This window comes from Nicotiana sylvestris, chromosome 2 (assembly GCF_000393655.2).
Source record: "Nicotiana sylvestris chromosome 2, ASM39365v2, whole genome shotgun sequence".
Classification (NCBI taxonomy): domain Eukaryota; kingdom Viridiplantae; phylum Streptophyta; class Magnoliopsida; order Solanales; family Solanaceae; genus Nicotiana; species Nicotiana sylvestris.
Window position 1 is genome coordinate 204,294,209 of NC_091058.1, and position 72,089 is coordinate 204,366,297.

Consider the following 72,089-nt stretch of genomic DNA (forward strand, 5'->3'; position numbering starts at 1 on the left):
TTTTCCCTCTTTTAAAACTATTTTTGAAGAGAAACTTTGACAGTCTTTCATAACAAGCTCTAGGAGCCTGCTTCAACCCATACAATGTTTTGTTCAGTTTAAACACATAATCAGGGTGTTCATAACATTCAAACCCTAGGGGTTGCTTCACATAGACTTCTTTCTTAAGAAGTTCATTTAGAAAAACACTTTTGACATCCATTTGGAACAAGGTGAATTCCATACGAGATGCAAAAGTTATTAGAATTCTAATAGCTTCCATGCGAGTGACTGAAGCAAACATTTCATCATAATCAATCACTTCCTCCTGATTGTAGCCTTGAACCACTAGCCTGGCCTTGTTCCTTGTAGTATTTCCATGTTCATCAAGCTTGTTCCTGAATACCCACTTGGTTCCTATAATGGTTCGATTTGAGGGTCTAGGTACCATGTGTCATACATTGTTCCTTTCAAACTGATGTAACTCATCTTGCATGGCTGTAATCCAATCTACATCTTTCAAAGCTTCCTTGATATTCTTGGGTTCTATTTGGGAGAGAAAGGCTGAGAAGGTAAGTGAATTTCTGGCTTTTGACCTGATTTGTACTCCAGAATCTAGAGGGGTGATTATGTTGTCAAGAGGATGAGAGATTTTGTGTCTCTAGTTAGACGTTTGACGTTCATTTGTAGGGAATGTCGGTACATTTGACTGGTTTTCCTGTGTTCTTCTCTCAGGTGCTAGTGGAGTACCCTAAACTGCGTCAACCACTATTTCTTCAGCTTCAATGGTTGTAATTGAAGTACCCGGTTCCATTGAAGATGATGCAGTATTTTCTTCACTCAGCTCTTTTACTTGGCTCATCATATCTGCCTTTCCATTTATCATGTCAATGACTTCACCAGGGACTAGTAAAGATTCTCCATCTTGATCTTCTTCAGCACTCTTCTCACAGGATAGATAAGACTCATCAAAACTAACATGAACACTTTCCTCAACACATTGAGTCTGCTTATTGTATATCAGGTACGCTTTCCTTTGAGAAGAGTAGCCCAGAAATATTCCTTCATCACTCTTGGCATCAAATTTGCCAAGCTGATCCTTTTCATTATTGAGAACATAACATTTTCACCCAAATGTTCTTAGGTGGGTCAACTTGGGTTTCCTTCCATTCAGCAACTCATATGGGGTTTTGTTCAGGAGTGATCTGATCATGCACCTGTTCACCAAGTAGCAAGCAGTGTTGACTGCTTCAGCCCAGAAGTTCTTTGCAATTCCACTGTTGATTAGCATTGTTCTTGCCATCTCTTCAAGAGTTCTGTTCTTCCTTTCCACTACTCCATTTTGCTGGGGAGTTCTGGGAGCTGAGAAGTTGTGAGCGATGCCATTTTCATTGCAGAAATCATCAAATTTGGCATTGTCAAATTCTGTTCCATAATCTGATCTAATGCATGCGACACTAGACCCCATTTTCACCTGGATTTTCTTCACAAATGCCACAAACACCTCAAAGGCTTCATCTTTACTTTTGAGAAACAGAGTCCATGTGAATCTGGAGTAGTCATCCACTATCACGAAAATATATCTTTTTCCTCCCCTACTTTGCACTCTCATAGGACCACATAGGTCCATATGCAGAAGCTCGAGTGGCTTTGAGGTGCTCACATCCCTTTTAGACTTAAAAGAGGACTTTACATGTTTTTCTCTAGCACAAGCATCACAAACTTTTTTCACCTTGAACTTTGACATACCAGACCATGGACTAGGTCCTTCTGAATTAGTTTATTCAAAAGAGAAAAGCTTGCGTGTCCCAATCTTCTGTGCCACAGTTTAGCATCATCATCAACAGTTTTTAGACAACTCAGATCACCACTTTGTAAGGACTCGAAATCAGCAACATAGATGTTCTTGTATCTCTTGGCCACGAGTACCACTTCACCAGTTATCAGATCACTAACTATACATATCTCGGACAAGAATTCCACTTCATTTCCTTTATCACATATCTGAGAGACACTCAAGAGATTATACTTAAGGCCATTGACATAGTACACATTTTCAATAGAATGAGTAAGTGACTTCCCGGCTTTTCCAACTCCAAGAATGTACCCATTTTTTCCATTGCCAAAGGATACACTCCCTCCTTGTAGGGCTTTTAGTGAAAGAAAGTCCATGGTGTTCCTAGTCATGTGCTTTGAACACACACTATCCATGAACCATTGTTGACCGCTTCCTTTCACTATTCCCTACACAAAAATATCAAGAGTTAGTTTTAGGAACCCAAACGAGTTTGGATCCCTTGTAGTAGTCAAGAGGATGAATAAAAGCTCTCTTAGTCCACGCAGGTAATATGCATTTTTGTGAGTGGAACCTGGTCCCTCTTTTGTAGTCATCTTTCAGCAAACACTTTGTTTTTCTAAACAGATTGAACCTTGGCCTGACAATTTTTTTTAAAGTGCCCATTATTCCCACAGTGGGTACAAAGCCAGTTATTAGGAACAATGACATAATTGTTGTGAGGGTTGTAAGGAGTTTTCTCCCTTTGGAACCCTATTCCCTGCCTGTTTCCACCATTATTAGTGTACATGGTAGTGATAGCTTCTGAGGACCAGGTCCACTTTAGGGACTTTTCAAGATCATTTTTTACTCTTTCCAGTTCAGTTTGGAGGTGCTTGTTTTTCTCAGTTTCAACACACATCCTAGTTCTCACAGCTTTCAACTCATTTTCAAGTCTAATGTCTTCCTCTCTGGCTATCTCTTTTCCTTTTCCAGTATTTCTAGGTTTAGACTTAGTTCCTAGTCCTTCCATTGTTTCCTTAGGTCTGCAATTTCTACCAAGAGATCATCTCTTGTTTTATCAGCTTCCCCTAGTTCTAAGATCGGGTCATCCTTATCCTCCACAAGGTTATGATAGGCATCAATCAATACATTAACTAAAGACATAAGTTTCTTAGGAGAGTAGGATTTCAGATTTCTCTGTATATCCCTGAAATTTACCTCTTTGTGGTCATCGTCTTCATCATCATATGATTGGGATATCAAAGCAAAAGTTGAGTCATATTCATTTTCCTTGCTTTCAGCTGCCATCATGGAAATATCGCCAGCATCAGTTTTATCTTAATATTCACTAGAGGAACCCCCCCCCCATGATGCAAATGCCTATTTCACCATGTGGTCAGCATAACTCTTTCTTTTGAAGTCCTTGAGAGGAACGGGGTTCCTCTTAGCTACTTTCTAAGGGTTGTACCTGGAGAATTCTTGCTTCAAGAGAGGATAGTCTTTGGTGAAGTGTCCAGGCTTTCCACACTTATGATAGAGATCATAATTTTTTGGTTTGCTAGAGCTGCCCCTTTTTAGCATTTTTTCATTTCTTCTGACCATCTTCTGAAATCTTTTGGTTAAGTAAGCCATGTCACTGTCTTCCTCACTTGAGTCATTGCTATCAGCTTTGAGTACCAGATTCTTTTCTTTCTTTGTTTCTCTTCTTTCACTGTCTATCTTCCTCTTCATCTCGTAAGTCTTCAGATTTCCAACCAGCTCTTCTATGGTCACCTCCTGCAAGTCCTTTGATTCAGTAATAGCATTCACCTTGCTTTCCCATGGACTAGGTAGAATATTGAGGATTTTCCTCACTAGCTTGTTCCTAGGAATAGTTTCACCAAGTGAGTGTAACTCATTTATGATGGAGGTGAATCTTGTGTGCATATCTTGAATAGATTCATCGTCCTTCATCTTGAAGAGTTCATACTCGGTAGTGAGCATATCGATCTTAGATTGTTTTACTTGGGCGGTTCCCTCATGAGTTATTTGCAAAGCTTCCCATATCTCCTTAGCAGTGTCACATGCGGAGATTCTATTGTATTCTTTAGGTCATATTCCACATACCATAATCTTCTTGGCACGAGAATTCTTCTCCACAGCTTTCATGTCTGCGTCGGTGTATTCTTTACTGGTTTTTGGCATTGAAAATGGAAGTTCTTCCAGTACCTTTGTTAGAACATAAGGACCGTCACATATGACATCCCATAACTCAGAATCCTCAGCCATGATAAAATCATGCATTCTTGTTTTCCACCACCCATAGTATTGTCCATTGAACCTAGGTGGTCGGTATGTAGATTGACCTTCTTCAAAATTCGGTGGAGCAGCCATAAGGATCCTTCCTAGGTGTTAGCCTGGTAGGGGGAACCCGCTCTGATACCAATTGTTAGTTTGTATGAGTCCACCAAACAGTAGAGTACCTGGTCCTCTATGAGGTTGTACTGAGAATGCTAATAAAACAGTAAGTATATAAGACACGTGATTTTTACGTGGAAAATCCCAACTCAAGGGAATAAAAACCACGGCCTACACTTGTAGACTTTCAACTTCACTAACTTGTAAATACCTATTACAAGCCGCTTTGTAATGACTCAATTACAAAGAATTCAACTTAACTAACTTGTGATACTCTTACCACAAGCCACTTTGTCACTCTCTAGTTACAAAGACTTTAACTTATGACTAAACCTAGTCATAACATAAACTCAGAGAGTTTACGGATTTTATAAGAGGGTTCCTAATCAACGTTTCTTGCTAAGCAACTTAGGAGATACAATAAGAACAATTACAAAGTTACAACTCAACTAAGGACAACAAAATACCAACTTTAGGAACTGGTCCGTAGTAGAATTTAACTTTGTTCTTCAAGCTCGTGAGAATTGATTTCTCAGTTTTTGCAAAAGGCTTGAAATGAGAAATTGAAGTGTTCAAGTGATGTTTTGATATAAACTCATTGTTGATACACCTTGATGACATCACTTGAAATGATGTAAGCACTTTAGTTGGTCAAGGAATAAATGACCACTGGAAACAGTGCAGCGCAGGCAAAAATAGTGCAGACAGTCACGTCACTTCCAGCTGTGTCCCATTGACTTCGTACTGCTATGAGGGAATCACAAGGGTATGAGGTCCTTGTTTGGTTCTCTATCCCCTAAAGCTATAGCAGTTCACATTTAGCTGGAATCTATTAACTTGTAGTGTAGCCCAAGTATGTCAGGTTCCCTATTTGGTCCTTGATAGTAAGTTTGTTAGATTATCAAAACATAAGGAAAAGACATTGAAAACTTATCATATTCATAAAGAGATCATATCGAAAGTTCCATAAACTCATGGAATATTTACAAAGAGATCAAGATGTGACCGAACATTTCTTGACAATCAAATAGTTTAAGAACATCTACAGCACCTCAAGGAGATCAAATACATCTCAAGAAAGTCCGCATCATCCTATATTCGAGAAATACGCTGCGTAAGTCCTCAAATCATGGAAAACTATCCGAAGAGAAGAATCAAGGAAATAAATAAAAATAGAACTGTACTCACAATTTACTAATAAAACTTTTTTTCTTAAAAAGAAGAAGAAGGTAAGAATCACAAATTGTCTAGACAACAAAAATTATAAGTACAACATTTAAATTATCTAGAAAATAAGTATATTTATATGTCGATTCAATTCGGTTCTTTCTTGTTCAATATAAATCAAATCAAATCAAACATACGGTGATTTTATGCAACCACAACAACATACCAGTATTATCTCATACTGTGGGGGGTTGGAGAAGGTAATGTGTATATAGGTCTTACCCCTACCTTTGTAAAGGTAGAGATGATATTTCCAATAGACCCTCAGTTCAAGAAAACATAAGCACCACATTGTTTAAGAGATAGACAAGGAGGGAAAATACCAAAAAGCCATGTAAAAGCAGCATAAAAATAACACGATAATAATATGATCAAAATGAAAGAAAACGACGGGTAGTCAAAGAAACCTACGGGTAGCCAGTAGAATGCGAGAGTGTGTACTAATATTACCGGTATGAACAATCTAGACCACCTACCCTACTACCCTAATCCTCGATCTCCACACCTTCCTATCAAGGGTCATGTCCTCGGTAAGCTGAAACTGCACTATGTCTTGCCTAATCACCTCTCCACACTTCTTCTTCGGCCTACCTCTATCTCTCCGTATGCCCTCCAATGTCAACCTCTCACACCTCCTCATCGGGGTATCTGTGCTTCTCCTTCTCACATGTCCACACCACCCAAGCCTCGCTTCCCGCTTCTTGTCCTCAATAAAGGCCATACCCGCCTTATCGCGAACAACTTCATTCCTACAGTGATTTTATATCTGATTTAATTTGATATTTTGATTTGGTTAGATTTTTTGATTTTTCGTGAACACCCTTTTATTGACTGCAAAAAAGGGTTATCATTTATAAGGGTGGGCATAATTTGGGCAAACCCGGAATTCAAACCGAAATCCGAATTTTTTAGATTATTGGTTTGAATTTTTAGATTACGGATTGGATTTTGGATTTAGTTTTTATTATTTTTGGATTTAATATTTCGTTTTTTTGGATATCCGAAAATCCAAAATTTTTATACGTTATATTTAGTCCATTATCCATATGCTAGTAGTAATAAGTTCAAATACCATACCCAACACATATTATCTCATATATTCAATATTAATTACTAAGTTACTGTCAAAGTACTTTCTATATGGACATAGTTTTACTGTTGCTACTTCGTATCGGCCGTTTTAATCTCTCTATTACAATTTTTTGATAATAATTTCATTACTTGAATATATATTTGGATGATTGCAGTGAGAATGGGGAACTTTTCAGGCAATTTAATATGAGTACTTCATTTGGATATACATTTTTGTAAAAAGGAGAAGCATCTCAACTTATAAGCTCAAAATCGAAAATCCAAAATATCCAAACTGATTAATCCGAAACCGAATTTAAAAAATCCGATCCAATCCGAGCTTATTTGGATTGGATTTGAATTGTCATTTCTTCAATCCGAAAATTGAAAATTCAAACCGAAATTTTCATATCCGAACGCCCACCCCTAATCATTCACAACTCTATTGGGGGTATTAAATGCAAAATCGCTTAGTTCATGTATCAAAACGTTACACTCATAAAATTAAACGGGGCAAAGTGCTAAATCTTTAGGCCCAAAACCTTTTGCACTTCCAAGGTAAAAAAAGAAAAAGAAAGAAAATATGTATATAAAGGAACATCCCGCCGTGACCCTTCGCCGGCAAAAGTATCTTCAAAACCACCGAAACGGCGCAATTTCGTACCGCTTTCCCACATTTTCCGGCAGAACATCGCCGGATATATTAGGACACTGATACACTTGTTTGAACATGTAAAAGAATCAAAAACTGAAAGCGAAGAGTAAAAAAATAGAACATTATAAAAATATGGATCGGATAGTAGCAGCAAAGGAATTATCATTTCGAATAGGGTTTACCGGGCACAGTGGTCACCTCAAGATCGAGCCGCTCCCTCCTGTTGAACGCGATAATCCTCTCAATTTGATTCCTGACTTCATACTCGTAAGTTTTTTTCTCACCCACACTACTCCTTTTTCATTTTAGTTAGAGCTAAAGCGCATCATTTGAATTTCTATATAGGCTTTTGTTTCCATAGGGTTCGAATAATGACCGAAATGTATCCAATAGTAGTGGAAAAAATGATTCCAAGAGCGCTTCCTTAGACATTTCTAGTTTGGTTGCGAAGTATTGTTTAGATAGGTTAGCTAAAAGGCTGGATTTTGAATGAAGTTAGAGAAAAGTTCTACACTGGAGAGCAATTGGCGGTTGGCTCTTGGGGAAGGAGATTGATTGGAACAAGTAGAGTAGAAAGAGGGTCATCTATCTTGGGTTCCGTTATTTCTTAACAACTATATTCAACGTGTGTGGACCTGGAATGACTTTCATGGTAGTCTCTACTCCAGCATGAAAGTTCCATCTCAGGGAAGGACACCATGCTATGATAATTATTGTTTTGTCGAGCCCAACATTTGTCTCTCGCATGCCCACACTCTCTCACACAGCACAGACATGTGTGGACGTGGAATGACCTTTATGCTAGTTCATGCTCCATCATAAAAGTTTCATTTTATAGTATGATACTTTCTATTTTGTCAAGGTATGCGATCTTTGGTATCTGAACATGTTAGTCACACACATGTGAAAAGGGTTTGAATCGGAAGTCGTGAGTTTTGTCAAACACGTGAAACCTGTATTAGATCCGATTTACTACTGGATAACTTAGTCAACTAAGGCTTAGGTATAGGGGAAGAAATCACTTAGTTTTTTGTACATTCATTGTTTCACTCTCCCTATTTATACATTCAAGATGATTTTCTGGATTTTGCATCTTTATGTTTTATTTTTTCAAATTTTGTGTGAATGCACGTTAGTTAATTGCCTAAAAAAAGAGGAAAGGACAAATTTAAATTAATATAACTTATTTATGACAACGAGAGAAACATCTACCTTTAGTTTCAAATTGATTGGGCCGTTTATATGAATACTTTTAGTCCATTCTACTTTATTTGACCGTTTCATGCTCCTTATGTAACCAATAACCTTTGGGGTTTAAGGGGAGAGAAGACATCCTCGCCTGAGAATTATTCTCAACTAACAACCTCATTATCAAGGCGGAAGAGCCTCATGACAAACTACGACAAACCAAACATTCACCGGAAGCCGCGTGCGACAATATGCAACCACATGCGCACTTGACAGAGACATTTTTTGAGCGGCTATTGGCGCATGAGCCCTTTTTTGTGCAACTTTCCGACGATATTTTTTCTTCCAATGAGCTCGTTTACCATCCTACGGTCTTCCCAGCGAGGTTAGAAGTAGCTCCAGTGATTGAAAAAGCGATAGTAGACTTTCCAATAGGTTCTACTGATGTTTTTACTTTTCCACCGACATTCTGGCATCGTTCCATCTTCTGGGGAAATTGCCTTTCATCATTGAGTCTGACCATCCATGTCAGACCTCATCTGATGACCAGAAAAGTGGCAACACAATTCCAATAGTTTTTGATGACTTTTCAGCTTTTCCAACAAATGTTTTCCTCTTTGTTCACTGCCTGAAGTTGGGTGGAAATGGCTAGAGAAGGACTTTTTCTTTTCTATTGAGTTAAGAAAAGTCATAACTTTTGTCATCAAGGATGTTATGATGTGGCCAAAGTTCTCAACGTTTTAGTATACTTCTTGTTTATGTGAGTTTTTTCTCCCTTTGATTAATACAATTTACCTTATCAAAAAAAAATGATGTGGCCAAAGTTGGAATTTGATGAAAATTGTTGGAGAAAGATGTTGGCAAGGAACCAAACATTGAGGGCCTTAAGTGAGTATACCAAGAGGAGGAAGAGCTTTTTGAGCACATGTTTAGTAGGATGTTTCGAAAAGTGGGTGGGTTAGCCGGAAGCTATTACAAATTGGGTGTTACAGGCATGAGAGTTGGCTTATGTGAGGTTCCTTTTCATACTCTCTGACGAGAAGCAAGCCACTAGAGTATTTTCTGAAAACTAAAGATGGATGGGTGGAAATTTTCTAAAGCTTGAAAGGTGGAGCAAGATGTCAGGCTGCATCCACCCAAGTTTGCTAGCGACGTAGTTCCAATACACTTGGTTGGGCTAACAGTAAACATGTGGTGTTTTTAATTTTTCTAAAAAGTAGGAGACGTGTGGGGTTTTGCAAAATGCTACATGTAGCATGCTCGACATGTCAATGGCTTGAATTTTGGTGAGAAAGGGAGGTAGTGTACCAGTGTCAGTGGTGATTGATGACAGAGAGATGGGATAGGGTGTTATTGGAGTTTCGGATTGAGCACTTTCCTTTGGGGGTAAAGGAGTGTGTTGGGATAGGGAGGAGAAAGAGAAAGGATTACGAGGAAAGAAGGAGGAAGGTAGTGCATGTGAGAGTGGGGGAGTTCTCATCGTCCGTAAATACAGGTGGTGAGCAATTTAATGTGGGAGAAATAAAGAATAAAAGAATATGGTAAAAAGACATGAGTGCCCTTGGCTTAGATCACTAACATGAGCAATATGTTGAATCAGATTGCCAAAATAAAAGAGAATTGCTTTCACATTCCTATGTTGAGTAGAGGGGTCATACTTTTGGCTTTTGCTCACATGTGCAGAATTTACTACACTCCCTTTGTACTGTATTGTGAATACAATCATACCTTAAAAAAACATAAGGGGAAAGAGAGAAGAGGGATCATGTGCCTTAAGGTTAGGACAAAAATCCTTGAGTTCTTCTCTTTTGAAGGCGGAGATCGGGGATCATAATTCTAGTGTTGTTGTAGATGGAGAGGAGACTAGCTAGGTTTAAGGCGTTTGAATTTAGTGCCGACATCTCGATGGGAGCTCAAAATAAGAACAAGACATAGGGGAAGATAGTTTGTGATGAGAAAGGACATGAGCTAGTTGGAGCTCATCAAGGACCTTTGGTAGTTTGCAGTTGATTAAGACAATTATCCAAAACTTCTACTTTAGAAGAGGGACTTTAGTTGGAGGAAGCAAATGGGGGAGTTGGCATTGTTTGAAAAAGCGAGCGCTTCGCTTTAAGCGAAAAGCGACAACCCATCGCTTTTTTGAAGCTGAAGCAAATCAATTTACAAAAGCGAGCGCTTTAATATCTGAAGTGAGAAGCGATGCAGAGAAGCGAAGCAAAAAAACGATTGCTTCATTTAAATGGGTCAATTTTTTTTTTTAAAAAAGATTGGGTCTTTTTTTTATTATTCAAAACATAGACCCCAACCCAAAGCGAAGACATTTCTTCTTCTTCTTCCATCGACTGCTGCTAGGGTTCGCTGATCCAGCCTCTAGGTAATTTTCTTCTTCTTTCTTCTTCTTCTCATTTTTTTCTCTCTTCTTTCTTCTTCTTCGCGTCGAGGCATCGACTACTGCTCACTGCTAGGGCAGGCAATGTATTTTTTCTTCTTTTTTTCCTTTTATTCTTCTTATTTAGCCTTTATTTATTAATTTTTATGTGTATTTCAGTTTATAAACTTAATTATTATATTTTGAAATGTTGCCGCTTTGCTGATTTCAGTATATTAAACTTAATTATTATATTTTTTTAAGGTTTTTTTCCCCTTTCTTTGAAATGTTACTGATTTTAGTTATTAAATTTAATTTAATTAAGGTGTTGCTGATTTCAGTATATATATATGTATGTATGTTTTTATTTTATTTCATTATGTTTGTTTTTCTTATATCTTAATAGGGATTAAAAATGTTTCAAAGTTCGAAAGAGAAAGACCTGGCTTAGCGATATGGCGATAAAGTTAATGAGAAGAATAGTGCAAATTTATATGCAAGTTTTTTACAAGATTACAACGGTTGGAATTTATCGCTTTAAATTCCATCTTATTAGTGGCAATAGAAACGTCACAAGTTGTCCGAAATGCCCGCCGTAGGTGAGGGAGGAAATAAAGAATTTTGTTGAAAAGAAAGAGCTAAAACATCAAATGTCATCAACCATTTGTGACGAATCTTGATGATGATGATATGGAAGAAGGTGAAGCTGCTAATTTGTGACTTCCAACAAAACGGGGAAGAGATGCAATCCCTTCAAGCCATGAATCGACGGGTACGAGTAAGAGTAAAGGTCCTATAGATTGTTATTTCCCAAAGAAGCCAGAAGCAAAGAGTTTTGGAAAAAATTTGCAAAAAATTGCCAAGGATATTTTAAGGGATCATGCAGTTAAAGCTTTTGCACGATGCGTCTATGATGCTGGCTCCCCTTCAATTGTGTCAACTATACTGATACTTTTGAAGGCTTTATTGAGGTCGCTGGTCAATATGGACCTAGAATGAAGTCCTCCACTTATCGTGAAATCAGAGGTTCTTATCTAAATAAGGAAGTAGAGGAGACCAATAAAATTGTGGAGGAACATAAAGTTGTGTGGAACAAGTATAGATGCTCCATTATGATGGATAAGTAGACGACAAGAACTGGGAATTGATTATTGATGTGTTGGTAAATTCTCCCAAAGGAAGTTTGTTTCTTGAGTTGATTGATGCTAGCGACGCTTCCACTGACCACATCAAAACGTTCACCTTGTTTCAGAACACCATTGAAAAGATTGGCCCAAGCAATATTGTTCAGGTGGTAACTGATAATGGGAGTGAGAATGCTAAAGCGGGTGGTATGGTGCAAGGAGCATACCCGAATATCTATTGGGCTCCATGTGCGGCTCATTGTATCAACTTAATGGTCGGGGACATTTTCAAGGAAGAACCCTTCTCTGCAGTTTTTGGCTAGGGCGTTAAGGTACATTCTTATATTGCTCAACATCCTTTATTATTGAATATGATGAGAAGATTCACCAAACAAAAAAATTTGGTGAAGCAAGACAAGGTTCGCCATTGCTTTCTTGACTTTGCATAGTATCCACTTGCAAAAAGCCAATTTGAGAAAGTTGTTCAATTCAGAGAAATGGAACAAAAGTAAATTTGCAAAGGAAGCTGGGGAAATAAGCTATATGCATTATTCTTTCTTATTCTTTTTGGAATAATGTCCTTCATGCTCTTAAAATTGGTGGCCCATTGATTAGAGTACTCCGTTTGGTGGATGGGAAGCAAAGACCACCAATGGACTACCTCTATGAAGCTATATATAGGCTAAGGAGGCTATTCAAGCAACATTCAATGATGAGCAGAAATATGCAAAGGTCTTTCCGATCATTGATTCAAGATGGACAGAACAATTTCATCGACCTTTGCATGCAATTGGATTTATTCTGAACCCGTCACTCTTTTATTATCAGTATGAGAATAATTCACTGGCTAAAAAAGTGTGGAATGGGTTCCTTGAGTGTGTTATTAAGTTGGCCCAAGATGATGAGCCGGAAGAAAATATAGTAGATGAACTTGCTATTTACAAGGCAGCCGAAGGATTTTTTAAGCTGCGACTGGCTTTTAAACAAAGAAAGACGAAGGCGTCAGGTGACCAAGTGATTCTATATTTTATAGCTCTAACTTTTAATGTATTTTTTATACTTATTAACTCTTGAATAATTTTTTTCCACTTCTATAGTTGAGTGGTAGGACCAATTTGGTGCAGAGACTCCGATTTGCAGACTTTCGCCATCAAAGTTCTAAGTTTAACTTGTAGCTTATCCGGATGTGAAAGGAACTGGAGCGTTTTTGAACACATGAGAACTAAAAAGAACGATTTCGTGTATTAAGATAAAGTAAATTATATCTCAATTGCCCTAACTCCTACTAATTAGTGACACATCTTGTTTGCAGATTCATACAAAGAAAAGGAATCGACTAACCTTGAAGCGCCTCCATAATCTAGTATTCATAAAATACAATAGAGCATTGAGGCATCGCTACAACCACCGCCATCTAATTGATCCAATTCTTTTGGACAATATTGATGAGGCTAATGAGTGGCTAATCGGAATTCCCGAAAATTGTGAAGATGAAGAAGTATTTGATGGTGACTCTAATTTCACTTGGGCTGACGTTGTGGAGGCTAGTGGAGTTGGGGAGAACCCTTATGGTTTAAGGAGGAATACTTCAAGTTCAAGCTCGAATAGGAAGGGAAAAAGTGTGGGTACTACAAGTCGATCCCTAATTGATGAAGATGAAAGTGATCATGAAGAGGAAGAGGAGGAGGAGGAGGAGTTCAAGATTTTGACAATCTTGAAGAACCAGAAGAGTAGAAGAATAAGATGTTGATTCTAGTAATTTAGTGGTTTTGATTTTGCTTATCCTATGCTTTATGGAGGATTTTGTGGTAAGTTTTTAAATTGAATTTTTTGATTATTTGTATTATCTCTTTGCAAGGTTTACTTTATGTTTTTTAAGAACTGCGCTTCACTTCAATGAAGCGTGCGCTTCGCTTTTGAAGTGAGGCGAGCCCCTGTCGGTTTTTTGCGCTTCTTGCTCTAAAAAACAAGGGGAGTTCCTATGGAGGGGGAGGTGTAGATAGGGGGAAAATATGAAGGGTAAAGGAGAATGCTCAACCATTAACTATCATCGAAAGGGGGTAGAGAATGACTAATTGGATGAGGGAATAGATTTCTAAAGTTTGAGGAATTGTTGGGTGTTCGTTTGAGTAGAAGGAGGACAAAGTCATTGATCTTTTAGTTGACATGAATTAGAGTCAAGAAAAGTAAGCAATGTTGGGAAAGGGGATATAAGCGTAAAGGAAAAGAGTTAGGCGGAATCTCATGAAAGAAGAGATAACACTATGGTGCATGGGAGGAGGTGTAAGGGGAAAGAGTGGTAGGATGGAGAGCCGAATGGGCCGACGAGGAGGGGCTGACGGAGAAGTTTTGGGAGTTGTCCACCTCTACAGTGGAATAAGATATTCTGTAGGTGTTTGGGGGAGAGGGGGAACTTCAATACTATTAGGTTCTCAGAGGGAATGATGTGGTGTAAAACAATGTCAAAGGCAATTGAGGAGCTCTTAGAGTTCATCGATAATCATTTTTATTGATTTTCTTTTGATAGAGCTAGTTTCTCATTGTCTAGGGTAGAGGACCGAACATTAAAATCAAGACTGGACAGATTCTTAGTGTTGACCTCTTGGATGGAATTGGTTACGACTGTGCTAAAGATTCTCTTGCTGAAGGTAATTTCGACCAAGCCGCCTATCAGATTTGAGAACACGTGGCTAGAAAAACGGACTTTGGAGATAGAGTGGGAGGCTGGGGAATGGATATGTAGTCATGGGCAAACCATCATTCCCGGTCGCAGAAATTCAAAATTATTGAAAGGGGACATAAAGGTGTGGAATATGGAGGTTTTTGGGAGGGTAGAGATGAAGATGCAAAAGCTTATGAATGAATTAGAGAAGTTGAGAGGGCAAAAGGGGCGAGGAGATTGGAGGAGAGTGAAAAAGTGAAGGAGGATGTGAAGAAAGACAACTACATCAGCAATAGCTCAAGATATAAGTTGGAAATTGTAAACGAAAGATAAAGAAGAAGACTTGGGGAATAATTGGCTCGATTATTTCCTCAAGCATGCCGGGGTCTTAATATTGTTTACAAGTGATCCTAAAAAATGAAATGAAAGTAATCCGATAAAGGAAAGGGGAAGTAAATCCTATTTCTAATTAAACAATTATAAGGATTTTACCATATTTACTAGGAATGGACTATTTCTATAACAATTTCTTAATTCTTAATACTCCCCCTCAAGTTGGAGCATACATATTGTATGCTCCTAACTTGCACGAATATATTCAATTTTGGAGCATTGGAGTGACGTTGTAACATTGTTGTGAAGAGCGTGAAGCGAGGAAAAGCGACAACCCCCTTTTCGCTTAAAACGAGAAGCAAAGCGCTCGCTTTTTCGAAGTGAAGTGGAATTTGAAAAAAAAATATTGAAATAAATACTGAAGGGAAGGGCAATAAAAACTAGGAATAAAGGATAAAAATAAGAGGATATAAAAATAAGAGGAAGGGCAATATACCATTCCAATAAAAAATGGGCAGCATTTCAAACGAAAAAACAATGCAAGAAAATGAAGAAGAAGAAGAGGAGAAGAATGAGAAAGAAGAACCGAAGGGAAAAAAAAATTCGCCAGCATTTCGCTGCTATTTGGACGCTGAAACAGTGAAAGAAAAAGAAGAAGGAGGAGGAGGAGGAGGAGGAGGAAGAAGAAGAAATCACATACCTGGAGATGATCTTGAAGTTGAAAAGTGTAGAAAACTTGGAACCCTAGTCGCCTCTTTCTTTCTCTGTTGCTGCTGGAGTGCTGGTCGATATGTTTTAATAAAAGAACAGCTATTTTAATTAGGCAGCCCTTTAAAACAGAGAAGTGCTCGCTTCAGTCGCTTCTCGCTTCGCATCGTCGCTTCTCGCTTCGCATCGTCGCTTCTCGCTTCGCATCGTCGCTTCTCGCTTTTTAGCGGGAAGCGACCGCTTTTTCATACCTGCTACGCTTCAGATAGCTGAAGCGGTGAGTTGGTCGCCTCGCTTCGCTTCTCGCTTTAAGCGAGGAAGCAACCGCTTTTCACAACTCTACGTTGTAACAATATTGGCCAACTGATACCGGAGAGAAAAAGAAGAAATTTTGGGGAATGAATGACTAGATTATTCCCTTTAGCATTTCGGAGTTTAAATAGTGATCAGAAACAATTCTAAGAAAGGAAGAATCTTTAGTAATTCCTATTTCTAATTACACAAATATAGGATTATTTTTCCATATTTACTAGCAATGGGCTCTTTCCATATTAACAATTTCCTAATTCTTAGCAGAGACAAAAATTGAGAGCTTTGTGATTGGAAGAGGGGGACTCAAATAAAAGTTCCTCCATAGGGTAACGATAGCAAATAAGAGGAGAAATTTTATGGTCTATGAAAGTGGATGAGGTCCAATATGAGGGAGAGGAGGTAAGGGGTAATACTGAGATTTTATGAACGATTGAATACTGAAGTTGGGAGGGTCAGTGTTCAATCAAATAGGTGAGCATAAGAGGGAGTGATTGGAGAGGGCAATTGCGGAAGACGAGGTGAGGGAGGCGGTAGAGAGATGTTCAGGTGATAAAACCCGGAACCAAATGGATTCACAATTGCTTTCTTCTAATGGTATTGAAACACGGTCAAAGGAGAGATTATGGAGATCATTACTGCATCTCAGGAGACCGGGGAGTTTTGAAAAAAGTCTCAATGCTTCCTTCATAGCTGTCATACTGAAAAAGGAGGGTGCAACGAACATCTTGGGTTGTGAATTACATGTCAAAAATCTGTCCTGGTCGGTAAGAGGTTGTGAATATGTTACTTTAGCATGTAGTGGTCTAGTCTAAAGTGTGTCTAGTCTAAAGTGATAAGGAATAAGTCTGGTCTTCTATAACATGAACAAGTCTATGGTGCAGTTACTAACACACTGTTGAACAACCTAGGGAATTCATCTCTTTGGTCTATGTCTGTCCTCCTGATCCTGTAAAGTGGTTAATGGTTCACTACTTTTATTTTTTCCTTTTTTTAATAAGCAAAGATAAGGTTCACTAGTTTTTCTAAAAAATATTGTTTATTCATGGTTCCTTTTCAGTTGCATTTCCACTTGTAGATTACCTTTGGTCCATAGTTATCCTTTATCTACCTTTCTACAGTTAAAACTGGGGATCTATTTGATAATACCAATAAAAAATTTCTATTTGATATGATACAATTTTTCTGAATTTAAATTTATAGTGCCAGAAGGATTTGATCTTCTTGGTAGATTTTTGTTTTTCTTGGAGGACACATTGACTCTTAATGTTGTTGTAGTCAAGTCAGTCACTTTTGGAGTGTGCTATGCTGAACCTGTTTGAGGGAATGTGCTTGAATCAAATGCTACCTTTTACTTGCGGTGCTATCATTGTGGCTCCGGTTGCTCACTTATGTGGTTTTAATTAATGAATTTCCTTTTCTTGTCTACAAAAATATTGGGGTTTTTATTTTGTTATTGATTTCTGATGCATGCTTGGACGTAACAAGTTTTGTTCATTTATTCCAAAGAAGCACTAGTTAACTCTTGAGGTTTTGGAATCTCAATCTGTCCATGTGCGTGTATCTTCAGCCAGGGATCCAACTTTTTGTTTATTATTGGTTGGTTAGCAAAAACTGTTCTTTCTTGATTTGGATTTTCAAGTCCATATTAATCCGATCAAGCAACAACCCGCCAAATGCTTGATATGTACTCAATAGCAAGAGATATAAGTTTTGCAATAATTTTTTTTTGAGACCGGTTACCCGTCTTGAACCCTTGACCTAGTAGTTTGGAGAGAACTTCCCAACCACTTTGAACAAGGAAGGTCAGTTGTTTGCACTAAATTCTTAGTGATCAAGCTTTTTAAAACATGACCTAGTTTGATTGTCTCTTTCCCTCTAATTTGCTTTTATAATAATATCCTGCAAACTGTTTGGTTAACCTTTCTGGAATCCCCCCTAGTTGAAGCCTGTATATTTTTTCTGGCTCTAATATCTTAATCTAGCTTTTGGGTTTCGACTCTAGGAATCTTTGTAAGTGGAAGATTTGAAGAAGCTCTAGTTTTAGAAAATCCCTAGTTTTTCTTAAAAGGCAAAATATTTGGTATTGAAATAGAATGTACTTGGATAGAGCGGAATAGGTACAGAGGATGCAGATAGCCGGCCAGTCTAATCTTAGATTGAGGCGTAGTTGATTGGTTGATAGCTCTTTGAATTGCTACCTATAAGGCCAAGGACTTTCAAGCGGAGTTTTATATACTAGCAGCATATCCATATTTAATATTTCCAGTTATATGAATAACTTAAATTGTTACCTTTTGTCAACCTCCCTAATAATGACATCTCTACTTGATGTATAATTTGAAATTTTTAACTCCAGTACTCACTCCATATCAGTTCTCATTTCCATTCCTCTTAAAAACAAAATAGTAAAAACTGTTTACGATCAATTTTACTGTCATTTCAGCCGCCTGCATTTCCAAAGGAAACACCTGAAACAATAAAAGAATATATTAGGGAGAAGTATCTATTGCCTCAGCTGGATGCAGATGAGTTTTCTCCCGAAAAAGCCGGAAGGCAGTGGGAGTTTGATTGGTTTGAAAGAGCTAAAATCCTTCCAGATCCATCTTTGCCACGATCTGTTGTTGTTCCAACATGGGAAGTGCCTTTTAGACGTCAGAGGGACAGATTGGATAATGGAAGATGGGAGCCAAACTCAGAGGAGGTATTTAGAATTTGCATTTTCATTTTATCAACTTGTTATTGATTTAGTTGCTAGCTCGGTATAAGACAATCACGAGTAAGTCAAAGCAGCCTCCATACACACCCCCCCCCCCCAAAAAAAAAAAAAAAAAAAAAACCACAACCCTACAAAAAGGAACAAGAAAAAAGTGTTCATGGTTTAACAAGTTCTTTCACTACTTCTGATTTTCCATTTCCTTTCCATACTAAAACTACTGGAGAATTTCAGTGCCTGACAATTTCCTTTTTTTGGTTGCTAATCATGACAATTTTTGGCTAATTTCTGACTTCTCAGAGAGATGTATCTGAACTTACAGTTGGAACTGAGGATTCTGGGGCTTTGCCGCGTATTGTTGGACCACCAAAGGATTTCGTTAGAGGAAGCATAAATAATCGTCCTTTTCGACCTGGTGGCTTGGATGATTCTCCTTCATTGGGCAGAGTTGTTCCTGATGGTGCTACCAACGGTGAATGGGTAAGGGAGGTGCTTAATGGTGGTCCTGCCCAAACCGCTCCTCCAAGCTTTAAGCAAGGGCCTGATCTTGGTGATCTTAAGGTAAGGTGCTTGAGTTTTTTTAACGATTGAAGAGCTCTTGATTAAGTTTCTATTCTCTGTATACATGAAGTTCTGAGGGATCTTATTCTTATGTTAATGGAGACGCATTCCTTCTCATGGAATATATATGAGGATCAGAGTGCTGTCACGAACACAGTGGAGGTGAAACTGGTCAGTATCAGTATGAACTCAAGTTTTCTTATATAAAATACAGACATCTATATTTTGTATTTCCATCCTATCAAGTAAGAACTGTGCACCTAGGTCTGCTCGTCAGGTTTGCTATGGAATGGGTCAAGTAATTTTGTCCTCATCTTCTTGTTTTCTGATAAGCATCTCTGTCTGGCTATCTGCAGAGTGAGTTATCCGTGCAGTTTGATGACTTGTTTAAGAAAGCTTGGCAAGAGGATGTCACAGAGTTTGTTGGAGATGGTCTGTATTATCTAGACAATTCTTTTGATTGTTTTATGTTTCTTGCGTTTGAAGAGTGATTTCATAATCAAATATCTGTAGATCAACCTAACCAATTTAGCTAGTACAGGGTTAGTTTGTTTTCTCTGGTACATATAGCAAACATGTAATATTTTAGGATAGCGTGGCTTATATACCACGCATTCCTCCTTGAAGCTAATTTTTTCCTTTTTTCTCCTTTTGTTGGGAAAGCAGTTTCCATACCAGAAAAGTGAAATGTTTATTTAAGACCATCATATGCTAAGGTTGTGGAGGTGCCCGTAGAAACATGGGAGTGTATACCGTCCAAATTGTGACTGCTTGTTGAAATACGGAGTTGTCTCGTGATGTGTCCGACTTTATTAAATACCTTAGTTGTATGACCACTTCATTTAAAAGTTTAAGCTGTTAGATAGGGTGTTCATTTATTTATTCAGTTAAATCTGCAATACTTCCTTTCATAACGGGCCTTAGTCTTTGTTTTGGTGGCTGTGAGACTTGAATCATATAAAATTTGGATCTTTGCCTACTTTGATATCATATAAAATTGTGTGACCACTTCATCTAAAACTTATGTTGAGGATACTTTTATTTATTTATTTTGGTGTGCAACAGTAACTGCACACCAGAATTATTGAGCTGTTGGAAGTGGTTCATTCAGTCTGATACAAACTTGATAATTAATGTTGATATATAATTAAGTAGATAATAGTGTGCTCTCTCCAACAAACTTAGTTTTTTTAGATGAGATGGTTACACATTTCAACATGGTATTCGGAGCAGGCTGATGTTCTGGGTTCGATACTCACTTCCACTCATTATCAACAAGAATTTACATGTGCTTGGTCCGTGAAAAAGAATTAGGACCGCATGTGAGGGGGCATGTTGATATATATTAAGCAAATAAAAGTGTGCTCTCTCTAACAGGTTAAACCTTTAGATGAGATCTGGTCACACACTTCAACAATTAGTAAGTAGTAACGATGGAAAAGGAGATATTGAAAGGTGGAGTAACATATGCATAGTTTGATACTTTTTCTAAATTTTATTTTACAGAAGAAGTGATGCTTCTAGTTGAAAATAGGAGAAAGAGGAAGATTAGAGCAATGTTATCAAACCATTGTTTATATTTGAATCATGGGCTACTATGAAATAAGTTAATTATTAGAGAAAGAATTACCTTCTCTATGTGTTCTCAGAGAAGACAAAGATCAAAGTGTTAATGAGGACAAGAACAGTTTTTCTTATTCTCTCAATTTGTGTTTCCGTCTCATTTGAGTCATCATCTTGCTTATCTATTTGCAAGAACTCTAGTAAACTTGCATTGGAGTTGCAGCTGCTAGTCTCTGGTGCCCCATCGGATCTGTAACTCTTCATAACTGTGCTGTTATCCGCTGAGTTTCTGCAAAGTATAAATGTTTATTCTGAAAGATTTTTCTTATCGTGAACGGAAAGCAACTATGGACGATTTTCATCATAGTGCTCCATCTTGCTGTATTCTTAGTTTTGGGTTGTAGAGAAATGGAAAACAAGCTAATATTTGTCTCTTTTTCAGAACTAATTTTATTCCTCTCATATAGGTCATGCGTCTGAATTGCAATCTGAAGCAGAAGAATTGACATCTGTCACGCCAGAGCCACTTCAGGTTGAAGCTGAAGTAAAGAAGTCCGAAGTGGCTGATGAGGCTTTAGACACTGAGATATCTGTCTTGGATGAGATTTTGTCTGTTGAAGCACAAGGATCATCATCAAGATTGGATGAGGATAAAGATGGTGCACGTCAAGAGAATGAGGTAATCCTTCGCACATTTCCCCGTTTAACAGAGGAGTTCTCTATGTCTTTTTTTTTTTAATAAGTAAAAGAGGAGTTCTCCATTTCAACCAGTGCATCTAGTATAGTGATCCTTCTGCTCATGCTTTTCCTCAATGTATCTGGTGCAGGGATGGGCTGTTACTGGTGGCAGTAAAATCATTGTAGAACGATTTCATGAGCTAATTCCAGATATGGCTCTGACTTTCCCATTTGAACTCGACCCCTTTCAAAAGGAGGTATAAATTTATGGTCTGTGTAGTGTTCTCAGTTCTTGTATGGAACTTGGCCTAAGCCTGCTTTATTTTGATCTCATGTCCTTTGAAATTGTTGGAAAAGTACATGCTTTTGATCATGGTAGCTATGTTTATTTTAGCCAAATGATTTCCATTGGCAAGAAGGGCTAAGTGCTATTTTTGAACATAATAGGTTGAGTTCTTTTTGTTTTTTTATTAACTTGAAGCTATTTGTTGTTTTTTTCCCTTTTCATTTCAGGCATATATATGCCTATCAAGCTGTCAAAATATTGTGGTCCTTCTCATTGCATTAATTGCAGGCCATCTATCATCTTGAAAAGGGGAACTCTGTCTTTGTTGCTGCTCACACATCTGCTGGGAAGACTGTTGTCGCAGAATATGCATTTGCTTTGGCAGCTAAAGTATGACTTCTCCTGATATCAGGAATTTTATACTGATATCTAAAGTATAAAATTCTTCTACGCTTATGACTAAAATGTCTTGTAGTATTTACTTCTCCTTAGTTATAAGTTCTTTTACAATTTTTTGTGTAAATTCTGTCCAGATTTTCATGTCTTTACTTACTCCCAATTTGTCTTGTTTAATTGTGTGCTGCAGCACTGTACCAGGGCTGTATATACAGCTCCAATCAAAACAATTAGCAATCAAAAATACAGGGATTTTTGTGGGAAATTTGATGTTGGCCTTCTCACGGGTGATATAAGTTTGAGACCTGAGGCATCTTGTCTTATAATGACGACTGAGATATTAAGGTCAATGCTTTACAGAGGGGCTGATATGATTCGTGATATAGAATGGGTAAAAATGTGATTAAATACTTTTGTTCTACTCGTTTGATTTCTACAATCTTTCCAGTACTTGAGATTATTTGGTTGGTTACATTTTTTTTGTGAGTATAGGTTATATTTGATGAAGTGCATTATGTCAATGATGTTGAAAGAGGTGTTGTTTGGGAAGAAGTTATCATTATGCTCCCAAGACATATCAACTTTGTCCTCCTTTCAGCTACGGTAGGTCCTGATATTTTAATCACTTTATTTTGTGCTTTAGGTTCAGTACTCTTAATGAAGGTGTGAGAACTGAGGACACAATAGAAAGATGTGTGAGAATGCATGAGGCAGATATATAATGCCTACATTTGTTCTATACACACTTTACTATGTATAACTTCACATTTGATCAACGTGGGATATTGATATGTACAGTAGTACACCTTCTAACTAATTACACTTATTCAATCTAACATTCTCCCTGCAGCCGGTGCATACTTGTCGAATGTGTCGAGCTTTCTAATGTAACTAATTCGAGGATGGACTTGGTAAATATGTTTGTATGATCTTGTGGCTTTAGAATCTTGTGATGATGTGTCTTGAGAGTATCCTTTCTTTGACCAAGTGCTAGTCAGTTTGTATGTACTTGATCATCTCTTGAAACTCCGGATTTGATGCAATACGAAGTGCAGCTTGATCATCACAAGCAAGTTACATCTGAGTGGTTTCCTTGAGCTTTTTCTTCGGTAGTTGTTTGATCCGTATGAGTTCACAAGTTGCTGCTGCGATTGCTTGATATTCAGCTTTGGCACCGGGTCTTGTAGTTGTAACCTCACTTTGTTTTTTGCTTTTCATGGTACTAAATTGTCCCCAACTAGAAGTCTAGAACACAATATCCAACAGTAAACTGTCTATTAGAAGAGAACTCTGCCCAATCGGCATCAACATATGAGAAATAGAGACACGGGAGAAAGATTTATGCGAATGTCTGAGACAAATGTCTTTCGCCTGCATCTTTTTATATGCGCACTTTACAAAGTATAATTATACATGCAGTCACTATGGAGCACTTATACGTACGGTACTGCCCTTTCGAACGTTTTACACTCAGCTTATCTAAGAGAAGGTAGCATTTGGCATTTGCTTGATCTGATCTTGATTACTAATTTGTCTAAAAAGCATAATGTTTTCAGAGGGTCAACAGATAACAGTAAACCAGTTCATGTGGATGCATCTCTGGTTATACTTTATGTAAATTACTATTCTAGGGTGTTATGGATTGAGGCCGCCCATATTTACTATGTGAAAAACTTTTTTGGTTATCAAAGTCATGCGATTGTTGCATTTTAAAAGAGTTGATTAGCCATCATTTCTGTGGCATGGACCATCTTTCTTTTTGTGAGAAGACACGGGAGAAAATATGATATATATTGATATATTGTGTGTGATGCAATACAAGAGGTGCTATTTATAGCTACTCTATACAAAGGGGATACTACTCCTATTCCAATGTGGGACAATTACATAGCTATCTCTAACACTCCCCCTCAAGCCGGAGCATATAAATCATATGTACCGAGCTTGTTACATATATAATCAATGCGAGGACTAGTGAGGGACTTGGTGAAAATATCTGCAAGTTGATCATTCGATCTCACAAACTTCGTAGTAATATCTCCTGAGAGTATCTTTTCTCTGACGAAGTGACAATCAATCTCAATGTGTTTAGTTCTCTCATGAAACACCGGATTTGATGCAATATGAAGTGCAGCTTGATTATCGCACACAAGTTCCATCCGACTGATTTCACCAAATTTCAACTCCTTGAGCAATTGTTTGGTCCAGACTAGTTCACATGTTGCCATAGCCATTGCTCGGTATTCTGCTTCTGCACTAGACCGAGCAACTACATTCTGTTTCTTACTTTTCCAGGACACCAAATTTCCTCCTACTAAAACACAATATCCAGACGTAGAACGTCTATCAGAAGGTGATCCTGCCCAATCAGCATCCGAGTACCCAACGATCTGCTCATGACCTCGATCCTCAAACAGTAATCCTTTACCTGGAGCCGATTTTATATACCGGATAATGCGGACAACTGCATCCCAATGACTATCACAGGGAGAATTCATAAATTGACTTACAACACTCACAGGATAAGAAATGTCGGGCCTAGTCACTGTGAGATAATTTAATTTACCAACCAGCCGCCTATAGCTTGCAGGATCGCTAAGCCGCTCCCCCTGTTCAGGCAGAAGTTTAGAATTCGGATCCATCGGCGTGTCAACAGGTCTGCAACCTGTCATCCCTGTTTCCTCAAGAATGTCTAACACATATTTCCTTTGAGAAATAACAATACCTGAGCTAGATTGAGCAACCTCAATACCTAGAAAGTACTTCAATCTGCCTAGATCCTTAGTTTGAAAGTGCTGGAAGAGATGCTGCTTCAGATTAGTAATACCATCCTGATCATTGCCCGTAATAACAATATCATCAACATAGACTACCAGATAAATACATAGACTTGAAGCAGAGTGGCAATAAAACACAGAGTGATCAGCTTCACTACGAGTCATGCCAAACTCCTGGATAACCGTGCTGAACTTACCAAACCAGGCTCGAGGAGACTGCTTTAGACCATAAAGTGACCGACGCAAGCGACATACAAGGCCACGAGACTCCCCCTGAGCAATAAAACCAGGTGGTTGCTCCATATAAACCTCATCCTCAAGATCACCATGAAGAAAGACATTCTTAATGTCCAACTGATAGAGGGGCCAATGACGAACTGCAGCCATGGATAGAAAAAGGCGAACTGATGCCACTTTAGCCACTGGAGAGAAGGTATCACTGTAATCTAGCCCAAATATTTGAGTGTATCCTTTGGCAACAAGACGTGCCTTAAGTCGATCAATCTGGCCATCGGGACCAACTTTGACTGCATAAACCCAACGACAACCAACGGTAGATTTACCTGAAGGAAGAGGAACAAGCTCCCATGTACCACTTGTATGTAAAGCAGACATCTCGTCACTCATAGCCTGTCGCCATCCTGGATGAGACAATGCTTCACCTGTAGACTTAGGGATGGAAACCGAGGACAATGAAGATATAAAAGCATAATGGGGAGATGACAGACGATGATAACTCAAACCAACATAATGAGGATTAGGGTTTAGTGTGGTCCGTATACCTTTTCGAAGTGCAATCGGTGTACTAGGAGCAGGATCCGCAGTAGGAGCCGTGTCAGGTGCAGGACGAGAACCAGATGGGCCTGATGTAGGGCGCAAACGATGATGATAAGTCAAGAGTGGTGTTCCTATGGCTGGGGAACTAGGAGGGATAACACTGGACTCCTCAAAAGTTGGTATGGGTGAAACCTCTGTGGTTGAAGGTGGAGGAGGATTACTAAACTCCTCAAAAGTCGGTATAGGTAAGACCTCAGATATGTCATGGTGGTCAGCAGAAGTGACATCAGTTGTGAAGAAAGGTTTAGACTCGAAAAATGTGACGTCAGCTGACATAAGGTACCTATGAAGATCAGGTGAATAACAACGATATCCCTTCTGAACACGAGAATAACCAAGGAAGACACACTTGAGAGCACGAGGAGCTAACTTATCTTTCCCCGGGGCTAAGTTATGAACAAAACATGTGCTCCCAAAAACCCGAGGTGGAAGAGGGTATAAGGCTGACTGGGGAAACAATATTGAATGTGGAATCTGACCCTTGATGGGAGATGAAGGCATCCTATTAATCAAATAACAAGCTGTGAGAACTGCATCGCCCCAAAAACGCAGCGGAACACGAGACTCAATTAGAAGTGTGCGAGCAGTCTCAATAAGGTGCCTATTCTTTCTTTCTGCAACCCCATTTTGCTGAGGGGTATAAGGACAAGATGTCTGATGAATAATTCCATGAGAAGACATAAACTGCTGAAACTGAGAAGATACATATTCTAAGGCATTATCACTGCGAAAAATGCGGATAGAGACACCAAATTGGTTTTTGATTTCAGCACAAAAACTCTGGAATATAGAGAATAACTCAGAACGATCTTTCATTAAGAAAAGCCAAGTACATCTTGAGTAATCATCAATAAAGCTAACAAAATAACGAAATCCCAAGGTTGAACTGACTCTACTAGGACCCCATATATCAGAATGAACCAAGGAGAAAACAGACTCTGCATGACTCTCAACACTACGCGTAAAGGAAGCTCGGGTATGTTTCCCAAGCTGACACGACTCACAATCTAATCTAGACAAACTGGATAAACTAGGCACCATCTTTTGAAGTTTGGATAAACTCGGATGTCCTAAACGTCTGTGGATTAGATCTGGAGGATCTGTAACTAGACATGTTGTGGAAGGACTGAGCGAGTTAAGGTAGTAAAGACCTTCTGATTCACGACCTGTACCAATTGTCCGTCCCGTACTGCGGTCCTGCATAATAAAAGAATCATCAATAAAATATATACCACAATTGAGGGCACGAGTCAAACGACTAACAAATGCAAGACTAAAAGGACAACCAGGAACATAAAGAACGGAGTCTAGGGTGATAGAAGACAATGGGTTGGCTTGTCCAACTCCTTGTGCCTTAGTTTGACATCCATTGGCTAAAGTAACAGTAGGAAGAGACTGTGAATATACAATATTTGACAAAAGTGATTTATTACCAGAGATATGATCAGAAGCGCCTGAGTCCATGACCCATGGTCCAAGAGTACTAGATTGGGAAACACAAGCAAAGAATACCAGCAATAGGAGTATCAGTCTGGGCAACTGAGGCTACTTGTGGAGATATTTGCTTACTTGCTCGATACTGAAGGAGCTCATTATATTCTTCTTTAGATACAGAAAAGCCCTGGTTACCTGTAGTCTCGCTCTGAGCAACATAGGCATTTTTGGGTGGACGACCATTTAAGGAATAACACATTTCGCGAGTGTGTCCAAGTTTGTGACAATAAGAACACTTGGGTCTAGATCTCCCAAAACGACCGCCTCCTCGTCTATTCTCCATAGCTTGAGATGCCCGAACATCCACTGTCTGGGATGCAAGAACAGAGGAATCAAGTATCTGTGATGAAATCACTGGGTGACTTGGTGCTGCAGCAAGGCGAAGTAATCGAGAGAATAATTCATCAACTGTAGGGACAGTCGGACTCGCCAAAATCTGGTCTCGTACTGAATCAAGATCATGAGGAAGTCCAGCGAGTGTAAGAACTAGAAACATTTTCTGTCGCTGCTCTTGTTGTTTTGACACACTAGCAGAAACTGACATCAATGTCTCAAATTCCTCCATGACTGCCTGTACCTGACCCAAGTAAGTAGACATATCTAATTCTTGCTTCTTTAAGTTTGTCATCCGTGATATCACATCATAGAAGCGAGATATATCATTAGTGTATAACGTACGAGCCTTTGCCCAAACCAAATAACATGTCTGGAATGGCCGAAACAAAGGCATCAACTTAGAATCAATAGAACGCCACAAGATGCTACATAATTGAGCATCAATTTTTGCCCAAAGCGCTATCGCCTTTTCATCTCCTTCGCTAGACTGTTTAATCAGATGATCTTGCACACCTTGACCTTTACACCACAACTCGACAGATGAAGCCCAAGCTAAGTAGTTTGAACCTCCCATTAAAGGTTCCGAGGTAATCATAACATTAGAGTTTCCAGAACTCATGCTTTTAGACCCAAAAACATCAATTCCCAAAGACATCTTGTAAATTATTACCAAATAAGAGAAATAATCAACTGTAATCCACTGAAAATAGAGTAAGGAACACTGAACCAGAATAGGAAACTACTGTAGCAGTTGGAAAGTTACTGTTGCAGCCGAAAAATATTCAAAGTGGTCGGAATGAAATAAAAATAGTAGGGGTAGGATCGGAATTACCAGAAGACCCAACTGTTCTGAAGGAACTTTTTCAAAAAATGGCCGGAAATCCACCTTTTTTTTTGAAATCACTATTCACGCCGGAAAAATAAAAAAGTGGTCGGAATTTGGTGTAACCTGGATGGGTAGGCTCGGAATTGCAAGGGAAACAATCTGTCTTGAAGAGTCGTCGCCAAAAAATGGCCGGAAGGTGGCCCACGCAACGTTGGAACTTCGTCGGAAAATTTTCTTTAGACAGCTACAGTACCGCCGGATATTTTAACTGGGATTTGGTCGCCGGACAGTTACTACTCTTGTGGTAGTGTTGGATTTTGTGCACAACACTGACCGCGAGACAAAGCAGACGCAAAACAACTTTGAAAGTCGCCGGAAAAAAGGGTTCCGGTGACTGATTTTACTTCCCGGAATCGCTGGAATTTATGCACAGCGATAAATCTCTCACGATAGTTGTGATACCATGTGAGAAGGCACGAGAGAAAATATGATATATATTGATATATTGTGTGTGATGCAATACAAGAGGTGCTATTTATAGCTACTCTATACAAAGGGGATACTACTCCTATTCCAATGTGGGACAATTACATAGCTATCTCTAACACTTTTGACACTCATTATTTGATCAGTTTTGCATACACTGGATACAACAACATAATGAGGCTTGGTTGTTGGTCCGAACGCAGTTGCTTGATACAATGTACTGCTGAGGAAACATAGGAAACCAGGATGGAACTTTTGAAATTTCTTAAGTCTGGAAGTAGTATGCTGATTTCTTCTTTCACCAAATCTTGTCCACAAATGTTAAAGCCTTTTGGTGCCGCCAAGAAGAAGAAAAAAATAAAACATCTTCAAATTTGTAGTGAACATGAAATTATCTGTGGCTTGTAAACAATGTGTTTGTTGGCCAAAAATTTAAGGTTTCTCTATTTGAGCCCTCTCTCCTCTTAGAAAGGGACCAAAATAGAAATAAAAGTAGTGAGCTAAAGGTCAGATGGCACTATGGCAGATATTATTCCAAAAACTCTTTTTTGATGCGTCATTATTGGAAATATTTTTGCTGCATTTGATATGTCGTCTAATTCATGTCTGACCCTCTTTTCATCTTGAGGTGGCTTTCAGTAAACCCCCTGTCAGATCAATTTAAGTAAAAAGAGGGATGACATGCTGTCTAGACTACTGTTTTAAAATTTGGACCATTTCAACTAACAACTTGTTTGGATGGTTGTTATGTATCGTTTCATAACGTATCGTGTAGTATTGTATTGTATTGCACTGTATCGTTTTGATGTATACAATATTTGGATATATTATAGTGTCTGTCGTTGTTTCATGATGTCATGCACCGACAATATGAAGAATAAACTTGCAATACTAAAAAGATAAAATAAGACACGAGACAGAATTATTACATAAATAGGTTGGGTAAAGGATAAAATAGAATTATTTAATAATAAGGAGGGCAAGATGAGAGAAAAAAATAAGGTAACGATACAACCACACCAAATCGATCGTTCCATAAAATAACACTTTTCATCGCTACGTAACGACGGATTTAACGATGCGATACAATAAAATTTAAGTAACAATCAAAACAAACATTGTATTTAAATTAACAATATGATACAATACAAACAAGCTGTAAAAAGACAACTATATCAAAGATATCTTACTTTCCGTAGGAGTGGGAACCCACTCTTTCCTTTTTAAAAATGGCTTCACCAACCTATTGCATGGTTGTAGTAGGTTGGCATTGTGCCTATCTTTTGTTTACACAAAAAGCTTTCAGTTACCTCATTTGTATGGGTTTTCAGTAATCTAATGGAAACTTAAGAAAACTAGACAAAAAAATAAAATAAATGCAAATGAAAAAGCGAAATGAGAAAACGAAACAGAATGAATCATATTAGGATTTAGGATACAACTTGAAATCAATGGAAACTGGATTTCTTGGATTGGCAATGGGTCGGGACTCGCAAATTGTCATTCACCTGGTCCATAGGATTGTTGCCTGTAGGAAACCAAGCTGGTAATGGTAGATGTATGGAGACAGGGTTTCTCTGACTTGTCAGCGTGGAAATTGCTGGCAGTGAAGAGGTTGATTGCTATCATGAAAGGTCCCGACCTTTTATGACATAGCATGAGTGTTTGGAGGAAACCAAAAGTGGAAAAAATGCTAACCTACTGCAGTTGCCATGTAATAGGTTAGTAAAACCTGTCAAAAGGAGCTCTCAAGTTGGGATGACATAAATATGTGCTTCAGTGGGAAGAGACGTTAGCCCCAGTATTGGTCTCTAATTATGAACTAGAAAAGCAAATGCTTGAGCTTGCGCTAGGAGGGCATGTAAGAGATGTTTCATTTTTCCATTGCAGGTACCAAACACAATTGAATTTGCAGACTGGATTGGTCGAACAAAACAAAAGCAAATTCGTGTGACTGGGTTAGTTGTGCTTTCTTTAATTATAATTCAAAACTATGAAGTTATATGACTTTGTTTCTTGAAATTTCCTGGGGCGTATTATGATTCAGGAAGCAAGATAGGAGCTTTTATCGTCATAATATATCCATAGATCGTTTCTTTTGATTTGGTTTCTTTTTTCTTCTATGACCTTTTCTATCAGGACGACCAAACGACCGGTCCCATTGGAGCATTGTCTCTTCTATTCTGGGGAGTTTTACAAAGTATGTGAGAACGAAGAGTTTCTGCCTCAGGGATTTAAAGCAGCCAAAGATGTACATAAGAAGAAAACCACTAGTTCTGTCTCTGGTGGCACCAGCTTGCATCCTGGGTCTTCAACAGCTGCTGATAAGGCTCGAGGACAGAGGCGTGATAGCTCTTCTCAGGGGAAGCAACACAAGCATTCTGGTCCCCAAAAATCAGGGAATTTTGGTACTGGTTGGGGAACCCAAAGCAATGGCTTTGGACAGAACAATATGGGCTTAAGGAGATCAGAGGCGTCTTTGTGGTTGACACTGATTAACAAACTCTTGAAGAAATCGCTGTTACCTGTATGTAAAAAATCATCTTTTTTTAAACATGCATGGTTCCTTGTATATCTTCCTCCCACAGCCCGTTCATGGTATAGTTAGCATTACTATTAGCATGTCCTGAAGAAAGTAGCACGTAGCAGTGTTTTGCTGTTGGTATTTAGTCTCTTGATATCTCGTTCTCTGTTTTATTTTTTTTCCTTTTCTTTAAAACAGTTCAACAGAACCATTTTCCTTTTACAGGTTGATAATAGCTTATCATGTATTTAAAGCCTAATATTTGTCATGAAATTGTGATTTCAGGTGGTTATATTTTGTTTTTCGAAGAATCGATGTGACAAATCAGCTGATAACATCCCTGGTACTGATCTCACAAGTAGCTCTGAGAAAAGTGAAATTAGGATATTCTGTGATAAAGCATTTTCGAGGCTTAAGGGATCTGACAGAAACTTACCGCAGGTGTCCTACCTAATTATCTGCATTTGTTAACTTGGTTGACCTTGCGGTTCTTGGTCCCTGCTAAAATCTAGAACAGTGTCTTATTGATGGTCATGTAATCTACAGATTGTCAGAATTCAGAGCCTTCTCCATAGAGGTATTGCTGTGCATCATGCAGGGCTTCTCCCAATTGTCAAGGAAGTTGTAGAAATGCTTTTTTGTCGAGGTTTGGTTAAGGTAATGTCACATGCCCGGTTGTTTTAGAATAGGGCATCTAAGGTTTTGAAACTTATGCACCAAACGGGTACATTGTTCCACAAAGATGCCCACCTCGTTAGGACCTCTCTGTATTTTGTTACTTATTTCATTTCAAATATTATTCTGCATTAAGCATCGCCTATATTTATGCTTGAGCACTTGTCATATGTATAGACATGCTTATATACTTCATTACATTATGGATACATACATACAGAATTTACATTAGAACTTAATGAAATGAATAAAAAATTAATATCAGATCTTTATAACATACAGCAATTAGCATTTGGTCATGTTAGAATATACTAGCACTGATAGCATGTACTAGAAGGATATTATACTGAAATAACTTTTTAAGATCCTGGGGAAAGTCATTTAATAATTTTGGATCCAATTAAGATATTTTGAAGGACCCAATGATTCTTGGTTTCGGAAGTATGGCTTAGGATTTAGTGATATAATGTTGTGTTCTTTTTCAAGTAAAAAATAAACTAAATAAATAAAGGGAAAAAGTTATAATGAAATGATTTATCAGTTAAATGGTGAAATTCTGGAATGAAGTTGGGCTTTGGATTTTTCATTTTCAAGTTATCTACTTTGACCGCACCCAAGGGTGTAGCCTAGTGGTCAATGAAGTGGGTTAAGAACTATGAGGTCTCAGGGTCAAATTTCAGCGGAGGAAAAAACTCAAGGTGATTTCTTACCATCTGTCCAAGCCTTGGTGGACATAGTTACCTGGTGTCTGTTGTTGGTGGAAGGTAGTAGTATCCGTGGAATTAGTTGAGGTGCGCGTAAGCTGGCATGGACACTACGGTTATCAAAAACTAAGTTATCTACTTCGGCCACTATTGCTTAAGTTTCTTTAACCTCATTTAGAGAATTTGTGACTCATTTGTAATCAACATTTTGTCTTTTGGTGAGTTTTTCTTGCGAAGGACTAATTTGTTCATTTGATTCTTTGGTTCTTAGGTTCTGTTCTCAACAGAGACATTTGCAATGGGAGTTAATGCTCCAGCTAGGACGGTAAGTTCATTGTTTGCAGTGTTCATGTTGCTGAGTGTAGTTTTTCTCGTAAAACATTAAAAAAATTCACCTATATGATAACTGACAAGAGCCTTGTTATACCCTGTCTTGAGTTCTGTTTCCATTTAATGTTGTAGAAGGATTTTGCTCATTTATTTATTGCTAAGAGTTGAAGTCTTTAATGAGAACTTTAAAAACTGATGCAGCATCTTTAAGCATCAGCATCGAAACACATTAAGAAACAGTGATTACTCTGCAAATATATGGAGAACCTAAAGAACATAAATGAGAGAGGCCAACCGAGCTAATATGGGGCAGATATGCCTGGGAAATAGTAGTATTTAGTGCCATTCAGGGGCTGACAGAATGCAACAGTGAGGAATGAGCTGAGAGGTAAAGAACTAAGAAAGCGAAGAAAATGGAGGAAAGCAGAGAAGAAAGGTAGAAGAATCACATAAATTTCTGTGTTGTTTTTCATTCAAGTATGCCAAAAGCACATAGTATACACATTTTTTTACGAAGAAAAGACCAGAAGAAGGAGACAGATGTTATGGACAATCTTAGGGTTATAGTCTAAGATTGGTGGGTATTTTCCAAGATTGCTTGCCATGGAATTGACTATCCTTTGATTCACAATAAATGACTCATCTTGAAGGGGTGATTTTCTTCTGTCTTGTTCAATTTGAATATCAATTTGAGCTAGGCCCAAGGTCCAATTTTATCAAAGCCAAACCCATCTATATCCTTAGTCTATCCTAGTTGGGCCCCCATATTATGTTGTCCACACTCCAAATGTCCAGTCTTGAGCGTGCAGGAGGATGGGGTGCTAAGTCTCCCACACTTGTTGAGGAAATGAGCTATTGTCTCTTTATATGGTCTTGGACAATTCTCACCTCATGAGTTAGCTTTTGTGGTTGCTTTCTAAAATAAAAAAGTTAGCTTTTGGGGTGGAGTTAAACACAAGGTCCATTTCACTTCACATGGTATCATGCCAGATCCATCACTATGTATGGCTTTGCCAATGTTGGGCCCATATTATATTGTCCACGCACCAGATGTCCAACCCTAGCTGTGCTTGGGGAGGGAGCGTTAAGTGTCCCACGTTGGTTGAGGAAATTGTGTGGTCTCCTTATATGGTCTTTGTAAATCCTTACTCTATGAGCTAGCTTTTGGGGTTGAGTTAGGCCCAAGGCCGATTTTCTTTACGCTTCTGCCTCTCAATTAGTGATACATCAATCTACTATGCAACTTCAAGGGTGGATCTGTCACGATGATGATTCTTGCCATAAAATTTGGATTTCTGTTGTGCTCCGCAAACCTCTTGGATTACTATTTTTATCAAATACAATATTAGTTAGTTCTGACCCTATGCACTTGCTCCCTTTATCAAATTAAGTTGTCTCATCTCCATAGGTGGTAAATGATTGGATTGTGATGTTAGTTGTTAGTACTGAATATTTACTTAGTAATTGGCTTTATAGTAAGATTCACAACTTTAAATTGATCTTTTTAAAGAATACGATGAGCCCAACTTACCTTTTATAGATTCACAACTTTTTTTTTTTTAAAGAGTAAGATGAGCCCAACTTACCTTTTATATTGTACTAATATATTAGAAAATGATAGTACGAGGAGAAAAGGTCAAGAAAACTTTGAGCTGTTTACTTCTTCTGGTGGGATCAATTGATCCCACTGAAGTAACTTTAGGTAATAGGTTTCCTGATTACTATATCTGATAGTTTATTGAAGAAAATCATTCTTGATGAGATCCTGAATTTTCTGTATCAAACATGATAATGTTTTTAATTCTTTATATAGCTTTTAACAGGTTTGCTTTCTGTATTTTTGTCACTTTTGCCTTTAAATTTCTTACCTGCATATTTTCCTTGATTTTCAAACTTCCTATGTCCTCTAATCCTTGATCACTTGTCCGTATTAATGCAGAGTACCATTTTAGATTGCAGAATTTCTTTGGTTTTCCTGTCGATATTTGCAGTTACTTATGTTAGGATCTGTTAAGCATCTCTCTATATAAACAGTCTATTGCTGAAAAGTTTTAATTGGCTTAATTTTGGCAGGTTGTTTTTGATTCTTTAAGAAAGTTTGATGGCAAGGAATTTAGGCAGCTACTTCCTGGAGAGTACACTCAGATGGCTGGACGTGCTGGAAGGAGAGGGCTTGATAAAACTGGCACAGTTGTGGTGATGTGCCGTGATGAGATCCCTTACGAGAATGATTTGAAGCATGTAATAGTTGGTACTGCAACTAGGCTTGAATCTCAGTTTCGACTGACCTACATCATGATTTTGCATCTACTTCGGGTTGAAGAACTGAAGGTACGTAGTTTTGACTAATGAAAGAAGAGAAAACAGCTGTTCTTAAATAGTCCACACAGCATCTACTTCAATCTTCTGTTTCTGACAGTTCATTTTCCTTGCAGTTTAGTTTTATATGATTATGGAACTAGTCTGTTCTTGTATTACATCATTGCTGTTCTCATGTGTTGGTCGCCTGGAGCTTGTATATAGTAGCGAGTTGGACTATTTGCAAGTCTCTTTACTTCACCTGTAAAACATTGTTTAAGTTCGATACTCTAGCAGAGAAGTTCATGGTTTATGAATACAATAAGTCTAAATGCCTCAAGAATCTTTAGGAAATTAGGAAAGAAGAGAAAAACAGCTGATCTTATATAGTCCACACAGCATTTACTTCAATATTCTATTTCTGACAGTTCATTTTTCTTGCAATTTAGTTTTAAATGATTATGGAACTAGTCTGTTCTTGTATTACATCATTGCTGTTCTCATGTGTTGCTCTCATGGAGCTTGTATATAGTAGCGAGTTGGACTATTTGCAAGTCTCTTTACTTCACCTGTAAAACATTGTTTAAGTTCGATACTTTAGCAGATAAGCTCATGGTTTATGAATACAATAAGTCTAAATGTCTCAAGAATCTCTTAAGAAATTCAATTTTTTTTTTCTTTCCTGTTTCCTTTTGTTTTAGATAAACAATAAGAAAAGATTATCAGAAAAGACATTTCACAGAGGGTAAAAGTATAGCGTGTACCTCTAACATGACCTTTTCTTTTATCTTATTGCAAAAGACGGCTGATTTGTTCCAACAATATTATTGAGAAGCATAATGTCATTAGATCTCATAATAGTTTGAGAGTAATGATGCTTACCGGTGACATGATTTATGGTACTGATGTGTTCCATTACATGGATTGATTAATTCTTCACTCCCCACTTTTGCTCATCCCGCAGATTTCTCCTGCTGATGTACATTTTACAACTTTGCAGGTCGAGGACATGCTGAAAAGAAGTTTTGCTGAATTTCATGCTCAGAAGAAACTACCTGAGCAGCAACAACTCTTGATGCGAAAGCTTGCTCAGCCAACAAAATCCGTTGAGTAAGCACAGCTAAAACAATTATGGTATCTGCGCTTGCTGCGATAATTGTCTTGTCAGATTAATTTTTCGACATGCATTTATCACACATTAAGCTACTTATATGTGCTTTCTTGTCTGTATTTTGTGCTTCACTGCATTAATGTGTGATTTTCTCAAGTTATCACACATTAAGTTACTTATAAGTTACTCTCTCTCTCTCTCTCTCTCTCTCTCTCTCTCTCTTACAGACACACTCACAGAGGTAAAGAGAGAGAGACGTGCGTGCAAAACACTAGAGAAGCACAGACATAAATGTACTTCTTTATCTTGAGAATCCTTCCTTTTTGGTAGTGCTCTTAATTGCTTAATTTTATAAAGCTACCCTGTCTGAAATGCTTGCTTCTATGAAAACCTATATCTTCTAAATGCTACCTTCCGGGAAGACTCTTACATCATTTGTGATATTTAAATGCGTAGTAAACTAAATACGATTTGTCTAATATAGATGCATAAAGGGTGAACCAGCAATTGAGGACTACTATGACATGTTCTTGGAGGCAGAAAAATATAGCCACCAAATAGCAGAGGCAGTAATGCAGTCGCCAGCTTCTCAGCAGTATCTTTCTCCTGGGAGAGCAGTGGTTGTAAAATCACAATCAGTAAGTTTTACTACATTCTTTTCACTAAATAGGCATTAGGCTGGTGAAATATGATTTTTAAGGCTCTTTGGTAATTTGATATTTTCTTTTGAACCAGTAGCCTCTTTTCGTCTTCAAGATCAAGAAATTGAGAGCTATCGGGCATACAATAACAATAATAACTTAGCATCAATCCGAAATTAGCTGCCTCTATATTAATTATTTGCTCCATTTGCTCTCGCTTCTTGCTAATACTCAATAGTTTGTCGTTTGAGACACAATAGGGTTGAGTTATCTGGTATGATCTGGAAATTTACATGGCAAAGGTTCTTTAGTTCCATGATCTTAGCCCCCTGCAACAGAGAGTCACATCATAATTTTCAGTGTGCATAAACACATGAATGCCATCAATGATATTAGCAAGCAAAGATTCAGATTTAACCAAATATGGTATTAATAAACCAGCAAAGGAAGATGTAGGTCAAAGCGTTAAATGCCTTTAAGGAATTTGCACTGGCAAAAAATGGTTGATATGCTGTAACTGGGCCTCCTTGCATAGAACCTTCTGCAGTTTGAGATCACTGTTTTGGAAACTGAAAGTGTTCCAATTCCTTTTGCAGTTTGTTCTGATCCATTTTTCATCATAGAAGTATCATAATCCTGTCTACTTTTGCCCTTGCATGTGGTTACTTGGATATTGCATTTCTGACTTACAGTTCATATTTCCATTAAAGAGATTCATGTGACAACTACAAAAAGGTGCTAATGTTTTTCTCTCCCTTAACTACTTCCAGGGTCAAGATCACTTGCTAGGCGTTGTGGTGAAGACACCTTCCTCTAACAACAGACAGTATATAGTTTTAGTTCTGACTCCTGAGTTGCCTTCAACTCTGCAAGCTTCGTCAGATATAAGTGACAGAAAAGACCAAAAAAATCCTGAATTTCAGGTATTAGTGCCTAAATCAAGACGGGGTTATGAGGATGAGTATTGCTCGTCAGTCTCCTCCCGGAAGGGATCTGGCATTATCAACATTAAATTGCCTCACCGCGGTAATGCTGCTGGGATGAATTATGAGGTTCGAGGAGTTGAAAACAAGGATTTCTTGTATATATGTGTTAAAAAAATTAAGATAGACCAAGTTCGGCTTCTTGAAGATGTTAGTGCTGGGGCCTACTCAAACACTATACAACAGCTGCTGGGTCTGAAATCTGAAGGAAATAAGTATCCTCCAGCCTTAGATCCGATTAAAGGTATGTCAGGATTATTTGAATGGTCAGATGTACTGATGTACTGATAGTATATATAGTTTTAGATTGTTGTTTTATCCTAGCATGAATATTATTTGACAGGCAGCTAAACTTGTTTAGGCCTTCTCTTACCACCAATAATTCTATTGTCATATAAGCAGTGTATCCACTGATATCTAAGGACTAGCTAACACACAATTTTAGATAAGGGTATTAATTTCAACAGTTTCCCGACATTAGATTTTCTTATATCACCATTTGACTCCATAAATTGCATAATAGTTGCAATTCTATAATAGTTGGTAATGGGGAAAAGAAATTTTTTCTATGAATGACGTTTCCATCCACGACAGTGTTTTCACAGTAATACTATTAAATTTTACTTAACAAGTATACACCGTATGAACTTGGGAAAGTTCTAGACTTGGATATATAGTGGGAATTACTACTATTAATGATGACTTTTTAGTTATGTGAGGTTCTCTATATTTCATTCTCTAACGAAGATTCTATGCCAGATCTGAAGTTGAAAGACGTGAATCTTGTGGAAGCATACTACAAATGGAATAATCTCTTGCAAAAAATGGCACAAAATAAGTGTCATGGTTGTATTAAATTGGAGGAGCACATGAAATTAGCTAGAGAATTGAAGCGGCACCATGAGGAAGTGAATCATTTGAAGTTTCAAATGTCAGATGAGGCACTTCAGCAGATGCCAGATTTTCAGGGTCGGGTATGTTGTTGTTGTTGTTGTATGGAACCCATCATCATCATAAGAATTTGGTGATCCTTTTAGTGCCAATAAATTCTTGCAGAGGAAAGGATCGTAAACATCCTCTTTTACACTTATTCACAGATAGATGTGCTTAAAGAAATTGGCTGTATAGATGCTGACCTTGTAGTTCAAATCAAAGGTCGTGTTGCTTGCGAAATGAATTCCGGAGAGGAGTTGATATGCACCGAATGTTTATTTGAGAATCAACTAGATGACCTGGAACCAGAAGAGGCAGTGGCTATCATGTCTTCCTTTGTGTTTCAGCAGAAGGAGACTTCTGAATCCTTTCTCACGCCAAAGCTTTCTCTGGCTAAAAAAAGGTTATTTTTCTTTTGAAAATGTTTAGTTTGATATTCTCATCATGGCGATATATGTATTGAATTGATATTGATAGTTTTGGTCTTTTGATAAGATTCTTTTTTTGTGAAGAGTTTTAGATAAGATTCTGTGCTTGTGGTGTATGAATGATTGAGCGATCAAACCTGTAAATCAGGGCCATGTGGTTTTTTCTTAATGTTTCTCTAATGATTGATCTTAACAGACAGTCTAGGATTTTTCCTTCTCATACATTAGGTTTAATGGTAGAAAACTCGTCAAAGTTAATTGATGAGATAATTGTCAGACAATATGAAATCAGATAGGGTGTACTATTTCACTGCTTTGTGGGTTCAATTTGGGGTACTAACTTGGTTTTATCTGTATGATTGGGATACACCGTGTTTTTTTCCCTTTATTTGAATGAGGATAAAACATATCATTTAAATATGTTCTCATGTTTCACAGAATTGCATATGCAAGCTGTATGGACAATTTACTAGCTACTAACTTGGTTTTATCTCGGTAATTGGAATAAAATATATCAAGTGAAATATGTCACCTGTGAAAATTTTACGGAATTGCACATCCAAAGATATACATATTATAATGTTACAGGTCAAAGAGTTGTGGCACCTCTTTCTTGATAGAATTAGGTGGGTGCCATGAAGGTAGGGATGGAGAGTGAGTTGTGCTATGCATTTAGTGTATTCTTCTTTGTTGGAGTGAATACAATTTTTGGGTTGAAGAGGTTGTTCTAGCAGGCTGCCTATTCTCTTATATCTTCAGCATGTGTTCTGCTTTTCCTTTATGAAAAGAAATTTAAAAAGGATGGGATTTGGTCAGATTTACAGATCAAACATGTAGTGGTTTAAGACCTCATTGCTGTTTGTTAGTGGAACATCTTTTGACTGAAAAATTATCCTACTTTCCTTCGGTAAAAGAGTTACTGGTCAACAGAAGATAGAGTTTTACACAGCTTCAGATTATCCGCAAAATTGTGTCTGTCAGATCTGCTTTTATAGGCCGTTACTATTTAAACGATGTGCGACCATTGATTCTCCTTTATTTCTGAAGTCATGTTATCTCCTGCTTACACTCTCTCAAGTCTCTGTGTTGTCTTCATTTGACTTGTAACTCTAGTTTTATGGTGATTTCGTTCTGATTAGCTTCATTTCTACCTTCTAATTGTTTTAAATCATTCTGATGTGCATTCTGTTGGTATTGTCTCATGAATACCATGATCTGAAACTTTATCTGTATTCTCTCGGCCCCCTAGGCTATTTTTCGTGTTTCCCTTTTTCTCAATGACAGTCATTATCGTGACATTTCAGATTATACGAAACTGCAATAAGACTTGGGGAGCTTCAGGCTCAGTTTAAGCTACCAATCGATCCGCAGGAGTATGCCCAAGAAAATCTTAAGTTTGGTTTGGTTGAAGTGGTATATGAATGGGCAAAGGTTCTCTCTCTCTCTCTCTCTCTCTCTCTCTCTCTCTCTCTCTCTCTCTCTCTCACCTCACCCCAAACCCACAGGTCTATGTGTGGGTGCGTATGACTGATATATCACAATATCCTATCCCTTGCTCAATCTTCAATTCTCCTGTGAGGGTTGTTTCTAATTCTGCTTCTCTTGCAGGGCACCCCATTTGCTGAAATCTGTGAACTTACTGATGTCCCTGAAGGTTTAATAGTACGGACTATTGTCAGATTGGACGAGACATGTCGGGAATTTAGAAATGCTGCAGCAATTATGGGTAACTCTGCATTGTACAAGAAAATGGAAACTGCTTCTAATGTGATCAAGCGTGACATCGTGTTTGCAGCTAGCTTGTACATTACTGGGGTTTGATAAGGTCAGAAGGCCTTGATTTCAAGTGCAATCCCAAAGAAATCGCTGAGTGCTTGTTGTACACTAAGATACTTTAGCCAAGGTGTGGACTTGAGCAAGGATTCGCTACACTTGGGCAAATGTGTACAGAATTTCCAGTCGTTCATATGTACATTACCAATCGGCAAAATATGCCGTTGTTAGCTCAGAGAAACACAAGAACTTTGAGATTTACTGTATCATATTCTTGTAAAATCAGATGTAACTTTTGAGTTTTGGGTTCAGGTTTATCAATTAAAAAAGTTGAATGACAGAATTCATTATGAAGGTTAACCAGCTCTTGAATGTGATTGATGCTAAGCAAGCTGTTGAGCTGGTGATCTTTCTTTCTTATGTTTGTTTTCTTTAACTATCTCGTATCCGAATCAAATTGGTCAAACTAATAAGGATTCATGCCAGGTAAGCCGACAAAGCGGATAAAACGCTCCCTCCCAAGAAGTCTTTCGTTTCATAGCTTGAACCTTACGCTTCGGGGTAAGGGTAGAAGGATCCAAATCTTAACCATATACCCTTGGTCATCTTTTATGATCAATTTCTGTCGTTCTATTGTGACTAGTCTGCTTGCTGGAAATAACAAGAAATGGAAAGTAGGAGCAGTGGCTTGGAAAAACGTTTGAAAGAATTTATATAGTAGGTTATTCAAATACAACCAAACACGAGAGACACATAGAAGCAAGGCTTCACAGAAATACAAAATAAGCAGCAGGAGTCTGCAATATCCAGATGCTGCATTTATCAGGACCTGATTTCAGTTATCACTTCTGCTTGGTTTGTCCGAGATAAAATTAACCTGATTCACCAAAATAAAAAGCAATCAGATATTAAATATTAAGAATTTCCATATTTAAAGAGTAAATGATATTTTCCCAATCAGTAATATATGTTCCAATGCCAATTAGTCACTAATGTCTTTGTGAATCTTCTATATCCATTCTATTCTAGTTAGCTGAAAGCATAGTTAAGCCTCTCTCTTTCATCCAGGTTGACTCAGGGCTATCTTTGACAAACTCAACTAGGTGAAGACAGACGCATTCAGAATTTAAATTTTATGAGTTAAACTATTAAGGTTTTTCATACCAAACTTATTATATATTTAAACTTATTGGGTCGTATTTTATTGCAATTTTAGTAAAATTGTACACAAATTTATGCTTTGTGTCGAAAGTATCGGGTTAATCTAAACCCGGTACCATAATGCTACATCCGTCTCTGGGAGGAGAGAAAGATTGTTTCTGTTCTTAATATCTTTCTTTTTCTTTTCTAAAAGTAGGGAAAGTTAGAGAAAAGTGAATGAAGACCCTAAGATAAGAAGATTAGTGAGGTTTTAATCTTCCTCTTTACGTATGAAATTACAAATATATAATGATTGGATGAGCACCTTCAACTTCGAATTAGCTTTCTTTGTACTTCTTTTTCCACGGGAGGCGGGGAAAAGAAAAGAGATTAGATAACTAGAGAGCATATTCAAATCCAACCAGCAATAACTGAATCAAGTGTGTCTGAGTTACAATCTCATGTATGTAAGAGAGCTAAGGATATCATAAAGTAACATTCCTATAAGCAGTGTATTATTTGACTTAGTTCACTCTTATGTATCCCTAATCTTTCTTTATCGGGTTATAATAATTGACTTTTTAAAATTCGCCCCCTTATCTTACTACTGTTTATCTTATTTTTATGCAACAAAAAATATATATATTTTTAAAAATTCTACAAAAAGATGCATTTGGGCATTACCGCATCAACAGCAGATGGAATCCAGTCATTAGTAGCTGGATTCCCTTTGTAAGCATGGTATGAATCAGTAGCAGAATCAGCTCCTATATTGAAAGTGTTCCCCTTTGCATTCTCCACTTTGATAAATCCTGTTCCTGTCTGGATTTTACAAAAACACTACTTCATTAACCTTTTTTTTTTAACCAAAAAACTATGTTGTCGGATTCTTTAAAAATGCACAATTTTTGAAGGATCCCACATAGGAAAACGGAGCTAGCCTTCGGCTACAGGTTCAGCCGAACCCAGTAACTTTGGTGCAAACCTTATATTTGTCTTAAGAAATTCATTGAATACACACAAATTATAAAGTTAGAACCCAGTAACTTAAAAGAACTAGAATCCTGAACCTATAAGCTTCAAATCTTGGCGCTACCTCTAATCTCACATGAGTGTGGCAACATTTTTAAAGGATCCGAACAATTTAGATCAAAACAATAATTGGAAGATTTGGTAATAGGAGTGTTAAATTAGAGTAGAACCGTGTGGTGCTGCTTGTCAATGCCATTGAGATCCTTGTAATACTCTGTCTCCACAAATTCCTCCGTCACTTGGCTGTTTCCACTGTAAACCAGTTTCTGCAAACCAAAAAAAGCAAAACAGAACTTCATACTTTAAAATTGTGTTAACTCTCTGAAGCTAAGTTTTCTTTTGCATTGAATAATTGAAAGAGATAACATTCTTTTTTATAACAGTGGTGTTCCATTATAAGTTTTCGAGCCGTGGAAGTAACCGCTAATATTTGCATTAGGATAGGTTGTCTACATCACATCCCTAGAGGGTGCGGCTCTTTCCTGGGCCCTGCATGAATGCAGGATGCTTTGTGCACCGGACTGCCCTTTTCGAAGGGGAGCTTTGCAGCAACGGTAAATTATCTCCGTGTGACGTATAGGTTTCGAGTAGTGGAATCAGCCGCTAATGCTTGCATCAGGGCAAGCTGCCTACATCACGCCCCTTTAGATGTGGCCTTCCCCGAACTCTGCGTCAACGCGGGATGATTATCATGAATAACTCTACTATAATTGAAGAGATGATCTTGAATCTTGATCCAAGTATGTTAACTGTCTTACAGATCATCTGAATCAACTTGGTACTTCCCAGATACTACTACTACTATTATAGTCCTTTTTCTTTTTCCTATTCTTTCTTTTTTGGTGGGCAGACCCTAAAAACTGAAACAAGTTAAGATGGTAGATATCACATGAATGTATCTTAGTCCACACAAAGAGAAGGAAAAAAAAAAGATTTTATCCCATGTTTTGCCCCCCAAAAAAAGATGGTGGATATCACATGAATGTATCATAATTCGATTGATAGTAGTGTAAGGTTTGTAACCTCCTGAATTTTTTTACATAATATAATATTTCTTGTTTCCTACACATGGGTTAGCATATGTCTCCGGGACTCATACTTTAGTATCATATCGTAGACCCTCATGATCCAACACTATTTTCCTTATCGAACTTAATGCATATGTACTTTTCGATGCAACACAGAAAAAGAGGTGTGTAAAATAGTGTCGTGAAGAAGTGTTATTTGTAGCCATTGGATTCGGCATGGGTGTGATTCAAATGGATCAAATAAAACCCAGGACAGTCATGGATCATACGAGTTCGATTTGAGGTCGAGCCTTTCCTAGTCTTTTTTAGCTAAAATAACAACTACATACGCCTCAATCCCAAGCTAATCGAGGCCAACTATAAGAATCCTTACTATTCATGTCACTATTTAAGCATGTCTTATTCCGAAATTACATAACTAAAAGAACAATAACAACAAAAGATTTCTCCAGCACTAAAAGTTCTTTTACATTTTTTACTAGCATTTAAATCGTTAAAAAGATCCTATCTTGTTAACTACTTGGGAGAAAAAAACCCAATATTTGGGATATTTATACAAATAGCCACGGAGGAATTCAACGGCGAAGCTAGGAATTTCCCCAAGGGTGTTCAAATTTTAAAGAAGTGGAAAAAAAATTTCCGACAAAGGGTGTTCAATATGTGTTATATACCTCTAAAACGTAATAATTTACCTATACACGCACTGTAATTTTTTGACGATGACCACCCTTACAAGCATGTGGCTTCGCCCATGGGCGAATTTATAGACCAATATACCGGGGTGCATGAGCCCATGGTCTTTCCGCCAAACTAGGTATTTTATGTACATATTTTTTAAAATTAATCTAACATTTTCTACATGCACCCATGCTCCAAAAAGACTAAATGGTGCATTTGGTTAAATGCTAAGTTATTTAGAGGAGCATGGATGAATTGCTAAATAATACTTTCATTTTATCATTTTTTCAGTGATGCACCCATATTATAAAATTCTAAATCCCACTCCGCAAATAGCCAGCGAGATTCACTATTATTTTTTCTAGTCAGTATATATCAATTATACATTTCGTATTAGAGGCGGATTCAGGATTTAAACTTCACGGGTTTAACCTTTAAGATTTTTAGCGTTGAACCCACTATATTTTAAAAAAAATTATGGGTTCAAAACTACTATTTGTTACAATTTTAATAGACTTTTAAACATAAATTTATGCTGCACATCAAAGGTTATGGGTTGAACCCTTTACCTTAGTGCTACGTATGCCCCTGCTGAATATATACTGTTATACATATATTATACTATTTTTAGTTTATGCAGAAAAAAATCAAGAAAAGGAAGAAGAAAGATATATACCTGAGGATCATTCTCTAGACGTTGGAATTCAAGGAGTTCAGGAATATTACTATCATCTGAAGGAATATCATCAGTATAAGAAGAAGAATAGTCACTACGTTGTGGCTTAGTGTGTCTTTTTGGTGTTATCCCATCAAAATACTCTCTTGTTGCTTCCTCTATCTTTGCTTCTTCCTCCTTTGACACATGCACATCACTTCTATTTGGCCTAATTTTTCCATTGCCCTCCATTTCTTCTTCTTGCTTTCTTTTCTTCTCCTTTATTTCTTTAAAAAATGTTTTCCAAAATCAAAGTATTTAGATATCTTTGGGTAGATATTTCCCTAAAGATATTTTGTCAAGTTTGGAAATTTGTCACAACCCTTATTAACTCATAGTAGTAACTATTTCTCTCCACTACTTTATGTCCTTTCATGGTTGGTGGTGTATGCAAGATTTTATAAATTGATTAGAGTAAAAATGTCAATGACGACATTTATAATTTAAATAATTAAATAAACTTTGATTAAGAAAGACTTGGAACAACAATAAAATTATCTTTGTATTATTTATAAGTTACGTCACACCCTTTGAGCAGTGGCGGGTTTAGAGGAGCACAAAGGGTTCACTCGAACCCCCTTCACCAAAAAATTACACTGTATATATAAGGTAAAATTTGTTTTTTATATCTATATATTAAGGTTTGAATCCCCTTGACACAGCCCAAAAGCATAGCTAAGTGGTCAAGGGGGTTCAAAACTTTTGGTCGTAGGTTCAATTCCCACTAGTTATAATCTTTTTCAACTTTTTTTTTGAACTCCTTTAGCGGAAATACTGCTTCCACCACTGCCTTTGAGTGCGACCTTTCCCCGTATCCTCTATGAATGCAGGACTTACGGGATGCTTCGTACACCAGGCTGCCTTTAAATAAACTTTGATTTCTTATAAAAATTGCATTAGTAATATTTTTATCGTTGGAATAATATCGACGATTAGTGTCAAATAATTATTGTAGAGCTTATTATACGTAGCAAATTTAAGCTATAATATATAACTGAGTTCAATATGACATGCAAAAAGAAAAAGGTATTAGTAGTACTAGATGCTTTTTTAATCTTAGAAAAATATCTGATGAGCCTTATCCATTCATCACAAAAAGCTGTTGTGAAGTCTCTTTCAAGAGAGACAATCGAGTGGTTGTGTGAACTGCCTCGACATATTTTTGTGAAAGATGGGTGGATTTCATTAAAACTTGACGGTCTCTCTTTCTTCTTTCTTTTATTACGATTTGATATTCATATTTATTACTCCTACTAATTCGAATTTACAGGCTCATTAAAAAAAAGAGTGGTGGTGATGTTTTATACTTTAATATCACATAAAGGAGGTAATTTATGTAGTGTCTAATTTTTTGCGTGTACAGATTATACAAGACTTTTGTTCTTCTATTTATTCTTTATATTACCATTGGAATAATAAATGCAGAAAGTAAAAAACACAAGTATTTTTACGTGGAAAACACCTGGCTCAAAAGGTGAAAAAAATCACGACCTACTATCCAGTAGGATTTATCCCAACACTTCACTAAATCACTGAGCCAAAACAACGTTTACAAAACTCTTGTAAACCCAAGGATTACCTCTAACCCTTTGTGGCAACCAGCCTCAGACTGTTGCGTCAATTTCAAGTTAGCTATAACTTGAATTGTACACTCAGAGTACCTAGTACAAATGCTTCTATAGAAAGTTGAAAGGTACAACTCAAAAGCCCTACTACAATGAAACTAGAATAAAAGACAGATACTTTGAACTAGTTCTTCTATCTGGTTCATGTAGCTTCAAGTTCGTGTTGATACCCAATTTTTCCTTATATATTTTCAATATGCAAAATACCTTCAGGATAACATATGTATGCATATATAAGCATGTCCAAGAGTTTTATTATTTTCCCATAATTTTAAAGGTTTTTTTAATTGATTTATTTCTCCATTTTTATCAATAAAATCCCAATAATTATTTTCAAAATTATTGTTTTTGATAATTCATCTATTGAATTTTTATATTTATGCCAAAATGTGGCTAAAGTAATTCGTACATATTTTTTACAATTTTCATTTAGTATTTTAAAGCTAATTGCACATAATTGCAATATTAGCCCTTTTAAGGTTTAATTAGGTTTTATATTTACAAAATTGGGTCCTGTATTTTTAAATTATTAATTATGTATTATAAATCATTTTAGTACTTTAATTTATTTTCCAGAAATCATTTACTATTTTTTATAAATTAAAAAGGGAAAACTGACTATTTAAATAGCAATCCCTTTTGTATTTCAATTATAACCCAAATCGGACCCCAATTCCCTAGCCTAATTTTTAATTAAAACCGACCCTAACCCAATTTTAACCCAAGCCCAAACCGGATCCCCACCTATCCCGTTCAATCTGGACCGTTGATCATGCAGATCAACGGTCCTCATTCCACTTGCCATAATTAAACCCAAACGACCCCCTAACCTAATTCATTTTCCACCAACCCGCCGCCGTTGAATCCCCTTCCTCTCCAATTCTCTCTGCAATCTCACTCAAACCCTAGCCGCCACCCACCAAACCAACCCTAATCCCCTTCGATCCTCACTCAATCCAAGGACTCCCATGGCTGTTTGAGGCATGTACCGGTCTCCTATGTCTCCTAGTTGCCTGTTTTCGTTATTTCTTGGAAAGATCTCGAAGAGATCTAGTCCAGACCTTGCTCAACTTCTATCCATGGTCTTTTTCCATCCATGGTCGTTTGAGTCAGATCCATGGCTTTTCCGGTTAGATCGGTAACTTTTCGAAGTTTTCTCACTTTTTTTGGGTTCTCTGAAACCCTAACTTTAAATGCTTTCTGATTTTCTTTCAGATTTGTCTTAGATCTGTGCATGTTATGAACCTCTTGGTGTTTTCTCAAAAGTTTTTCCGATTTCTTTCAAAGTGACTCTTCATCTTCAACGATTAGGGTTTTCTTAACCTCTTTTAAAAGACTTTTCTTTGATTTTCAGTGCTGTCTTATGATTTTACTATGTTTAAACGGCTTGTTTATGTTTTTTTTCTACCTGGTTCATCATGTTGAAAACCCTAGGTATTTTTAGGGTTCTGAAATCGTCTTCGTTTATTTTGTATGTATCCCTGTTTCAATTGAGTTCTTTATGGTTAGATCATTTCCTTAATTTGTCTTGATTGATTCTGAGTTCTTACCGTTTTAACCTAACTTTGTTAAAACCCTAATTTCTTAAAATTTTCCTCACTTGTTACTATGAGCTTTTGAAGACCTCCTTTTACTTATTTCCATGTGTTGGTCTGGTCTCCTTTACCTGTTGCTATGTGTTAGACTGGTTTCTTCATTTTTTGTTCTATGTGACTACTTTACTTGTTGATTACCATACTTCGAGTAGTCCTTAGCCTACTCATGTCACCTTGGTATGTTTGTGTTCATCTAGTTTACTTTTTTTGTCAATATGTTTGACCCTGCATGTCTGATACGCCTGCTCATTCTTTTCTATTTATATGTCGAAGTGCAGAATCATGACTCCCTCTTGATTGATCTTGATTTCCTTAAGTTGTGGTTTGATTGCAAGGTTTTCTTATGAATCCTTAATTTTACTCATTTGTTTAAATTGATTGATTCTCTTCCCTTATTTGCTGTGATGTTTCACCCCTGCTGAATCCTTTCCCCAAATTAGGTATATTCTTTACCTAGACTCAATTGTATACTCTATATTTTTATTATCCCTTATATAGTCAAAAATCAATCTTTCTCAAATTGATTTTTTCTCCTTAATTATCCCCGTTAGTATCCGTTTGAGCAGTAATTCCTTGATTAAAGGAATACTTGTATTAATTGATTCTGATTGTGATTACTTCCATATTTGTGTTAAACCTTTACTTGTTACTTTATTTTCAAAGCTATAAATACCCTACTTTCTCTTCTCTAAAGACACGAACATATAGTTCAGAACACACACATACACACTCATACTCTCTCTTATTTTTCTGTTACTTGTGCTACTGCTTGTCTAGCCGGCTGAAAGCCTAGGATAGACTGTGAAATTCTACTTGCTTTACTTTTCTGCACTTTGCTTCTTTGACTAGTATGTCCTAGTTTAATTTTAAAGCTTCAACAACAACATGCTTCTCTTATTGTTTTAGTTTCTCTCATTTTTGGTCTACATCTGCTTGTGGTTCTGTTGTGAAACCCGCAGTTAAGTTACATTACCAGCATGCTATAATGTCTCCCCTTCCCCTTTAGATTAATGCACTCCCCTATGTGTGTGTGTCAAGGCGTGCTCTGGCAATCACTTATTGTGTACTTACCATCTTGTGAATCCCAAAGTCTCTATCCCTTAAATGTGTTTATGTTCTTTCTGACTAGTTTGTGATTGTGCCAGTATCAGCTATTATTGCGTATGTCCAAACAAGTCATAAGACCCTTGATGGGGTTATGTGTTTACAGTCAAATGTCTGTGTATACTAAATCCCTTGACCCCCTTGTGTGACTACTGATTCTGTGTGTGATCCCCTCTTAAGGTGTTTGAGTTTTGTTTTCTACTACAACTGCCTCTCTAATTACTGATTGCTTTCAAAATGGACTTGTCAGTCCAGTTTTTAAACAAACTCTTTTCAAACTATGTCAAACACTCTCACATATATTCTTAGGCTACTAGGTTCTGCCCCTTTTGTGTGATCCTTGCTTTGGGACCCTTGAGCTCCCTCTGAACCTGGACACATAATAGCTGGCCCTTCCACACTGCACTTATTCTTGGTTATGCAATCTGGGTGTAAGTATTGCCTGGGATCCTTTGATGTCCTTAGGGAACTCTGACACACCCATATATGAGAAAGGCTATGGAACAATATTGGCATTTGAGGTGGTTTATTACATAACTCAGAGAGGAAGTCAGAATCAGGCTTCCTATAGTTGTAACTTCTTATTTTTGCATTTCTCATGTAATTCAATCACATGGTCTGTAATAATTTGTAAACAAGTATTGGGGGACTAGTAAAAAGGGATAGGGTAAATATGCATGCCATAATTTGTTAAGGGTAGAAAATATATTTTAGGTTTATGTCCCTAATTGCGCAATAGAAACCATGCTTAGGGTTCATGCATGCATTAGAAATCATGCTCTTAGGTCCCATGTTTATTGTTTCAGCATGTGCACCTTTAGAACATCATGTTTTAAAATCCGCTAATAATTAGCACTTTATTATTATCTGTATTCCTGCCATGTGCACTTAGAAATCCTGCTCTTAGGAAATTCTGTAATCTCACCATACGCATTTAGAAATCCTGCTCTAGGAATTCTGCATTTTATACCATGTTTTAGGATCTTATTTGCACATACACTTAGTGTAAATTGCTGATTATAAAAGAGGTAAAAACAACTTCACACTTGATTATCCCGTTTAAAATAATGTGTAACAACCTCTGCACTTGATTAAGAACAGCATGCTCCTAGGGTAAATAACTCCCAAACCGTCTTTTAATAATTCTGAATAACTATTGCATCTTGCTTTACACCTAGGCGAGCCTTAGGTAATAACTTAAATAAAACTGGAGCTGCCTTTGTTTAATTATCAACTGTTAAAATCAGTAGGCAAATCTGATTTAGACTTCTTTTCTGAGTTATGTAATAAATCTAGTTCTGATGTTACCACTTAAACACCCTGTTGTAGGATTTTAAACTAAGACCTTAACTGTGTATAAGTCATGCTGTCTACGTGCATTTTTTGTGAAGGTCTAACTGAGCCTTTTGCTTGTTTCTGTGTTTTTCCCTTTTAAATGTAGTCCTACTTATTTTGTATGTCGCCTTAGTATTTTGCCTTTGAACCTAAGAGTCTACCTAGAACCTTATTCTTATAGGATAAGAGTCCTAAATTCCTCCGGGACTGATAGGAAGGGACGGGTAACATCATGCAATAGTGGTCGAGACCAACCCTCGCTTTAGTTATCTTCACGGGGTGGGAAGGGTAGATATGGATATGATGACCGGTGCGCTAATGCCACGCGTATCCCCTCTTCTGAGGAGTGTCATACCGGGTATTGCATTGATGTGATCCATATTACAAACAAACCTAGGACACCCCTTTACATTCAGAAGCATATTTAGATTGTAACTCTTTTCAAAACCTTGCTTTCATTAATCGTTTTCAAACACTTGTGTGTTTAAATTTAAATCCCCTGTTATTTGAGCCCTACTTGTTTATTTGTTAATTGCATAAATTCACAAAAATTGTCTGGCCGGAACCACACTAGTGGATCTTGAGGGGTGCCTAACACCTTCCCCTTAGGATAATTTCAAGCCCTTACCCTATCTTTGGTTATCAAACGTAGTTGTAGATGAACCTTATAGGTGACCTAACGCACCTTAAAATCGTTAGGTGGCGACTCTTCAAAAATGCAAACCTTGTTCCCAAAATGAATGAGTTGTCCCATACCCAAAATGTCATAAACCCGATTTCCGCGGAAGGGGAAAAAGGGGGCGCGACAGCATGGCGACTCTGCTGGGGATTTTTAGGCTTTTACCATTTCAGATTGTTCTTGTGAATTTGTACCCCCCCCCCCTTCTATGTGCAATTACTTGTTTAATTTCTTTAAGTATTCAATTTCTTCTTCAAAAGCAAAACTGACATATCTTTCTTGTTTCCCTCCTTTACTGTTGCTTTATATTTTAAAACTACTGTATTTATCGCTTTCTTAACGTGCAAATACATGTCAACATGCCTTTAATTATTGCATAATCATGCTCAACATCATACTCCACTTGTGCCAAACAAATACTATAGCAACGCTTGATGAGTGGTTGCGCTCTTCCTATATCATTACCCCCTAAATTCGGAAAGGCATATTTACGGTAAAACTAGTCGATCAGCGGTGCAGTCAACAGTTTCGTATCTTCCACCTTGAGTTATCCGCTCAAGGGTACCAGTCTAAAACCCAATAGAAATCTCACTCTGTTTAAATTGTGCATGCATCATGGTCAAACCTAGCCGAGTCAGTTATGTCGTCCATATAATGATCCTTTAAGATAGCCTTGTCCAAAAAGTCCACTGGGTTTCTATTAACCCAAATGGACATCATCACGTTCTGTGCATTTATTTGGAGAACTAAATGCTTCATGCTAATTATTGATGTTAAATAGTAGAGTCCAGTAGGGGTATGGTCTTAACCCTTTTATTTTGCAAAAAATAAAGAACGAGGTCCCCAGCTTCGGTATGGTTAGCACACCCTCACTCTTACTAGAACGGTGGAGGAGTCTTCCATCAAATGACCAAATCAATGAGTGGAAAGAGAGGGCCGCCAAATCTAGCGAAAAGTTGGAATATCTAGAATACAGTCTACTGGAATTGGAAGGAAAAGTGAGGAAGAGAGTCGCCGACTGCCAGAACGCTGAGAGAAACGAAGGAGAACACCTGGCAAAGGCATTTTTACTAGTGAACCTATGCGAGCTGGAGGATTTGATCAACGAGAGCATTCAACCTGAGGAAGGTCCTTCTAGGACCAAATAGATAGGAATTTACTTTTTCGCTCTATGAATGTAATAAGGCCAATGGCCATTAGTGACTTTTATTTCTTGCTTATTTAGTATCGTTTTGGGATTCACCTTTCTTTATCAATAAAATGAGGCATTTAGAATTCTAAGTTCTCCAAATCAATTTGTCGCTAGACCTACCTCGGGCACAAAGAGTTTCCCAAATTAGGACACGATTTACATTCCCGCACTATGTGTTTAAATATTGTAATACTTTTTATACTCCTCACTGACTCAATTACCTTTTGTTTTCATTTTGTTTTATTATTCCCCTCCCCAAAGGTTAGTTTGTGCACTCTGGCATCATCATCTTACTTCACAAGATCCAAGGGCCCTCCACCCACTCCTCCTCTCAGTCCTATTAAAGGCAAGAACAAAGGTAAAATGGAAGATTTAAACAACATCAGGAAGGAGAACACAGTTGAACGGGTAGATGCCACTGATAGCTAGGGTATTCGGGTTCCAAACGAGAATGTGTCACAACTTGAGCAAAAGCTGCTGAGATTCCAAGAAGAGCTCGATCAGGTTCGGAATCTGGCAAGCCTGTCATTTTCCCTCAGCACCCCAGTGTCAACTTTCCCAACACTCAAAACCCTACACCTCCTCAAAATATCCCAAAACAACAGAATCATCTCGCTCCTCATCATCACGTTGCTCCACTAAAGAACCAATGTAACACCTATCATGTCCCAAACAACACTCCACTACTCATCCCGGAACCTCAAAAATCCATTAACGACCATTTCCACACCCATACACCAGGCCACCATAACACTCCTATCTACGTGGAGACCATGCCACACTCCACCAACCTATCTCATGCATACATGAGTCTGATGAAAAGGATCTGCTTATCAGGAACTTGGCCGAGGAACTTAAGAAACTGACCAGGCAAATTCAAGGCGTTGAGGGAAGCAAAGGAATTAAGGGGCTGAACTATGAGGACCTTTGCATACAGCCTGATGTCGAACTACCTGAGGGGTACAAACCTCCTAAGTTCGAAATGTTTGATGGTATGGGTGATCCAAGGGTCCACCTGAGGACATATTGCGACAAACTGGTTAGAGTAGGGAAGGATGAAAGAATCCACATGAAGTTGTTCATGAGGAGTTTGAAAGGAGATGCATTATCTTGGTACATCAGCCAAGATCCCAAGAAGTGGTCAAGTTGGGTAGGCATGGAATCCGACTTTATAGATATATTCAGGTTAATACAGAGAATGCACTAGACGTGTTCTATATCCAGAATTTAAAGAAGAAGCCTACGGAAAAGTTTCGCGAATATGCTACTCATTGGAGGTCTGAAGCTGCTAAGGTCAGACCCGCCTTAAAAGAAGAGCAAATGGACAAGTTCTTTGTCCGAGCTCAGGACCCGCAATACTATGAACGATTGATGATGATTGAGAACCACAAGTTTTTTGACATTATCAAGTTGGGTGAAAGAATTGAAGAAGGTATTAAAAGCGGTATGGTTACAAACTTCGAGGACTTTCAAGCTATAAATAAGGCTTTACAGTCTGGTGGTGTGTCCAAGAAAAGGGACGTAGGGGCCGTGATGGTTGCACAAAGGACCAAATTTCCTCTTAAATACCAAACTTACCCAACACCTCCACTCACATACCAGCCAACCCCAAATTACCAAGCACCCTCACCTTCGTACCAAGCTCTGCCACCCACTTGTAAGTCATCTCCACCTCCTACATATCAACTTACTTCACCCAAATACTCCCAACTCGCTCATGTCTACCAAACTTATAATGCTCAACCATCCCACTATCAATCACCCCCTGTACGCCAAAACTTCCCTAGACCTCGACCTAATTTTGATCACAGACCTCCAAAATAATATATAGCCATCGCCAAACCCATCAACCAGTTGTATGAGAGGCTCAAAGCTGCTGGTTATGTCACCCCCATCCCTGTCGCAAACCCTGAGAATCTCTATCACTGGGTTAACCTGAACAAGTCCTGTGCATACCACTCCGGTATGAAAGGGCATACCATCGATGAATGCCGCTCCTTGAAGGACAATATACAGTCCTTGATCGATAACAAGATTATTGTGGCAAAGGAACCACTCCAAATTTCCGCAACAACCCTCTGCCAGATCATAAAGGTGGAGGTATCCACATGATTGAAATAGAAGATGACTGGGATCTCGAGGGATCAATTATGTTTATTACAGTAGGTGATGACCCAAAAAAACTAACAGTTACTCTAAATCCAATCATAGTCCAGATCCAACCGTCTGAGGACGTTGAGGTGAATATGTATGTACGACTTGAATTTGAAGCAACACCATCCGCAAAGACATCGACACCAATTGAGGTTGAATTCGCGTCTCTGGAAAATGCACCCGTACCATTTGAGGTTGCAGTTTTGCCACCCAAGGCATATGTTCAGTTCGGAGTAAGGATAGCCGTTCCGATCCCAGTGGTGATGTCAACCATGACACCATTCTATACAAATGATGTACCTTGGGACTATACAGCCGAGGCAAGAAGGAAATGCTAGGACAGGATTGAAGAAACTATCGCAACACAGAGTATGACAAGAACTGGTAGAGTCTATACCCCCAAACATCTAGCTGAATCAAGCAAGTAGGCCTTCAATCGGCCACCCCTCATTGAGACAGGTCTGGACGATCTTTGGAGGAAGATACAGGTCAAGGAATATTCGGTCATCGACCAGTTAAACAAGACGCTAACACAAATCTCCATTCTCTCTTTGCTGCAAAATTCTAAGGCACACAAGAATGCTCTGTTGAAGGTGCTAAGTGAGGCATACGTACCAAGTAACATCACTGGTGGGGAAATGGATAACATGGTAGGACAAGTGCTGGAAAGCCATAAGATCACCTTTCATGAGGACAAGCTGCCACCTGAAAGGTTAGGGCACAACAAGGCATTGCACATCACTGTGCAATGCGAAGATTATTTCATCACCAGAATCTTGATCGAAGGAGGTTCCAGTCTCAACATTTGTACGCTGGTAACACTCAAGAAGTTGGGTAAAGGGTTGCACGAGATAAAAGATGGAGCAATCAATGTGAAAGCTTTCAATAGTTCTCAGAGGTCCACCATTGGTGAGATTATTCTATGCTTACAGATGGGACCAACCTGGTTCAAGGTCGATTTCCAGGTAATAGATATACCAACATCTTACAACTTATTGCTGGGACGACTATTGATTCATGCCGCTGGGGCCGTAGCATCAACGCTGCATCAGGCAGTAAAGTTTGAATGGAATCACTAGGAAATGATCATTCACGGCGACAGTAGCAACCCTATATACAGTCACCAGACCATTCTGGTAATCGAGGGAAGGACGTTAGGTGGAGAAACTTACCACCACATCGAACGGGTCAATACTGTCGACAAAAACAAATGGTAGGATAACAAAATCGAGAGTATACTGAATTGGAGTAGGTACGAACCTGACAAAGGGCTCGGCAAGAACCTTCAAGGAATCCTAAGCCCATAAAACTCAAGAAACATGGCACTACCTTTGGTTTGGGATATGAATACACCTGGGAAGAATTCAAAAACTGGTCGCCACCATGACGCGGTCCTTATTATCCACTAGAGCAACCAATACCGCATCTGGAGTAGACTTTCCAACAGGCTGACATTATTTATGGGTCACACGAAGAAGAATCACTTGCGGCGGTGAAGAACCTATTTCTGGAGGACAATAATATGGACTGTTGTGTTATTCTCGAGGAGGAGGGGGAGGAAGGCCCTTCCATATAGGCTGTGAGAAGAGGGGCACATCTCAATAATTGGACCATCAGGACAACCAAAGCCCGACGAGCCTCGGGGTAGCAATGCTAAAACAAGCATTATTCACTGTTTTTACTAAATGATTTTCTTTTCGCATTTTTCAACTCCCGCAATAAGATCTTCGATGTTCAAACTAGTATCCAGTTTATCAAAAGCTTTTTCGATTTTTCTTATGAATTAATATTTATGGCTATTGTTTTCTCTCATTACTTTACTTATACAATATTACTATTACTTGTCTTGACGAACTAATGACTGTGACATGCAATGAGACAACGCAACAAGCAGACATTGATTCAGAGGAAGATGACATATCTGACGAGATTGTCAAAAAAGTTGAGAACTTTGAGAACAAACCTAAGTCCAACCTGGATGAGACCGAAATTGTCAACTTGGGAGATGCAAAAAATGTCAAGGAAACACGAATCAGCATCCACCTATCGCCATCAGAGAAGAAAGAATACACAAAATTTCTAAAGGAGTATGATGACATATTCGCCTAGTCGTATGATAATATGACTGGTCTGAGTACGTCTATTGTGGCTCACAAACTGTCAATCGATCCAATGTGTCCACTGGTAAAGCAAAAGCTCAGAAAGTTCAAGCCTGATATGAGTTTGAAAATTAAGGAAGAAGTCAACAAGCAGATCAAAGCTAAGGTTCTCAGGGTAGTAGAATACCCGACATGGTTAGCCAACATTGTGCCAGTGCCAAAGAAGGATAGAAAGGTCAGAGTCTATGTCAACTACCAGGATGTCAACCGTTCTAGTCCGAAAGACGACTTCCCTTTGCCAAATATACACATCCTGATTGACAATTGCGCCAAGCATGAGCTCCAGTCATTCGTGGATTGCTTCGCTGGTTATCATCAAATCTGGATGGATGAGGAAGATGCCGAGAAAATGACTTTCATTACGTTGTGGGAGTGTATTATTACAAGATGATGCCATTCAGCCTGAAGAATGCAGGGGCCACCTACATAAGGGCTATGACTACCATTTTCCATGATATGATACACAAGGAGATAGAGGTATATATGGATGATGTTATTATCAAATCCAAGAAGGCCACTGACTACATGGACGATATAAGGAAGTTCTTCAATAGACTGCGAAGGTACAATCTGAAACTAAACCCCGCAAAGTGTGCATTTGGGGTTCCTGCTTGAAAATTGCTTGGGTTTATTGTAAGCCGACGAAGAATAGAACTAGATCCATCGAAAGTCAAAGCCATTCAAGAACTACCACCGCCAAAGAACAAGAAGGATGTGATGAGTTTCCTGGGAAGACTTAACTACATCAGCCGATTCATAGCACAGTCTACAGTTATCTGTGAGCCAATCTTTAAGATGTTAAAAAAGGATGCCGCTACCAAATGGACCGATGACTACCAAAAGGCCTTCAATAGAATCAAGGAGTACCTGTCAACACCACCGGTCTTAGTCCCGCCCGATCCAGGTAGACCCTTACTACTCTACCTTGCAGTGTTAGATGGAGCTTTCAGCTGCATTCTAGGACAACATGATGAAACGGGGAGGACGGAACAAGCCATTTATTATCTCAGTAAGAAGTTCACCCCGTACGAGGCTCGGTATTCTCTATTGGAATGCACCTGTTGTGCTTTGACTTGGGTAGCTCAGAAGCTGAGACATTACTTTTGTGCCTATACTACATATCTCATATCAAGGATGGATCCTTTGAAGTACATCTTTCAGAAGCCCATACCCACCGGCAAGCTAGCCAAGTGGCAAATCCTGTTGAGCGAGTTCGACATTGTTTACGTAACTCAGAAAGAGGTTAAGGGACAGGCACTAGCAAACCACTTTGCCGAAAACCCCATGGATAGAGGATACGAACCCCTGAAAACATATTTTCCTGATGAAGAGGTATCATTCATAGGAGAAGACATTGCAGAATCCTATGACGTTTGGAGAATGTTCTTTGATGGAGCAGAAAACTTCAAAGGAGTTGGCATAGGAGCAGTCCTAGTATCAGAAACCAGTTAGCATTACCCGGTGTCTGTCAAACTCAGATTTCCCCTGCACCAATAATATGGCCGAGTATAAAGCATGCATCTTAGGGCTCAAAATGGCCATTGACATGAAAGTTAAAGAGCTGCTAGTAATTGGGGATTCAGACTTACTTATACATCAGGTACGAGAAGAATGGGTGACCAAGAACTCCAAGATACTCCCGTATCTGCATCATGTACTGGAATTGAGAAAGAGGTTCACAAAGACGGAATTCCAACATGTTCCCAGAATCCAGAATGAGTTCGCTGATGTATTGGCTACCCTATCATCTGTGATACAACACCCAGACAAGAATTTCATTGATCTTATTCCAGTGAAAATCCATGATCAGCCAGCTTACTGTGTCCATGTTGAAGAGGAAGCAGATAGAAAGCCTTAGTTTCACGATATCAAGGATTATTTGGCAAAAGGAGAGTACCCAGAGCTTGCAAATCCTACTCAGAAACGCACACTTCGGAGATTGTCCAACAACTTCTTTCACAACAGAGGAATTCTGTATAGGAGGACTCCTGATTTGCGACTATTAAGATGTGTCAACGCAAAGGAAGCATCCACGCTACTAGAAGAAATTCATACTGGGACTGCGGTCTACATGAACGGTTTTGTCTTAGCAAAGAAGATACACCGGGCTAGTTACTTTTGGATAACTATGTAAACGGACTGCATCTAGTATGTCCGGAAATGCCACCGCTGTCAGATACATGCAAACATGATAAAGGTACCTCTAAGCGAGCTTAACACAACAAGCTCACCATGGCCGTTCGTCGCCTAGGGAATGGACGTTATTGGACCAATCGAGCCTGCTGCTTCCAATAGACACAAGTTTATTCTGGTAGCCATAGACTATTTCACCAAATGGGTCGAAGCAGCATCTTACAAAGCAGTAACTAAGAAAGTCATGGCAGATTTTGTCCGTGACCGCATTGTTTGTCGATTCGGAATTCCAGAGTCAATCATTACTAATAATGGCTCCAACCTCAACAGCGACTTAATGAAAGCTATGTGTGAAACTTTCAAGATCAGGCATAAGAATTCCACAACCTACAGGCCTCAGATGAACGGAGCTGTAGAAGCCACCAACAAGAATATCAAGAAGATATTGAGGAAAATGATAGAGAAGCATAAGTAGTGGCATGAGAAGTTATCATTTGCTCTACTGGGGTATCGCACCACAGTCCGCACATCAACTGGGGCAACCCCCTATATGATGGTTTACGCTACAGAGGCTGTCATTCCCGCTGAGGTAGAAATTCCTTCCCTAAGGATCATACAAAAAGCCGAGCTCGATGATGCATAGTGGATAAAAAGTCGTTATGAGCAACTAGGCCTTATAGACGAAAAGAGAATGAATGCAGTTTGCCATGGTCAACTCTATCAGAACAGAATGTCCAGAGCCTTCAACAAAAGAGTAAAGCCAAGACAGTTCGCACTAGGGCAGCTGGTGTTAAATAAAAAAAATTCCGCATCAAGATGAAGCCAAAGGGAAGTTCTCCCCCAACTGGCAGGGTCCATACATGGTTAATCGAGTTTTGACAGGAGGGGCCCTCATACTTGCAGAAATGGACAGATAAGTTTGGCCAAAGCCGATCAATTCAGATGTAGTCAAGCGCTACTATGTGTAATCTTTATGCTTTCCTTATATGATGTAAATTGAACTACGCCTGACCTGATTCCCGTTTAAAATGGGATACATAGGCAGCCCTATGGGTTCGGTCACAATTCAATAAGAATCTCATTTCCCCCCGCAATTGGAAACTGGGGCAGAATTTTGAAGACCCTCAAAATTTCGAAGTTATTTCAGCCAATAGTCGCACGAGCAATAGTCAGAAACGTCAACCTATCGAACTGGGGCAGAATTTTGAGGAGGACCCTCAAAATTCCGTAGCAAGAGAGGTTGCAATGTCCTGAACCACGTCACAGTCGTCGGCTTATCTAAAAGATATTTTAATTTATGTCATATTTTTACAAAATCATGCATGATTATTATTAAAACTGCTTTGTTTAGCAACGGTACCCCAATGATACAGACGGTATCACCAGATCACAGCCGAACAAGTCAAGCAAAAGCCAGCAGGGATGCGAACTAACCTTCCCCCTTACAAAACTCACGATTTTATTTGGATGCAGGCACTAGGGTTGCGAAATCATTAACCATACTATACGCCCATGGAACAAATATTGTTCAAGAATATGACCCTCCGAACCATTGCACTTGCCAACATTTGCTATCAGCACACACCAGTGATGTCCCGTATGTCACAATGATCCCAATAATCACGACACTGCAATCTGCTATCAACTAAGAAAACTCTATTATCATTTGTTATTTTATTTCTTGCATAAGGCTACCTTTCTGCCTTCCGAGACTAAACGATGTCTCCATCTGCATCTACATAAGGCTACCATTCCGCCTTTCAAGACTAAACGTTGTCTCCATCTGCATCTACATAAGGATACCATTATGCCTTCCGAGACTAAACGTTGTCTCCATCTGCATCTGCATTGCATAAGGCTACCATTCTGCCTTCCGAGACTAAACGTTGTCTCCATCTGCATCTGTATTGTATAAGGCTACCATTCTGCCTTACGAGACTAAATGTTGTCTCCATCTGCATCTGCATTGCATAAGGCTGCCATTCTGCCTTTTGAGACTAAACGTTGTCTCTATCCGCATCTACATTACATAAGGCTACCATTCTACCTTCCGAGACTAAACGTTGTCTCCATCCGCATCTACATTGCATAAGGCTACCATTCTGCCTTCCAAGACTAAATGATGTCTCCATCCGCATTTGTATTACATAAGGATACCATTCTGCCTTCCGAGACTAAACGATGACTCCATCCACATCTGCATTGCATAAGGCTACCATTCTGCCTTCCGAGGTTAAGCCCTACCTCCATCTGTGTCTGCATTGCATAAGGCTACTATTCTACCTTCTGATCTGCATAAGGCTATCATTCTGCCTTCCGAGGTTAAGCTCTACCTCCATTTGCATTCGCATCTTTACATAAGGCCATCATTTTGCCTTTCGAGGCTAAGCTCTACCTCTAATTTTCTTCGAAACTAAGCACTATCCCAATCACTATTTATCTTGCTTCTCTTACAGGCTAAGCTTCTCTTACGGGCTAGCTCTGCATCATACTATTGTATCCTTCATAGGCTGAAATATCGCCAACTCATCCAAAGGCATCATTGTTCGTAGGCACCATCTTCATAGCCCAAGAATACCATGTCATGGCCTGAGGATCTCTTTCAATCTTTTGCATATCATTATTCAAAGGCGTCATGGTTCGGAGGCACCATCCTCATAGCCCGAGAACATCATTTCATGGCCTACCCCTTTATCATACGCTTCATGGCCCAGGACATCATGGTCAGAGGACGCCATTCCTAACCGTCCAAAGACAATATTCATGGTCCAACGGGAATTTGCATCATGTTTAGGCTTACGCACAGTATATGCTTGTATTGTTTCTATTTGCAGGTAAGCCGGTGAACAACGGCTATCCCACCAGGAGAAATCCCGCTCCACTTCCCCCAGCCAACAAACCTAACCATTCCCGTAAATCGTCCACTCACCCGGCCCTAGATATTGCATCCGTTCTTGAAATATCTTCATCGGTATACTCCGTCGATGGATCCTGAACTACATATGACCTGATTCCTGTAAAACCAGGGATATGTAGGCAGCTCAGAAGCCAGGGTGCGGCCGAACTTCTTCAAACCATTTCGTTCGGTCAAAATTTGTCATTATTTCTTTACCCGAAAACTCTTTCATTCTTCCCGGGTAAAGAGGGGCAGCTCTTGATACCCAATTTTTTCCTATATATTTTCAATATGCAAAATACCTTCAAAATAGCATATGTATGCATATATAAGCATGTCCAAGGGTTATATTATTTTTCCATAATTTTAAAGATTTTTTTTAATTGATTTATTTCTCCCTTTTTAGCCATAAAATCCCAATAATTATTTCAAAATTATTATTTTTGATAATTCATCTATTGAATTTTTATATTTATGCCAAAATGTGGCTAAATTAATTCTTACATATTTTTTACAATTTTCATTTAGTATTTTAAAGCTAATTGCACATAATTGCAACATTAGCCATTTTAAGGTTTAATTAGGTTTTATATTTATAAAATTGGGTCCTGTATTTTTAAATTATTAATTATGTATTATAAATAATTTTAGTACTTTAATTTATTTTTCAGAAATCATTTACTATTTGTTATAAATTAAAAAGGGAAAACTGGCTATTTAAATAACAACCCCTTTTGTATTTCAATTATAACCCAGATCGGACCCCAATTCCCTAGCCCAATTTTTAATTAAAACCGACCCTAACCTAGTTTTAACCCAAGCCCAAACCGGATCCCTACCTATCCCGTTCAATCTGGACCATTGATTATTTAGATCAACGGTCCCCATTCCACCTGCCATAATTAAACCCAAATGACCCCCTAACCTAATTCATTTTCCACCAACCCGCTGCCCTTAAATCCCCTTCCTCTTCAATTCTCTCTGCAACCTCACTCAAACCCTAGCCGTCGCCCACCAAACCAACCCTAATCCCCTTCGATCCTCGCTCAATCCATGGACTCCCATGGCTGTTTGAGGTATGTATCAGTCTCTTATATCTCCTGGTTAGCTGTTTTCGTGATTTTATGGTAAGATGTCGAAGAGATCTAGTCCAGGCCTTGCTCAACTTCTATCCATGGTCTTTTTTTGGCCATCTATGGCCGTTCGAATCAGATCCATGGCTTTTCCAGCTAGATCGGTAACTTTTCGAAGTTTTCTCACTTTTTTTGGATTCTCTGAAACCCTAGCTTTAAAAGCTTTCCGATTTTCTTTCAGATCTGTCTTAGATCTGTGCATGTTATGAACCTCTTGGTGTTTTCTCAAAAGTTTTTCCGATTTCTTTCAAAGTGACTCTTCGTCTTCAACGATTAGAGTTTTCTTAACCTCTTTTAAAAGACTTCTTCTCCGATTTTCAGTGATGTCTTATGATTTTACTATGTTTAAATGGCTTGTTTATGTTTTTCTTCTACCTGGTTCATCGTGTTGAAAACCCTAGGTATTTTTGGGGTTCTGAAATTGTCTTCGTTTATTTTGTATGTATGCTTGTTTCAATTGAAATGTTTATGGTTAGATCCTTTCCTTCGTTTGTCTTGACTGATTCTGAGTTCTTACCGTTTTAACCCAACTTTGTTAAAACCCTAATTTCTTAAAATTTTCCTCACTTGTTACTGTGAGCTTTTGAAGACTTCCTTTACTTATTTCCGTGTGTTGGTCTGGTCTCCTTTACCTGTTGCTATGTGTTAGACTGGTTTCTTCATTTTTGGTTCTATGTGACTACTTGACTTGTTGATTACCATGCTTCGAGTAGTCCTTAGCCTACTCATGTCACCTTGATATGTTTGTATTCATCTAGTTTGCTTCTTTTGTCAATATGTTTGACTCTGTATGTCAGAGATGCCTGTTCATTCTTTTCTATTTATATGTCGAAGTGCAGAATCATGATTCCCTCTTGATTGATCTTGATTTCCATAAGTTATGGTTTGATTGCAAGGTTTTATTATGAACCCTTAATTATACTCATTTATTTAAGTTGATTGATTCCCTTCCTTCATTTGCTGTGATGTTTCACCTCTGCTGAATCTTTTCCCCAAATTAAGTATATTATGTACCTAGACTCAATTGTATACTCTATATTTTTATTATCCCTTATATGGTCAAAAATCAATCTTTCTCAAATTGATTTTCTTTCCTTAATTATCCCTGTTAGTATCCGTTTGAGCAGTAATTCCTTGACTAAAGGAATACTTGTATTAATTGATTCTGATTGTGATTACTTCCATATTTGTGTTAAACCTTTACTTGTTACTTTATTTTTCTACTCGTTTTCAAAGCTATAAATACCCTACCCTCTCTTCTCTAAAGATACGAACACATAGTTCAGAACACACACATACACACTCAAACTCTCTCTTCTTTCTCTGTTACATGTGCTACTGCTTGTCTAGCCGGCTGAAAGCCTAGGCTAGACTGTGGAATTCTACTTGCTTTACTTTTCTGCACTTTGCTTCTTTGACTTGTATGTCCTAGTTTAATTTTAAAGCTTCAACAACAACATGCTTCTCTTATTGTTTTAGTTTCTCTCATTTTTGGTCTACTTCTGCTTGTGGTTCTATTGTGAAACCTGCAGTTAAGTTACATTACTAGCATGCTATAATGTCTCCCCTTCCCCTTTAGATCAATGCACTCCCCTATGTGTGTGTGTCAAGGCATGCTTTGGCAATCACTTATTATGTACTTACCATCTTGTGAATCCCAAAGTCCCTATCTCTTCAATGTGTTTATGTTCTTTCTGACTAGTTTGTGATTATACCAGTATCAGCTATTATTGCGCATGTCCAAACCAGTCTTAAGACCCTTGATGGGGTTATGTGTTTACAGTCAAATGTTTGTGTATCGTAAATCCCTTGACCTCCTTGTGTGACTACTAATTCTCTGTGTGATCCCCTCTTAAGGTGTTTGAGTTTTGTTTGCTACTACAACTGCATCTCTGATTACTGAATGCTTTCAAAATGGACTTGTCAGTCCAGTTTTTAAACAAACTCTTTTCAAACTATGTCAAGCACTCTCACATATATTCTTAGGCTACTAGGTTCTGCCCTTTTTGTGTGATCCTTGCTTTGGGACCCTTGAGCTCCCTCTGAACCTAGACACATAAGAGCTGGCCCTTCTACACTGAACTTATTCTTGCTTATGCAATCTGGGTTTAAGCACTGTCAGGGATCCCTTGAGGTCTTTAGAGAACTCTAACACACCCATATATGAGAAAGGCTATGGAACAATATTGGCATTTAAGGTGGTTTATTACATAACTTAGAGAGGAAGTCAGAATCAGGCTTCCCATAGTTGTAACTTCTTATTTTTGCATTTCTCATGTAATTCAATCACATGGTCTGTAATAATTTATACATAAGTAATGGGGGGCTAGTAAAAAGGGATAGGGTAAATATGCATGCCATAATTTGTTAAGGGTAGAAAATATGTTACTAGGTTTATGTCACTAATTGCGCAATAGAAACCATGCTTAGGGTTCATGCATGCATTAGAAATCATGCTCTTAGGTCCCATGTTTATTGTTTCAGCATGTGCACCTTTACAACATTATGTTTTAAAATTCGCTAATAATTAGCACTTTATTATTATCTACATTCCTGCCATGTGCACTTAAAAATCATGCTCTTAGGAAATTCTGTAATCTTGCCATACGCATTTAGAAATCGTGCTCTAGGAATTCTGCATTTTAGATACCATGTTTTAGGATCTTATTTGCACTTACACTTAGTGTAAATTGTTGGTTATAAAAAAAGTAAAAATAGTTTCACACTTGATTATCCTGTTTAAAATAACTAGTAACAACCTCTGCAATTGATTAAGAACAACATCTCCTAGGGTAAATAATTTTCAAACTGTCTTTTAATAATTCTGAATAACTACTGCATCTTGCTTTACGCCTAGGCGAGCCTTAGGTAATAACTTAAATAAAACTGGAACTGCCTTTGTTTAATTATCAACTGTTAAAATCAGTAGGCAAACTTGATTCGGACTTCTTTTCTGAGTCATGTAATAAATCTAGTTCTGATGTTACCACCCTGCTGTAGGATTTTAAACTCAGACCTTAACTGTGCATAAGTCATGCTGTCTACGTGCATTATTTGTGGAGGTCTAACTGATCCTTCTGCTTGTTTCTGTGTTTTTCCCTTTTAAATGCAGTCCTACTTGTTTTGTATGTCGCCTTAGTATTTTGCCTTTGAACCTAAGGGTCTGCCTAGAACCTTCTTCTTATAGGATAGGAGTTCTAAATTCCTCCGGGACTGATAGGAAGGGATGGGTAACAACATGCAATAGTGGTCAAGACCAACCCTCGCTTTAATTAACTTTACGGGGTGGGAAGGGGAAATATGGATATGATGATTAGTGCACTAATGCCACGCGTATCCCCTCTTTTGAGGAGTGTCATATCGGGAATTGCATTGATGTGATCTATAATACAAACAAACCTAGGACACCCCTTTACATTCATAAGCATATTTAGATTGTAACTCTTTTCAAAACCTTGCTTTCATTAATCGTTTTCAAACACTTGTATGTTTAAATTTAAATCCCCTGTTATTTGAGCCCTACTTATTTATTTGTTAATTGCACAAATTCACAAAAATTGTCTGGCCGGGAACCACACTAATGGATCCTGAGGGGTGCCTAACACCTTCCTCTTAGGATAATTTCAAGCTCTTGCCCTATCTCTGGTTATCAAACGTAGTTGTAGATGAACCTTATAGGTGCCCTGACGCACTTTAGAATCGTTAGGTGGAGACTCTTCAAAAATGAAAACCATGTTACCAAAAGGAATGAGTTGTCACATACCCAAAATATCATAAACCCGATTTCCGCGGAAGGGGAAAAAGTGGGCACGACAGTTCACACACTTGAATCACACAAAAATTACTTGCAAAATGCCTTGCTATTTTGCTGTTAACTCTCGTTTAACTTTAGCGTTTGTGCGCACCTGAAAAATGAGAACATCCTAAAATATATAGAGTTAGTAGTATAGGAAAAAACTAGAGTTCTAATGATATACTCTTCCTTAGTAGAAGAGTTCTAGAGGATAGAGATCTCTTCGAATAAGGAGTCCTGCTCCTTATCAAATATGCAACATTTTTGTTCAGGAGATATTAGATATAACAACTTAAGCTATCTCTTTCACGTACATGCCTTGTGCTTGAATCTGCCTGTTTCTGTGTATATTATGTATGGACCTGGTTCATGCTTGAGTTTCTTTGTCAATCATCAAAACAAACTTACTTAGGCCAACAAATTCTCCCTTTTTAATGATGATAAACTCTGTACTTTTCATAAGCATGAGACCTGTTTCAACTCAACTCAACATCAACACAATGTTAGAATACTTTCATGTTAAAGTGACAAATCATTAAGGACCAGGTTCATTATGTTATAAACATCACAGTCCAAAGTTAAAGCACAACATATCTTTCCCTTTTTGGCATCATTGAAAAGTTGTATAATTATGTTAGATAACCAAATTTTATTAGATCTTACTCATGGCCACTAGGGCTATTTCAAATGCAATCATGGATTCAATTTCTCTTTGTCAGTCTAAGGATATTAGTCATCTAAGAAACATCAACAAATAATTAAAGGAAAAGCAGTTGATTAGCATTGATAAGAGTCATCCACAAAGCATAGAAGGAAAAAACAGTACTGCACCATGAACAAAAAGAACAAAAAAATACCATTCGAGTCACTAGTTTTTCTAACTAGGCTAGTGTGATGACCCAAAAGGTCATCACTTGTTTTTAAAATGAATTCTGTGTTCCGAGGCCTTAAAAACCTCTTTCAGTATCACCTCGATTTGTGTGCGCAGTCCGGGCGCGTAGCCGGAAAGCTATTAAGTGAACATCTGTGAAAATATTGAAATTTTGACTTAAAATAAATTAAGTTGACTTCGATCAATATTTTGGGTAAACATATCTGGACCCGTGATTTGATGCTCCCGGAGGGTCCGTGGAAAAATATAGGACTTGGGCGTATGCCCGGAATAAAATTTCGAGGTCTTAAGCTTGAGAAATGAATTTTTTAAAGAAAATTGTTTTTTGGAAATTTCTATGAGTTTTGGAAATGAAATGCATTTAGAATTTGATGGTATCGGGTCCGTCTTCTGGTTCCGGAGCCCGGTACAAGACTTATATATGAAATAAGATGGGTCTGTGAAATTTGGTAAGAAACGGAAGTCGTTTGAGATGATTCGGACCCGTAGTTGTGAAAATTCATACTTTGAAATTTTGAAGATTTTTCTTAGATTTCTATGCTAAATTCATTGTGTAAGAGGTTATTTTGGCGATTTGATCACACGGATAAGTTCATATGATATTTTTGAGTTGGTACGTATGTTTGGTTTGGAGCCCCGAGGGCTCGGGTGAGTTTTGGATGGGTTTCGGGAAGTTTTGAACTCATAAAAAGTTATAGGTTTTTGGCTGTTCAGTGCCCAGGGATTTTGTTCTTCGCATTTGCGTGGTCCCACTCGTGAACACGTACGGCAAATATCCGAGGTGCCAGTTTTCTTCTTCGCGAACGCGAAGCTGAGGGGGGATTACCCTTCGCGAATGCGTCCAGGTACTCGCGAACGCGTAAGGCAATTGGCCTGGGGGAGGAGTTCTCATGTTGTTCTACGCGAACGCGGCCACTGGCTCGCGAACGCGAAGGCTCGAGGAGTCAAAGCTCCACGAACGCGAGCCTGGGATCGCGAATGCGAAGGTCACCTAAGCTAGACTCATCGCGAACGCGACATGCCTGTCCAGTGTTTTTAAAACAGAAGCCAAATCAAGATTTAATCAAAATTTCATAACTTCTTCTTCCAAACTCCAAATTGGCTGATTTTTGAATGGTGATTTCACCACCAATTCATAGGTATGTAATCTTTTTAATTTCCATTAACACCCATTAGATTTCTAGGCTTAAATAATGTTCTTAAGGGTAGAAAATTAGGGATTTGGGTAGAGTTAGGACTTTTTGTATAATTGTGATTTGGACCTCGTTTTAGGGTCGAATTTTGGAACTAATTATATATTCGGGCTCGTGGGCGAATGGGTGATCGGGTTTTGATCCGAACCTCGTATTTTGACCAAGCAGGCCGGGGGTCAATTTTTGACTTTTTGGGAAGAATGATGGGAAAGCTATAATTAAGCATTGGAATTGGATTGTTTAGCATTTATTGATGTTATTAAGTCGATTATGTCTAGATACAACTGATTTAGAGCCGAATTCAAAAGGAAAAGTGGCGTTTGAGGCTTGAGTTGACCGTGGATGTTCGAGGTAAGTGTTTGGTCTAACCTTAGCTTGAGGGATTAGGAGTTGTGTCCTATTTGCTACTTGTTTCTTGTTAAGTACGACGTATAGGCATGGTAACGAGTATCTATACGTTGGTATCAAGCATGACCGTGAGTCTTAAATTGTAACTTATTGTGTTCTTAAGTAATACTATGGATGCTTAAGTTGATGATTCTTTGTATTGAGCAAGGATTATGATTATTCTCGTGAAAATTACTTATGATTGAGTATTGGTGTTAGATGAGGTAGTTAGATGTTGGAACAAGTTTGGTTATAGTTGTTTCTCCCTTGTAGGGACGTATTTACTTATATTGTCGATTCCCTTACTGGGATAGTGATTGTTTCTTTATTGATCTCTTGCCGGGACTTTTGTTATGATTGGTGTTGAACTGAATATGTGGATCGGGTTGCACGCCGCAACAATAGTATATTTGGATCGAGTTGCACGCCGCAACAATATTATAGTTGGATTGGGTTGCATGCCGCAACAATGATAAATGATATGGATCGGGTTGCACGCCGCAATAGTGTTAATATGTTATTGGATCGGGTTGTGCACCACAACAATAGATAATACGAATTGCTCAGAGATTGGTGACGAGTTCCTTATTGTTTTGTCGTAAATTCTAGATTGTCCTTATGCTTTTCTCTGGGTTTACTGTTGGTATTGATAATCCCCCATAGCATGTACCCCCTCCCATCTTTACTTGTTTATTCCTGTTTTATTTTCCGCTACATATTATATAACTGCACAGGTTATTTGGTAGTCTGGTCCTAGCCTCGTTACTACTTCGCCTAGGTTAGGCTAGGCACTTACCAGCACATGGGGTCGGTTGTGTTGATGCTACACTCTGCACTATGTGTAGATTCCGGAGCATCTTTTGGACAGTAGCATTTAGGTGGATGCCTTTAGTCCAGCTAGAGATCTCGAGGTAGTCCTGCAGGCATCCGCAGGCCCGACGTTCTCTTCTATCTTATTATGTATTCTGTTTTTATTTGTTTCCGAGATAGATTGTACTTTTTTTCAGACACTTGTATGTAGTAATCATAGACAGTCTGTGATATTGTGACACCGGGTTCCGGGTAGAGACGTATGTTGGCATGGTCATGTTGGCTTGGGTTATTCTATCAGATTAAGTCTTCCGCTTGTTTTTATTTTACGTTAATGTTTTACTGTTGATTGCATGTTAGTTTAAATTGTTTAAAAGGCAAAATAAAAGAGTTAGGGATTCTATATTATGCGGCTTGCCTAGCTTTCACGAGTAGGCGCCATCATGACTCTCGAGGGTGGGAAATTCGGGTCGTGACAGCTAGGAATGGTTTAGGTTCTTGGTTTCTAGCCTGAAGCAGTTTCAACATGTCCTGAAGAATGCCTTCATTCTTCTCCTTTTTTCTTTGCTAGCTCATTCCTGAGAACATCCATCTCAGTTTCTACTTCAGCCAGCCTCTTATTCAGCCTCTCAATCTTAGAATTCTTAGCCCCATTCTCCTGCATCAAGGCTCTCACTTTGCTATTCACATGCACATTCATGGATGAACCAGGTTCTTTGGAAGCAGTATGGACCTCATAGTCATATGTAGTCAAAGTGTTAGCCCTAAAGTGATCTTTGCTTGTGCTAACATCCCATTTCTTAAGGGGTACCTTGAAGTGAGCAAGCACAATAGTGAAAATGAATCCATATGGTATGGCGTGAGTATTGGTGCAAGTTAGAACCCTATCAAGGAGATGGATGATAAATCCCGGTCAATTGAGCTGCCTCCCACTATCCAGGCACTTCATAAGGACCAGGTCTATGAAGGTGGCAATGTGCCTTCTTTTCTGCCTGGGCAACACAACTTTATTGAAAAATTCAAAAAACAACTTGTGGGCAGGCCTTATCTCACTTTTGTACACAACCTTGGGCTGTAGCTCTAACTCATTGTCAAAAATATTTCTTGTAATGGCAAAGGAGGTCGGTAGATTTTCTAGGCTTGGCCATTTCAGCTTTTTGTAATCATTGTATCATTCAGCAGGTACCCCTGAATCTCTCCCATATCCTTGTCGTCAAAGCGCACAGTCATCCCTTTCACCACACTGGTGACTCTTCCATTCT

The 72,089-nt window shown here is 38.3% G+C and overlaps 2 protein-coding genes across 2 annotated transcripts; one reads left to right on the forward strand and one right to left on the reverse strand.

Annotated features, from left to right (window-relative positions):
• Nucleotides 1-7,046: 7,046 nt before the first annotated feature.
• Nucleotides 7,047-41,574, forward strand: LOC104213947 (DExH-box ATP-dependent RNA helicase DExH11). The gene is made up of 23 exons (XM_070168424.1): nt 7,047-7,373; nt 18,245-18,502; nt 18,815-19,075; nt 19,178-19,246; nt 19,432-19,507; nt 21,106-21,317; nt 21,466-21,573; nt 21,891-21,992; nt 22,189-22,389; nt 22,491-22,601; nt 30,645-30,712; nt 30,894-31,281; nt 31,564-31,719; nt 31,825-31,935; nt 32,929-32,982; nt 35,061-35,318; nt 36,286-36,395; nt 36,881-37,034; nt 37,808-38,264; nt 38,780-38,994; nt 39,118-39,356; nt 40,686-40,812; nt 40,990-41,574. The coding sequence occupies exons 1-23, from the start codon at nt 7,239-7,241 to the stop codon at nt 41,200-41,202; spliced, it is 4,083 nt and encodes a 1,360-aa protein (XP_070024525.1). The 5' UTR covers nt 7,047-7,238; the 3' UTR covers nt 41,203-41,574.
• Nucleotides 41,575-41,842: 268 nt separating this feature from the next.
• Nucleotides 41,843-46,123, reverse strand: LOC104213946 (uncharacterized). Its single transcript, XM_009763515.2, has 4 exons — nt 45,709-46,123; nt 43,497-43,592; nt 42,979-43,116; nt 41,843-42,031 (listed from the first exon to the last, which is right to left on the reverse strand). The coding sequence occupies exons 1-4, from the start codon at nt 45,937-45,939 to the stop codon at nt 41,990-41,992; spliced, it is 507 nt and encodes a 168-aa protein (XP_009761817.1). The 5' UTR covers nt 45,940-46,123; the 3' UTR covers nt 41,843-41,989.
• Nucleotides 46,124-72,089: the final 25,966 nt, after the last annotated feature.

What these genes read in the sequence shown, in the direction of transcription:
- LOC104213946 (XM_009763515.2), bottom strand. Translation starts at nt 45,939, where the DNA reads ATGGAGGGCAATGGAAAAATTAGGCCAAATAGAAGTGATGTGCATGTG. An exon ending in GTCTAGAGAATGATCCTCAG is followed by an intron (nt 43,593 to 45,708) that starts GTATATATCTTT and finishes TTTGGTTTGCAG; the next exon opens with AAACTGGTTTACAGTGGAAA. An exon ending in TTCCATCTGCTGTTGATGCG is followed by an intron (nt 42,032 to 42,978) that starts GTAATGCCCAAA and finishes TTGGTGAATCAG; the next exon opens with GTTAATTTTATCTCGGACAA.
- LOC104213947 (XM_070168424.1), top strand. Translation starts at nt 7,239, where the DNA reads ATGGATCGGATAGTAGCAGCAAAGGAATTATCATTTCGAATAGGGTTT. An exon ending in TCGACCCCTTTCAAAAGGAG is followed by an intron (nt 21,574 to 21,890) that starts GTATAAATTTAT and finishes CATTAATTGCAG; the next exon opens with GCCATCTATCATCTTGAAAA. An exon ending in CTGACAGAAACTTACCGCAG is followed by an intron (nt 31,720 to 31,824) that starts GTGTCCTACCTA and finishes TGTAATCTACAG; the next exon opens with ATTGTCAGAATTCAGAGCCT.